This window comes from Schistocerca piceifrons, chromosome 8, assembly GCF_021461385.2.
Source record: "Schistocerca piceifrons isolate TAMUIC-IGC-003096 chromosome 8, iqSchPice1.1, whole genome shotgun sequence".
Lineage (NCBI taxonomy): Eukaryota > Metazoa > Arthropoda > Insecta > Orthoptera > Acrididae > Schistocerca > Schistocerca piceifrons.
In genome coordinates, this window is record NC_060145.1 from 375,586,451 (window position 1) to 375,658,539 (window position 72,089).

The window sequence follows — 72,089 nt, forward strand, 5'->3', positions numbered from 1 at the left end:
GGGAAGAAGAGGGAGACTGTATCTTGGGCGATGAGTTTGACCTCGCAGTCAGGCAGTTGAAACTTGGGAAAGCTACTGGACTTGATAATATACCAGCAGAAATCATCAAGGCTGCTGGAGAACATATACATAAGGAACTGTTCCATATCAAATGATTTATATACAAAATCGTGGAGCTCCCAAAAGTCTTTAAAACGTGTATCACAATGGCAATACTAAAGAAAGCATCTGCAAAGAAATGTGAACAAAATAGGATCCTCAGTTTAGTAACACACCCCTCGAATAGCTTGACCGCGTTCATTCTAAAGCGGATAGTAGTCAGGATAGATGCAGTGATCACGGAAGACAAGTTCGGCTTTAGGCTTTGCCTTCATCGAACTAGAAAAAGCATTTGACAGGGGAGACTGGCGACAACTTTCGAGATGTTGAGAGAGTTTAGCATAAAGCTCAAGACAGAAGAGCAGTGCAGAGACTGTATAGAGAAGAGGTGGCTTTAGTAAGGTGTGGAGAACGTCAAAAAGAAGCTGCTATTACGTTGAGTGTACGACAGGGCTGCTCACTCTTCGGTCTTATTCGATCGATACTTTCAGAGGGCAATAGATGAAGCTAGGAAGAAAACAGGATCTATAGGAGACATTAAAATTAATTTACGTGTTCCATTGATCATTCTCACGGTAACCGTTACCGCGTGAAATGTGTCAGGTGAACAAGAAATACGCACATGAATCAAGGCTTTCTTTTATTTTTTTAAGTTTAAAATTTTTATTACCTACCCCATTCGCTTAAATGGCACAAAAAGTACGTGTTATGCTTAGAGATTTATTTATTCCTATTCGATGATTCGTCTATGGTATAGAAGGAACTGTCAACGAGATACAATATCAATTTATTTTTGAAATTATTACTGCTGTCTGTCAGAAATTTTATTTATCTGGTAATTTATCGAAAATTTTTACAGCAGCACATGTTACCCCTTTCTGTGCCAAAGATAGATTAAGTAGAGAACAGAGTAAATCTCTCTTTTTTCCGGTATTATAATCATGAATATAACTGTTGCTTTTAAACTGACCCGTGTTGTTGAGAACAAATTTCATTACTGGGTAAATGTACTGTGAGGATGTTGTAAGAATGCTTAACCTTTTAAACAGATGTCGACAAGATGCCGACTATGATCCCCACACATTATCCTAAGCACTTTCTTTTGAGAAGTGAATACTTTTTGCCTAAGTGTTGAGTTACCCCAAAAGATTATCTTCACAAATGGCAATTATTCTGATTACAAAATTTGCTGAACCTAGTCGCTTTAGGAGATCCAAAATAAGAATTTTCCAATTAAGTATCTCATGTATATGTAAAAACAAAAACTTAGCATAATCTACCCTGGCTACTGACTTCTGTTGAATGGTAAGAAAACAGACATACTGAGATGTGTTAAGTGAAGAAGCAGAACAATTAGAAGCGATGCTGGACCACGTGGATACCAGCCTCAGCTCTTCTTATAACATTAAAATTAATAAATTAGAGCAAAAGTCTTAGTCGTAGCAGATAAAATAGCGTTTCCCTTTACTCACTTAACCATGAGCGATATGAGTTCGAGGAATCCTTTGCCTACCAAGGGAGAAAAATTACATCAGACGGAAGGTCAAGGATGACGCAAGCCGAACCCGGCCGGCAAATACTGCTTTTAACAAGAGAAGAGCTCAAGAAAGACCCAATAAAACATTTGTTTGGAACGTGCAGACGTACGGAAGGGAAACATGAACACTCGAGCGAGCAGGAAAACATAAAATAACAGGCTTCGAAATGTGGTGCTCAAAATGTTCTTGATAGACACCAAATCAAACTAAGAAGTGGTCCACAAAGTGAAGGAAGGGAAGCGTTATCTCCTGAAGGTAATCGAACACAGAAAGAACACATGAGTGGTCATCTGCTGAAACATGATGGTATCATTAGAAGTATGACTGAAGCGATAGTTGAAGGGAAAAATACAAGAGACGGACCAAGACTAGAAAACGTCAAACCGGTCGCAGAGGATACCTATACCGCTCTCAAGAGGAGGGCCGAAGGCAGAAATGAATGGCAGGCTGCTGGTAACCAACCTGATTGTTGAAGACCTGAAAAGTGCACATCTGAAGCACAGCGTTCTAAGGAAGCGAAGTGTGGACACTCTATATCCGGAGATATTTGTTATAGATGTACTCTTTTGCAACTTTCTTAATCGATGAAAGTCCATGAACCGTTTGTATTTTGATTTATCGTAGACCTAGTAGTACTTACTAATTGAAGCTCCATCTTCAGAATCCATTGTAAATATAATCTACATTGATTCATCTTTATCACATACATAGCGCCATAACAAACTTAAAAAATATAGTTAATAAATAACAGAATTGGGGAATACACAATGAAGAAGCAGTGAGGAGATTTTTTATAAATTCAGATACGTCTGTTTCACTAAGCCATAATAAAAAGACTCATTTAAAATTGTGAACCCCGACTTTGGTTCTTTCTCTGTGAAATACGTTTAAATCAATAAAAAAAGCAAAATATAGGCAGTTAGTGGTCTATTCTTCTTAAGATATATATCTACCGCTATCTCTATCAAGAGGAACCACAAACATACTGAAAAAAAGTTTGTATAAACTATGTCCTCACAGTACTGATTTTGTCATGCATATGCGCAAGAAATATATTGTCTTGTGTTGCTTTAAAAGTTGTATTTTCATTTTTAATGCTGACAGTAAATCAATTAAAATTAGTGTGGCTGTTAGCCTGACTGTAACTTTTCAATTTGATACAATTTCTATAGCTTTCTCATTAGTTTTGCTGCTCATTTTGCTAACTTACTTTACTTCTCATTGGGCCTGAAGACGCTGAAAACTTCGATGTAGCCACTTGAAATCGTACCTGGAATCTCTGCGTCAAGAAACAGCAATGCTGACAAGTAATCACTATATCTTCAGGACGCAACAATGAATCACCACGAGAAACTTTGAAGATATAAATGAATAAATTCTCGGACTCTGCCACTGACTGGCTTAAAAAAACAAGGCTTAATGAGAAAAATTGTGTATTATGTAATGTTGAATTTGTCTTGTTTTACGGTGTACTCTCTTTTCTAATATTAGTCTTGTAAATGCCCAATGAATAATTAATAATACGCCATAAACACCTACTGTATTCTACGCAGAAGGTAATTATACGATTACTAGATAGGTACAAATAATACAAGTATTTTTTTTAGACATGTGCTTTTATTAAATAGCTTGTGGATGATGAGTCGGATCAGGGTGATTAGATTTTGTAGGTTTTAGAGGAAAGGTTTATAGAAAAAGGGGCATTTGAACATGGTGGTGTTGTAGAAAAGGAGTGATCGGTTGCATAAGAATGAGGAGAAAATGAGGGTCGAGTCGCTGTTCTTCACCAGTGGCTGTAGCCATGGCCGTACCCGTGTCCAGGGTAGCCGTAGTGGTTACCGTAGCCGTGGTAACCATGGTAGCCGTATCCGGGGTAGCCGTAGTGGTTACCGTAGCCATGGTAGCCGTATCCAGAGTAGCCGTGGTGTCCCCATCCAGGGTACCCCTTGTAGCCCCAGCCAGGGTAACCGTAGTGGGACGAGTAGCCTGCAACATACATCACGTGCTTCAAATAACTTCATTTCAATTTATCAGACACTCTTATCTTCAAAAATACCAACAATAAGCTGAAAACTAATGCAAACAGAGACTATCTGCATGATCCAGTAGTGTGCATGGAACGAAGTGGAGATGAGATCTGTTGTTTATGATCTCCGTTAATAAAAGGCATTCCCTCTGCAACTTTACGAGTTTCAAGCCACACACACACACACACACACACACACACACGTACACACACACAAGTAGAAATAATAGAAGTCGACTTGTGATATGTAGATGTATAAAGGCAGACGAAGAGTGTGCTGAATGTATCCGTCGGCGCTCGGTATTAAATTACATCACAACCTAATATACAACATGAAGTGTTTGAAGCCTAATTAATATTGTGTTTAGTTCCGGGATTGTAAACGAAAGAGGTCTCGACAGGCAATCAGTCAGCCAGCACCAGATGAGTTCCACGTTATGGCATCCTCAGAAGTCGATATCTGACGAATGAAGCAAATTTGATTGTGATGCGTATGAGAAAATTACAGATATAGAAACAGGTGAACACGGACTTGAAAAATAATTCGAATCACTTGATTGAAGAACGACGGTAGGACCATATGTTACTATAGTAGTATCAGTTTTACCATAGATTGTGACAACAGGGCAAGATACATGGCTGGAACAACATTCCGATGTACGTGCGGGTAGTATAACGACTCACAAAAGTATTGGCCTATGTTGCTGATATCGATTCGCTATAGAATTGCGGAAAATATAGCCTATTTGAGTATGATTACTTTTCTGAAGAGTGAGAAACAGCTGTGTAGAAATTAACATTGTTTCTGCAATCTCCCATCGTGTGAAATCTGCCCTGTTCGTTCATGAGATCCACAACGCAGCAGATAACTGAGCTTGGCTTGATGCCATGTTTCGCGACTGCCAAACAGCTTTCGATACAGTTCTGCTCTGTCACTTAGTAAACAAAACATCGGAAACTCATGTCATTCTTCGTGTGGAGCCATCAACCAAAGCGAGGTTAACGTCCTAAGTTCCTCAAGGTAATGTCATATGGCCGCTGCTGTTTACGACGTACTGTATGTAAATAACTTGGTGGATTTCATCTATATCCATATGAGGCTGTTGGCAGAAGACGAAGTTGTGTGAAGTTGGTGACATCATCATAATTCTGCTACGAATTCCAGAGAGACCCTCGTATGATCTGCTGTCAGTGACTGATACATGACTCTAAATACAAATAAATGTAAAATAATGCGCGCATATGGGTGAATAAAGCCGACATGATTTGAGTAGGGGATCGAAGAGCCTAGGCTAGTTCTGTTAGAGAAGGCTGGAAAAAAAGAATTCCGGCAAATGCTTAAGCAGAAGCCGCGCGTGAAAAACAGACATTACGACAAGGCTCTAGCAACGAAATTTTCCAGTGGCTGATCAGCCAGACGAAAATTAAAGGTCGACTATTTTTACAGCCGGTAAGTTTAACACCATTGGCACTTATTTACACACTACAGTATTACGATCAGCCATTTACGTTTTCGTTTGACTTCATCATTTGCGTTCTACAACGAGCTTATCTCCAAGTGTCTAAGGTTTAGTATTGTAGTATACTGTTCCAGTCAGATATACATTCCCGGCAGATCAGGTTTTTTCAACAAGTACCAGTTTTTAAAACCTGAAAATTTATTTTATATTTCCTTACCAACCGGCTGTCGGCTTTCTAGGCTACTCTCACACAACATACGACTGAAAAGACAGGTCACACAATATCAGCGAGAGTTCATAGAGTATGTTACCATTTTACGACTATATAGATTATATGAATAACACAACCATAATAAAACACACAAAGAGGCTATAAACAAACGGACCATACACGACATAATACATATTGAAAGTATAAAACAGTAAAGGTCAGAACAGTATATAAGTGAGTATTGACACAGTTAGCGATGTTATATGAACTAAGCAACTACTGAATGTTGTGAAAATCAACACTGTGTATTTCAAATTATAATACGTTTATATTCCTTCAAGTACCGAGGGAATATGTTGTAAACGTTTTCTTCAGTTTTTATCGTTTTACTTGTTCCTGTACGCAAAGTCTGCTTTATCGTACGGTGACCAAAGGAATATAGGTATAAAAAACTATACTAATTGGGCACTCATGACTGGATTAGCTCAGGTTTTGTGTAAGAACTCGTAAGTTTGCTAGCGTTCTTAATGATTCTAAACAACGTCTAGTTCATTAATGTAATCGTTAAGTTGCATGTGCGCAGTGATAAAAACATGAAATTGCATGTGAACAGAAATACAGTGCGAGTGTGTCGGTTATTAATTACTTTAAATCGAGAAAGCGTTGAAATATAGTAATTACACTACACGTTCGTCAATGAAGGCACGAACAATGACTCTCCATTAGAACTGATCCACCGAGACTTTACCTACGGTCCTGTCAAATACGTTACAAAATGCAGCTCTACGCTTTCAAAATCGACTCTTTCACACAGCTGTCAAGGAGCTTGGTCAACGAGGAGAGTAGTAAACCGACAGCTATGCTAGCCTGTTAATCGGATATTTCATTGACGTGTTGATTCCTCTTGAAATATAGTCAGTAGTCCAAACCACAATACGTATTAGCAACGTTAATCTCGTATTTAGGTGTTACTACTAACACACTGGCAGAAAAAATAAAGTTCTGTGCGGAATAACTTTTAACACTGCTCGGAGTCTTGCGACTTTCGATGAAAGCTTATACGGTTCTAAAGTTGTAGCATGTGAGAATATATGGTAACGTAACACCAGCGGAGAACGACTGGTGTGGTAGATGATAAAAATACACAAGGAAAGACTGGACACAGGGAACGAAAATATGCTCTGAAAGAAATTGCATGGCATCCGAAAAAAAAAAAAATACTATCATGTGAAACTCAGCTTCCTCTGTGCGTCCGCGAGACCCAGAAAACAGGAAATACCGGCACCCAGGTAGATGCAGTGTTCCTTGACTTCCGTAAGGTATTTGATACAGTTCCATACTGCCGCCTAATGAACAAATTAAGAACGTAAGGAATATCAGACCAACTATGAGTCTGAATTGGAGAGTTTCGAGCAAACAAAACGCAGCATGTCATTGTTTCAGAGACGGGTTTTCAGATGAAGAAGTGGCTTTTAGTAAATATAAATCTCTTAGTAAGCAACGTTGGAAGTTCCATAGATTTTTCGAGGATGATACTGTTGTGTACAGAGATGTAGCAAAGCTGGAAAATTGTAGCGAATGGCAGTAGGACCAGAGGGGATCGACCCTTGGTGCAGTGAGTGACAACTTACACTCATCGTAAACAAATGTAACGTACTGCGTATACATAGACCGAAAGACCCATTACTGTATGGTTACGCGGTTGTAGAACATTCACCGGAAGCAGTTCATTCCATGAAATGTCCAGGAGTATGCATACGTAGCAGTTCGAGATGGAACGACCACACAAAACTAATCGCTGGAAAGGCAAATGCGAGACCAAGAATCGTTACATGAATTCTCAGGGTATGTAGTTCATCAGCAAAGGAGGTTATGTACAAAACCCTCGTTCAAAGAAGACTTGAATATTGCTCATCAGTGTGGATTGCTTGAGATCCAAAGAAGAGCAGCGAGTTTCGTGACAGATTAATTTAATAAGTACGAAAGCGTTACGCAGCCGATCACCCAACTCCAGTGGCAGACGTTGAAACAGAGACGTTCTCCATCGCGGCGTGGTTTACTTTTTAGGTTCGGAGAGCATGCGTTTCTAGAGAAGTCAAGGAACATATGGCTTCCTCCTATGTCTTTATCGCGAAAGGACTGTGAAGATAAAAGTAGAGAGATTCGAGCACACACGGAGGCTGTCCGGCATTCAGTCTTTCCCGAACCATCCGTGACTGGAACAGTAAATGGGGGAAATGGTAGTGATGCACAAAGCACCATGCGGCACACACCGCAAAGTGACTTGCGGAGTATAGATGTAGATGGATAATTGTCGATAACAGCACCGATTAGAAATATAGAGCTGCTCCTCTGGAGGTATATATTCAGAATGAAATGTGATAATATGAGTAAAATTATTTGGAATTCATAAATTGAAACAGAAAAAAAAATGTGTTCCAAGGGTATGAGAAAATCCCTATCAAAACGCCTTAAAAAAAGTTACACACACTAATTCAGACAGACGGTAAAGTGCCGGCCGCGGTGGCGGAGCGGTTCTACGCGCTTCAGTCCAGAACCGCGCGACTGCTACGGTTGCAGGTTCGAATCCTGCCTATGGCATGGATGTGTGTGATGTCCTTAGGTTAGTTAGGTTTAAGTAGTTCTAAGTTCTAGGGGACTGATCACCTCAGATGTTAAGTCCCATAGTGCTCAGAGCCATTTGAACTATTTCAACACACGATAAAGTGTTATTACGGCTTGAAAGGAAGGAGGAAATATTGTGGGTTAACCTTCATTCGACAGCAAAACCATCAGAGACGGTTGATAATACTTGGAATTGTCAAAAATGGGAGGAATCCGCTGTTTTTTTTTTTTCGAAAGGAAGCATTCCCGCATTCGGCTTAAGTGATTTAGAGAAGTCAAGGAAAAAATTTATCTGGCTGGTAGGACAGTGATTTAAATCCCCCTTCTCCTTAATGCCAATACAGCGCCTTAAAAGTATACTAAATCTTTCTATTCAAAGCTTCAACGTGCGCTAAGCGGGAAAACCTTTCACGGAGGATCGAAAATGGGTACCGGCGAGTGGAAGAGAAAATTTCTGTCAGAAACTGAAATCAGTCATGAAGCCATGGATAAACATAGTTTCCACTACTTCCTTACTTTCGAGGATGCTCATTTCACAGAGTAGTGGGTGCGCATTATTGCTGTTCGGAACGAAACGAGAGGCGATCGCGACATGTTGATACTTTTAGTCTGTCAGTGAGACGTGCCCGGATGGCGCGCTGCCCGGGAAAGGCAGGGATGCGGGCCACAGTCCAACGCTCCAGTCTCGGTACGATATACCATTTTATCTATTCTCATACAGTTGTACTGAGCTGAGTCATGAATGCTACAGATGATAACACAATAGGACGTGAAAAGATGTCACTCACCGTGGTACCCGTAGCCAGGGTACTTGTAGCTGTACGGGTAGTACCCGTGTCCGTGTGAGACTGCCACAGGGTAGGAGGCCTCACAGCCACACAGCAGGGCCAGGCAGGCCACAGCCAAAAGGCACACCTGGAACACAATAAGATACACGCACATGTGGGTCTCGAGATATGTGACTGAGGAGCGTCTATGTGCATTCTAATGTAACGTCTTTGTCGACATCTGGTTTAGTAGTCCGAACAACGTAACAGCTTATTCTATTCCTCTGACCTCCTGTGACGGGATGAAAGATTGAAATAATGTGAACTGTCTCTGAAGCCAGTGCACAGGTCCTCTCCTGCACGAGAAGTGTCATGAGGAAAACTGCAGCAGTGGAGGCAAACCCTCGAGTTTGTAGAAGAAGGAGAAAATTACGTGCGTAATCACCCATTAAATTTCGATTTCGTTGACAGTATGTAATACAAAAGTTCACTTAATATTCAGGTTGTCCTAAATCTTTACAGATCTTTGGACGAAAATTATACAGACTGCAGATGATCTAAACCGAATACTTGGAGACAAGGAACCAACTGTCGGAAACGATCATTGAACGACCCGGAAAGAAGAAGGGGGGTGGGGGCATGTGTTAAGATGTCCTGCGCGACAATTCGTGGGCGACATGAGTTTCTAAACGTCACACGCTACTGTAATAACGCCGGCAGTTCTGCCTCCAAACTCTTGTAGAAACTGAAAAGAAGCCATGTGGCGGTGTCCCATTTGGCATTCTCACTGTACAACAGACAGCAAGGATATTTGAGACAGCGAGGAAAAAGTTTATGGGCCGTTGTAATGGGTACACTGAGACTTGCGAGAATCTCTGTGGTTAGCTGCTATAACATGCAAATCATTTAAATCGATAAAAATCCAGATATTTACTTCTGATCATTAGTTTCTAATTCTGAAGTATTCGGTTTAGGGTACTCTGGCCTTATATGTTTTGGACAGCCTGTACAGAAGATGTACGCGCATGTGTATCTGTATGGAGAATATCAGTTTCTCCGTCCCCAGAAGGTTGGGAAAATATTTGTAACATTGTTAGAAGGCTCCACTGAACTGCGCTTGACGAAACTTGGATTTAAATATCACTGAGACAGTAACAAATTGCCTGTAATTTCCAAAAATCGTGGATCCAATATTAATATCGATTGTGTACAACTTCCACCTGGAAGGTAACTGTGATACTGAAATACATGATGTGTAGTAAAGCAGATGATTCCTGCCTATTTTTTTTTGCTCGGTGTTTGGAATTTTAATGTGCAATCGAGTAGCTTGGTGAAATGGATTCAAATAAAAACGTTCTACATCATTTTCCAGTTCTTTTAAAGGAATGTGCAGGTTAATAAGGTAAAAATATACAGGTATTGCGAACTTCACTAGTTAGGCAACATAAATCTTAAAATTCAGTGTAAGTAAAACTACCAATAGAAAACTAAAAGTATACGTGACTGATTGTAATCAAAACATAATGAGGTGGGTGAGAAAGTGTCGAAGCCTTTTAAAAGACGAAGATTAATCCTGTCAAACATAAACAGAGCCGAAAACAGAATACTGTGCAAAAAGAAAGAAAATTTACAAAAAAATTAACGTTGTTAATTAGTTACTTAATATTTGTTGTTAATTAATTATTTAATATTTACTCCTAAAATTAACAACAGTAATTGCATGAAAGTCTTTGTCAGAGCAAAGTTAAAGCAATTACAGCCTCGGTCGACCGAGGGCTGTAACCACTTTAATTTGTAAACGGTCGCTGACCACACAGCCATGTTTAAAACTTTGTGTTCGCTGGCTGGATGCTGACAAATGAAGTGTATGGATGAAAAGAAAAATGTTCGATTTATGAGTTAAAAAACCGAGAAGGTGCTACGTAACATTTAAGTTAGTTAAATTGTGTTTTTATTTTTGCTATAATCTGAAGTACTCCCAACTGAGCTATTGGTGCAATTCAAATTTCGTAGTTGCAGCGAAACAAGTCACCCAACGAGGATTAACTGCTTTCAGCTAATTAATACTCTTGTCATCGTCTGTGGATGAAAAGTCATTCAGACTGCCACAGTTTTATACCATTCCTCGAAAGAAATAAGAATAGAAGCTATGCAAGTGAAAATTGCTGTGAGTATTAATGTGAGAACCGTTTCACTTTTCATTTCAAAAGCACTGTGACTGGCGATTTGTAATTTAATCCTGCATTTGTACTGACACTTTCTTGGTTCTTCTAAAACCTCGTCGCTATTAAATAATTTGTCCAGAGTAAACCATTAGGGGAGCTGAGACTCAGAGGCATTTGAACAACACTGTAGTACGAAATTCGCCAACAATTAGCTTACAGAGAGACGAGTGACAGTGAGAAGTGCAGTACTCACCAGTGAGAGAACGCGAGACATTGTGCTTGTCGACTGAAGGCTGAGTGCTGACAGTGAGGAGGTGCGTGGCGGCGGCTGTTTTATATCCATCAACGCTGCCGACGTCGGCATTTGTAGCGACTCGGGGTTTCAACACTGAAAACACCGGCGGTCGCGCTACTGGCGCAGCCTTGTGAACCGGAGAAAAAAGTGCAAGCGGCATGGCTTGCGACGGCCCAGGCCCTAGTCGCCGCCTCTCATTACACGCTCACTAGAAACTGCGTGAAGTTTGGAAAAATAGGGGAGAGGTACTGATGGAATGAGGTCCTCGTAGATTAGCGTCGAAGAATATTCCCACTCGAAGACGAGATTTTTCTGTTTCGAATCTAGATCCCGAACGTCGTTATAACCTAGCAACACGTTTCATAACGGGATGCATCCACTGAAGAAGTAAGATTTATTTATCCTAGTGATGTGGCCGAGCGGTTCTAGGCGCTCCAGTCTGGAACCGCGCGACCGCAACGGTCGGAGGTTCGAATCCTGCCTCGGGCGTGGATGTGTGTGATGTCCTTAGGTTAGTTAGGTTTAAGTAGTTCTAAGTTCTAGGGGACTGATGACCTCAGATGTTAAGTCCCATAGTGCTCAGAGCCATTTGAACCATTTTGAGCCATCCTAGTGAGTTTCCTTCTTCCAGGAATTTTAGAAGTAAATTTTAAATGGTTCAAATGGCTCTGAGCACTAAACTTCTGAGGTCATCAGTCCCCTAGAACTTAGAACTACTTAAACCTAGCTAACCTAAGGACATCACACACATCCATGCCCGAGGCAGGATTCGAATCTGAGACCGTAGCGGTAGCGCGGTTCCAGACTGTAGCGCCTTGAACCGCACGGTCACACCGGCAGGCGTAAATTTTAAATATTGTAAGGGGTGTCTAAAGAGTGACGCCACTTTGCTATAGGAAACCCTGATTAAAAGAAAAGAAAAACACCTCAGCATAAATGTTCCTTTTATCCTTTATGCACTCTCCCAAGCTGCCAGTATCGGACTCCTCCCTAAATGTTAAATGCCTTTGCATAATGAATGTTTGCGTATACAGTGTGTTAGTAAAAATCCATTTATATTCCAGAACTTGTGATAGGAAGCAGAGCTTGCTCATGAAAGTCCCCATCATGCTGGAATGGAAATCAAACAATGATCAAGATACTCGAGCGTATCAGCCACTGGTTGCATCTTCTTAGAATGTTAAATCCCTTTATAATAACTTTTAAGACCTTCCTCATTGTTGTAGTTCCTTGGTTTACTCGATTGCAGTTTGATTTTTATCATTAGTTTAATAATTCAGCTTGTTTTCATATTGTTGTGTGAGTATCAGTTACAGAGCAGCATTTCATTCTGTAGCTATATTCATGCATGGTTCCCGCGTTTCACATCTTTTCTCGTCGTGCAGCTGTCGTTTGTCATTTCCTTAAAAATGGTATTAAGTACAGTTCTCTGAAATCAGTTACAAAGCCCAACATTTCCTGTTTTTCCTTTCAAGTGTGTTCTTTTAACTCGTATTTTTAGAGGAGATCCACAGAGATCAATCTTCTATGGCATGTCTGTACCACACTTCACATTTGAGAAATGTTCAAAATAAGCCATTAACTTGCATCATGAACACCGAATGAAAAATAGTATTTCGTTTATCATGGAATTATAGTTTCCATAAATTACAGATTTTAGTTCAAGTTTACGTAACTGACTACATCATTAATTCAGTAATAGAATTTTTCTGTTCTCGTCTTTATCTTGTTCTATCGCTGTCATGTTAAATTCTTACTATTATGTATCGTGTGATGAGACTAATTCAATCAGTCTTTACGCTACTGAGCCACTTGTCGCCCTAATTCTCAACGACCGAAAAAATCTTCAAATGTGTGTGAAATCTTATGGGACTTAACTGCTAAGGTCATCAGTCCCCAAGCTTACACACTACTTAACCTAAATTATCCTAAGGACAAACACACACACACCCATGCCCGAGGGAGGACTCGAACCTCCGCCGGGACCAGCCTCACAGTCCACGTCTGTGGCGCCCTAGACTGCTCGGCTAATCCCGCGCGGCTCAACGACCGACAAAGCTGTTTTTACCCTGAAGTGGTCTCCCCACAAGCGGTATTAATTCTTCTATCACTGCTTTATATATTATTTAGTGTGAGATTAATTCCTTGTTAATTTTCCGACCTTCAGTGTTGCCACTGCTTAGTTGTTGGTTCTAAAATGAAAAATAATTAGACTTTTACGGGGATTAATTTGTCATTTTTATTACCAGACCTGCTACGCCCAAAAATTCTACGGGCAATACAGGCGCGCACACACACACACACACACACACACACACACACGCACACACACACACACACACACACACACACACACACACACAAGAGCGCGCGCGCTCACGTGCGCAAATGATCCAACAACAGGTTTGTAAGCATATCCATCTTATAAGTATACGTTCAATCATTCACTGAAGCCCCATTCTTCACGGAGTGCTGCACTGAGGAAAGGTATCGATTTCGGTCGATAAGGCCTGGCACGAAGTCAGCCTTCCAAAACATCCCCAAGGTGTTCTATAGGATTCAGGTCAGGACTCTGTGCAGGTCAGTGCGTTACAGGGATGTTATTGTCGTGTAACTACTCCGCCACACGCCGTGCATTATGAGCAGGCGCTCGATCGTGTTGAAAGATGCAATCGCCATCCCCGAATTGCTGTTCAACAGTGGTAAGCAAGAAAGTGCTTAAAACATCAATGTAGGCCTGTGCTGCGATAGTGCCACGTAAAACAACAAGGGGCGCAAGCCCCCTCCATGAAAAACACGACCACACCATAACACCACCGCTTGCGAATTTTACTGTTTACGCTACACACGCTGGCAGATGATGTTCAGAGGGCATTCGCCATACCCACACCCTGCCATCGGATCGCCACGTTGTGTACCGTGATTCGTCACTCCACACAGCGTTTTTACACTGTTCAGTCGTTCAATGTTTACGCTCATTACACAAAGCGAGGCGTCGTTTGGCGTTTACCGGCGTGACATGTGGCTTATGAGCAGCCGCCCGACCATGAAATCCGAGTTTTCTCACCTCCCGCTTAACTGTCATAGTACTTGTAGTGGATCTTGATGTAGTTTAGAATTCCTGCGTGATGGTCTCGGTAGATGTCTGTCTATAACACATTACGACCCTCTTCAACCATCGGCGGTCTCTGTCAGTCAACACACGAGGTCGGCCTGTACGCTTTTGTGCCGTACGTATCCCTCCACGTTTCCACTTCACTATCACATCGGAAGCAGTGGACATAGGGATGTTTAAGAGTGTGGAAATCTCGCGTACAGACATGTGACACAAGTGACAACCGGAGCGCCCCATTCTGCTCCCTCACGATGTCTAATGACTACTGAGGTCGCTGATATGGAGTACATGGCAGTTGTGGCTGCACAATGCTCCTAACATGAAAAACGTATGATTTTAGGGGTGTCCGGATACTTTTGATCACATTGTGTATATATGTTTTGTGGAAGAGATTACACGTGCAGAATATGGCAAAAATATTTGGAAAGAAGACATTGGAGACCTCATCAAGGGTGAGGAATTGTCTAATAACGTGATACAAGAAGAAATGTGTGTCGATATGGAAGACATAGGAGAACCAGTATTACAGTCACAGCGTAACAGAGTTCTGGAGGACTTGCGACCAAATGAAGCGGATGACATACATAACATTCCTTCAGAATTTCTAAAATCGTTGGAGAATTGGCAGTCAAACAACGTTTCAAGTTGATTTATAGACCTTTTGAGTGTCGATACGTACTGTCAGACTTCCGGAAAAGTTTCGTCCACATGTTACCGAAGAAAGCAACCGCACAATCGGCTAAACAGATCATGCATCCAATTTTCTAATAAGAATAATATGGGATTTCAGTGATAAAATTACTTGATGACGCTGCAATCTGCAGTGAAAGCGAGGAAGAATTACAGGATTTGTCAAACTGGATGTTACTGTATAATGTTCACGGAATGTGGATTCTTATAAACCGAAGAAAGACGAAAGTAATGAGCAGTAGCAGAAATGAGATTTGCAATGAACTTACCATTAATAATGTGGACGACGAAATAAAGAAAGTTAAGAAATTCCGTTACCTACGAATGAAAGTAACATACTATAAACGAAGCAAGGTTGACATAAAAGGCACACTGGCGTAGGCAAATAGGGCATTCCTGCTCTAGAGAAGTCTACTATTGTGTCAAACATCGGCCCTAATTTGAGGAAGAAACTTATGAGAATGTATGTTTGGAACATAGTACTGTATGGAAGTGAATCACGGACTACAGGAGAACAGGAAAAGATGAGAATTGAAGCGCCTAATATGTGGATACTGCTATTTCCCACAAATAATTGAGGACGGTTGGTGCAAATGGTTCAAATGGCTCTGAGCACTATGGGACTCAACTGCTGTGGTCATTAGTCCCCTAGAACTTAGAACTACTTAAACCTAACTAACCTAAGGACATCACACACATCCATGCCCGAGGCAGGATTCGAACCTGCGACCGTAGCAGTCGCACGGTTCCGGACTGCGCGCTTAGAACCGCGAGACCACCGCGGCCGGCACGGTTGGTGCAAGTGTCAGTCTGAGATGAAGAGGTTTGCACACCAGAGGAATTGGTGGTAGATCAGTCAATCAACAACGTGATTTTATTTGATTCATTTAATAAATATTGGTGAATATCTGCAGAAAACGAGAATTAATGCTAATATACTAAAATGTTCAAACATGAATTGGATTTTTTATGGTTCATTTTTATATTTACCCAGTTTTAATTCATACAGTCCGTTTTCATTCCTACTTTTGCTTGAAGCTGCACTGTTTGGACTAATATATCTTCGGATGTATTGTTTGGCCTGATCTACATTGTTGCTTCGTATAGGGCATTGAGGGAAGCATGTTCTTTGTATGGTACTTCTTACATTCGGCTCTGAAATAAATACTCACTTTTTGGTTTTCTTGCTACTGAGCGATTAAACCTGCGGCGGGCACCAAATCCCAGTTGCAGATTGTCTATCCAACGGCATCGAGGGGCCTAAATTTGAAATGTTGTCACTTGCTAAGAGTTGTAATCTTACGTTACAGGTTTCACATAGTAAGAGCGTGTTACAGTCGCAAAATATGTATGTGTCTCGAGGCAGCGTAACTCATTGCGAGCAAATACTGAGAATATACACAAGGTGTTTATAAACGAATATCGGGGTTTTAACACTTTATAATATTTATTACATTAAACTTACAGTTATAAATGATATGTCAAATGAAAGAACAGCTCAAACAGTTTTATCTAGAACCGTATAAATGTTCAATGTGAGCACCATTTGTTACACGGCACACATCAAGTCTATAGCCAAGCGCCGGACAGGCCGCAAGGGGCCCAATGACAGGGCTTGCTTTGCACGGCCTCCACGTTCACTCGACCTACCGCCATGCAATTTTTTCCTTTGGGGCATCATCAAGGATCGTGTGTACGTGCCACCGCTACCAACAGACCTCCCTGAATTAAGAAACCGGATTGAAGCAGTTGTTGCTACAATCACTGAAGACACACTTATCAACGTTTGGGAAGAACTCGGCTATAGACTAGACGTGCGCCGTGTGACAAATTGTGCTCACATTGAACATTTATAAGGTTCCTGGTAAAACTGTTTGAGCTGCTCTTCCATTTGACATGTAATTTATAACTGTAAGTTTAATATAATAAATATTAGAAAGCGTTAAAACCCCGATATTCATTTATTAGCACCCTATGTTTATCGTGTATTTGAGAACAAGAGCACTTAGTGGAGTCCAACAAACTTCACACGAAACATTTTCCCGCTTACACTCTCCTCTCCCCGCCCACGAAATGATGAAAGGAAAAAAGTTTATCGCTTTGCTTATTACAGTTTCGCTGTCCATGCCGTTAAACTTCATTTTCGCTGTTCATGTATATGACGCCATAAACGTTGATATGCGTGAAAAACGATGTTATATAGAGTGCAGATGATGTGGGCAATAGTCATACACTGATTGATATTGAGAGCACTTAGCCACTTCCAACAAACATGCTTAACGTCAACTATCTAACACATAAATTCATTCATAAAATTGTAAGGTGGTCGTGTCAGTTTGATTCCTATAAGTTATCGACGTGTATGTCAGAGAGAGAGAGAGAGAGAGAGAGAGCAACTTACGTTACTGTTAGACAATCTTTGGTCTTGTTGGGGCACATCTTTGCCTCTGCCAGTCTGATACATTACTGCTGTGTTGACTTATAATGGTATCTGTTAGATGCAGAAATATTTACTGTAAAGAAAAACAAGAATTAATAGGATCCCTGTATTGCAATGTGAAAGGAGTACAAATTTTGAAGTGCTTTTTTTTTCTTTTTTTTTTTGGGAGAAGAAGTTTGATTTAAGACTGCGCACCTAGTTTGTAGGGATGATTTGTGACAGTTAGTTAATTTTGTACACTCTCAGGAAGACCACCTACTTCACTGAGTCGTGCATTAAGATATCAACTGATTAAGGAGTTTGATTTTTATAGAATTTTTTTTAAACGTTGTACCCTTTTCAAATAATTGGTCACTTTGTCAAGCATAGCATTGTTCAGACCAACGTTGTGTGTGAAGATATCGCGGAGGTTTATTCTATCTCTTTGAATACATACTTCATTCTAAAATCGTTGTCCTGGAATGTTATTTCGTTGCACCATGAGTATGAAACAGTTTGAATATAGTTTGGAAATGTTATTTAGAAATAGAAATCTAGCTTAGCCGCTGTTTGCTTGCTGTTTGCTGTTGTGCTTTCGAGAAATCTGTAACAATGTTGTCAACATGCGACATAAGTGGAAATTTCAATTAGGAGGGCTGCTTAATGGTTTTGCTTCAGTTATGCATTTAATATAAAGATAAGTTGTATTTAGACCAGTTACTGTTCACTTCAAACTGGATTCTGTAAAGTGAAAGATTCACCCCCCCCCCCCCCCCCCCCCTGATTCATGGACTTACCGTTGGTGGGGAGGCTTGCGTGCCTCAGCGATACAGATGGCCGTACCGTAGGTGCAATCACGACGGAGGGGTATCTGTTGAGAGGCCAGACAAACGTGTGGTTCCTGAAGACGGGCAGCAGCCTTTTCAGTAGTTGCAGGGGCAACAGTCTGTATGATTGACTGATCTGGCCTTGTAACGCTAACCAAAACGGCCGTGCTGTGCTGGTACTGCGAACGGCTGAAAGCAAGGGGAAACTACAGCCGTAATTCTTCCGGAGGGCATGCAGCTTTACTGTATGATTAAATGATGATGGCGACCTCTTGGGTAAAATATTCCGGAGGTAAAATAGTCCATCATTCGGATTTCCGCGCGGGGACTACTCAGGAGGACGTCGTTATCAGGAGAAAGAAAACTGGCGTTCTACGGATCAGAGCGTGGAATGTCAGATCCCTTAATCAGGCAGGTAGGTTAGAAAATTGAAAAAGGGTAATGGATAGGTTAAAGTTAGATATAGTGGGAATTAGTGAAGTTCGGTGGCAGGAGGAACAAGACTTTTGGTCAGGTGAATACAGGGTTATAAATACAAAATTAAATAGGGGTAACACAGGAGTAGGTTTAATTATGAATAAAAAATAGGAGAACGGGTAAGCTACTAGAAAACAGCATAGTGAACGCGTTATTGTGGCCAAGATACACACGAAGCCCACGCCTACTACAGCAGTACAAGTTTATATGCCAACTAGCTCTGCAGATGACGAAGAAATTGATGAAATATATGATGAGATAAAAGAAATTATTCAGCTAGTGAAGGGAGATGAAAATTTAATAGTTATAGGTGACTGGAATTCGAGAGTAGGAAAAGGGACAGAAGAAAACGTAGTAAGTGAATGTGGACTGGGGCTAAGAAATGAAAGAGGAAGCCACCTGACAGAATTTTGCGCAGAGCATAACTTAATCATAGCTAACACTTGGTTCAAGAATCATGAAAGAAAGTTGTATACATGGAAGATACTAGAAGATTTCAGATAGATTATATAATGGTAAGACAGAGATTTAGGAACCAGGTTTTAAATTGTAAGACATTTCCATGGGTAGACATGGACTCTGATCACAATCTATTGGTTATGAACTGTAGATTAAAACTGAAGAAACTGCAAAAAGGTGTGAATTTAAGGAAATGGAACCTGGATAAACTGACTAAACCAGAGGTTGTACAGAGTTTCAGGGAGAGCATAAGGGACCTATTGACAGGAATGGGGGAAAGAAATACAGTAGAAGAAGAATGGGTAGCTCTGAGGGATGAAGTAGTGAAGGCAGCTGAGGATCAAGTAGGTAAAAAGACGAGGGCTAGTAGAAATCCTTGGGTAATAGAAGAAATATTGAATTTAATTGATGAATGCAGAAAATATAAAAGTTTGTAAATGAAGCATGCAAAAAGGAATACAAACGTCTCAAAAATGATATCGACAGGAAGTGCAAAATGGCTAAGCAGGGATGGCTAGAGACAAATGTAAGGATGTAGAGGCTTATCTCACTAGGGGTAAGATACATACCGCGTACAGGAAATTAAAGAGACCTTCGGAGAAAACAGAATCACTTGTATGAATATGAAGTGCTCAGATGGAAACCCAGTCCTAACCAAAGAAGGGAAAACAGAAAGGTGGAAGGAGTATATAGAGGGTCTATACAAGAGCGGTGTACTTGAAGACAATATTATGGAAATGGAAGAGGATGTAGATGAAGATGTAATTGGAGATACGATACTGCGTGAAGAGTTTGACAGAGCAGTGAAAGACCTGAGTCGAAACAAGGCCCCAGGAGTAGACAACATTCCATTAGAACTACTGACAGCCTTGGGAGAGCCAGTCCTGACAAAACTCTACCATCTGGTGAGGAAGATGTATGAGACAGGCGAAATACCCCTAGATTTCAAGGGGAATATAATAATTCCAATCCCAAAGAAAGCAGGCGTTGACAGATGTGAAAATTACCGAACTATCAGTTTAGTAAGTCACAGCTGCAAAATACTAACGCGAATTCTTTACAGACGAATGGAAAACCTGGTAGAAGCTGACCTCGGGGAAGATCAGTTTGGATTCCGTAGAAATGTTGGAACACGTGAGGCAATACTGACCTTACGACTTATCTTAGAAGAAAGATTAAGGGAAGGCAAACCTACGATTCTAGCATTTGTAGACTTAGAGAAAAATTTTGACAATGTTGACTGTAATACTCTCTTTCAAATTCTAAAAGTGGCGGGGGTAAAATGCAAGGAGCGAAAGGCTATCTACAATTTGTACAGAAACCAGATGTCAGTAATAAGAGTCGAGGGACATGAAAGGGAAGCAGTAGTTGGGAAGGGAATGAGACAGGGTTGTAGCCTCTCCCCGATGTTATTCAATCTGTATATTGAGCAAGCAGTGAAGGAAACAAAAGAAAAATTCAGAATAGGTATTAAAATCCATGGAGAAGAAATAAAAACTTCGAGGTTCGCCGATGACATTGTAATTATGTCAGAGACAGCAAAGGACTTGGAAGAGCAGTTGAACGGCATGGACAGTGTCTTGAAAGGAGGATATCAGATGATTATCAACAAAAGCAAAACGAGGGTAATGGAATGTAGTCGAATTAAGTCTGGTGATGCTGAGGGAATTAGATGAGGAAATGAGACACTTAAAGTAGTAAAGGAGTTTTGCTATTTGGGGAGTAAAATAATTGATGATGTTCGAAGTAGAGAGGATATAAAATGTAGACTGGCAATGGCAAGGAAAGCGTTTCCGAAGAAGAGAAATTTGTTAACATCGAGTATAGATTTAAGATTCAGGAAGTCGTTTCTGAAAGTATTTGTATGGAGTGTAGCCATGTATGGAAGAGAAATGGTTGAAATGGCTCTGAGCACTATGGGACTCAACATCTGAGGTCATCAGTCCCGTAGAACTTAGAACTACTTAAACCTAACTAACCTAAGGATATCGCACACATCCATGCCCGAGGCAGGATTCGAACCTGCGACCGTAGCAGTCGCGCGATTCCGGACTGAGCGCCTAGAACCGCTCGACCACCGCGGCCGGCATGGAAGAGAAACATAGACGATAAATAGTTTGGACAAGAAGAGAATAGAAGCTTTCGAAATGTGGTGCTAAAGAAGAATGCTGAAGATGCTGTTAATTTCCAATCAAATGAGGAGGTATTTAATAGAATTGGGGAGAAGAGGAGTTTGTGTCACAACTCGACAAGAAGAAGGGACCTGTTGGTAGGACATGTTCTCAGGCGTCAAGGGATCACAAATTTAGCATTGGAGGGCAGCGTGGAGGGTAAAAATTGTAGAAGGAGACCAAGAGATGAATACACTAAGCAGATTAAGAAGGATGTAGGTTGCTGTAAGTACTGGGAGATGAAGAAGCTTGCTCAGGATAGAGTAGCATGGAGAGGTGCATCAAAACAGTCTCAGGACTGAAGATAACAACGACAACAACAACAACGTGAAAGGTTAGGATACGAGTAAAACCTGGATAACAGCTTGCGACACACAGTTTTGGCTATACGTATATTTTTACAGGGTGGGAGGTAGAGTTGGGCTACATTTTAGACAGAAACAAATATAGTGGGGAGATTACAAAGTAATTAGATGCCTGAATTAGTTTTATATAAGCTAGTTCGACTCCATCGGAATCAGGGATCTACTTGTGAGTAAGATTTGAAACAAGTGTACGTGTTGCACATATAAGTTTAGGCACACTCTGTGTCTCATATTGTTCAAGAAGTACGCTCTGGGTTTTACTGTTCAATACTTCAATCGGTAACAACAGAACCCTTATAGAATCGCGTTGTTGGTCGTCTGTGTGACTGCCAGGACCCTTTTTTTCTCAAGAACGAGTAGAGGTATCTCGTTGACATTTTTGTCAGAGAGAACGGTCTACTGCCACTTGTCGGTGAAAAGATACAGGCTTCTAAGTCAATGCAGTCAAAATATACATCATTTATGTCAGATATATTGATACATAGTTACTCATCAGTAGCTACGTAGTGATTTCCGTTAACTTAGAACCATGAAATTTGGCAATAAGGAAGGTTTCACAGTGCAAACAAAGGAAAAAAAATCCGAGAACTGTTAAATTCTAATTATACCACATAAAATATCTTTTGCCATTACAAACTTACATTTCATTCATAATCTGTCAGGAATGTCGGGAACTTCCGTAGAGATTTTGATATGGTGTTCAGTAGAAAATAGCGTGATGAACGATTGTGTACACAACTTACAAATATTTGTTGTTAATTGCTTCAGCTACGATGAAGTGAAATCCTCTGCCGCAGTGTACATGGTGCTTTTGCCCTCTAACGATGGTGGGTGTAAGGCCATCCGACGGCCACGCCACGCCGGTGCCAAGTATCACAGGTCGTTTACAAATTACTCATTGTCCTTGTAAAGATGCCGTGACAGCCTACTGTATGTATAATGTTTCAGAGCAAAGTAATCCTGGTAATTGATACGGTATTGTGTTACCGTTATTTGGGATGATGTTCAGATATCCCATAAAATATCCACTGAAACACTCCATAAAACTGTTCGTCATTTGTCTAAAGGAATAGCTCTATGGCCGGTTGTACTGCTTTCTTCTCTGGAGACTTCCGTTAAAACTTACCAGTAATCGCAACAGGGACGGAAGCACACGAAGTCAGCGCCTCTGCAATTGCCAGTTATCATAGTGTGTTAATATAACTCCGAAATTCATAAAATAAAAAGATGCAAAATTACACAAGAAACTTAAAACCAATTCCCAGGACCGACATCGAGCCAGTATCGGTATCGATAACAGGCAAGAATCGTCGAGATTCTTGATTCATGGGATGGATGAAATATCCGTTTAAATAATTTTGCGCAGAACCCTCGAAGTGCGATATCTACTCACACTTGTCCGACCTTTCTTTTAATCTACACATGTGGAAATTTGATGCTGGTATGTTGCACATCGCACAGATGAGGTGATGACACAAGAATAATTCCACTAAAGTAGAGAATTAACATTCAGAACATAGCTAAAGGACGTACCGATAGCAAATTTAGAAAATGAATTTCGTGCCCACTTGAACGAAGAAGGAAACCAGCCCACCTCCACAACACAATCCACATCTGCTTCTCCATATATTCTGTCAAACACCAGATCAGATCGTAATTTTTCTCTTTCATTAATTTTTCATGTTACTTTGTAGCAGCAATTACAAGTACCATCTATAGCGTCGTTATTACGCCTACATTTGTAAGCCTTCTACGTAAACCTCTGTAAACATGGCGGAGGGTAGATCGCGCCATTCTTATCGATTTGCTGTCCTATTGTTACGAGCGGCTATGTTCTCATGAGAGTAAATAAACATCTTAGAGTTTGAAAATTCTTTATCCTTTTTCCAGCACGTCTTCATTGCTATAGATACCGATTTATTTCTTACGGTTCCTTACATTGCCACTTGTTTTTTTGTTTCGAGTGCCGATGAATACCTTTGAATGGATACCTAACATCAATATTATTACTTTTTTTTGCAATCTCATAACATTTTACCACATATATTAGAGCTGACAAGAAAAATCCTCACACTTTGTTTTATCGATACAACGATACAATTTCAATTACAAAGATCCATTTTAATTACAAGCAAAACAACTTCTATGAGTATGTAAGTAACCTGGTAGGCACTTAATGGCCATCAGGTTGAATCATCATTCGAATAGTTGCGATAAGAAAAAAAATCCTGTCGTATTTTTAATGTACAATTTATAAAGAGGAAAGTAATACGAAAAGAAGGAGATTAATCTCTCTATCACATATTATTTATACACAGGGGAAGAAACTTAATTTCAACTCGCTTCACTTCTACTTCTTCCCTGGGGTGGCTCTGAAAAGGTAAAATGTTTATGTTCACAGCCAGTTTGTTTAATATTGATACAACCGAACTAAGAGACTGAATTACTCAGAACCAAGAGACATTACCATATTTATGTTTTTATAGACTATTCTGAACTGGATTTTGTGTGAGATCTGTTGGAATTGTTTTTAAATGTAGACACTGCCAATGAAGAAATTTTTGATTTGAACAACATTAGACGCATAAACCTACGGTATTTCGTTTCTGTGATGAAAAAAGTCTCGACAAACAATTAGAATCTTAATCATGTCTCCAGCGGAAATAAAGACATATTACTACTTCGATGAGATTTTGTGTTCGCATTTTTGCATATCGCTCACATGAAGGAATGACGCAGAAGAATAATTTCTCGAAAGTAGAGAAATAACATTCAAAACATATTCCGAAATTAGCAAAAACTGTAACGAGTAAATAAGACTGAGGTACGAACGGAAAAATTCTTTAGACAGACGTTTCAGTACATGAAGTAGATTTATTTGCTCTATTTTGCAAGCTCTATCACAGTATGTATGACTTACTAGCGGAGTTAAGTTCTTCGACTTTCGAAAGTTAATCTTTGCTGAGTTCATCGCTTAACTTCCATTAAACAATCAGGGGTTACAGAATACAATAACTACAAGATAAAAAAATAATTTCAACTCTATGAATAATTAACGACCTTCTTTCTGCTTGTTTTATTTTATTTTTGTTATTTCGTTACAGTTTGTATCCAAGACTTTCATAACTCTGAATACTGAGAACTTTTTTATTCAGATGCAGAGAAAATAAAACAACCTGTGTGGTGAGTGGAGACAATCTGAATTACTCACTGTACTAGAATTCGACGATTTGTGATAGAAGTGAATTTCAGTAAAATATAACATGTCCTTCGATTTAACGAGACAGTTACACTAAATTGTTCGGTAAGTGACTAAAAGTTACACAAAAATGGAATAGCAACTTGTTTATACATTTTCCTTGATTTAGGACGGGTGAAAGTCGATTCTACTTTCTATTTGATTCTTTTTTTATCATCAGAATCTTAGGCCTAATACGTAAGACAATCATTGCTAGCCAAGAAATATGATCATGTGTTTTTCTTTCTGTCCGTGTCTAACTTTATGTGAGAGGGAAGGTTGTGGCTTTTGAGATCTTTAAAAGTATTCCTAGAAACAGAGCTAGAGTTAAATGCCTCTCAAATTTGCCATAGAATGTTTGTCGGATAAGATCACACACTTGTGTCGCTCACACTGATCGCTTCCTACACACGCTGTGGTCCAAGGAAAGTTGGTTCGCCACACTGTTCCATTCGCGTATTGATGGAAGGAAAACAATCTGTATTTGCTCTAATATGAATTTCTTATCGTGGTTCCTACGCGAGATTAAATATGAACTAGGGACGTCGCCAGTTTTGCAGCTATCTCAGCTCAGCGATGGCAGAGCGGTTCAGCGATACACAAAGCAGCATCTGGTGGCAGAAGACGATCTGCTGTGAGATACACTCATGGTCTACAGTCGTGACGTCACAAACTTCAAGCCGACGTACGCGATTTTAGTAGCTACAAACGTTAATTTCTGGTGGAAATGTTTTGATAAAAAATGGTAGTTTGCATCAGTTACTGGTGTTCTAGTCGTTCTGATTGTAATTTAAAGTGTAAAGGAATCGCATTTCATTCACAAGTGGACTGGGTTAAGCAATATTTTCGTTTGTATACATGAATTTTAGGTACTCTGGTTACTTTTGCTGTAGTAGTTTTATTTCTGTAATTTGACTTCAGATTTCCTCTCAGTTGAACTCGAAGAGCATACTTACTGAACGGTGTGAGAATATTGCAAACCGTCCAGATTTAGCAAAATAAGTCCCCAGTACTTACAGGAAGAGGAGATCAGTCTTGTCATTCCGTATTAAAGTAGACTCTGGATTACGAAAGTAGTCTTTTCACAACACACAATTTTCTTCTTAATTATTCGAAAGGTCTAACAAAAATAAAGTTACATTTAAAGAGACCAAATGCTTCATACTATTGCAAGAATATGTCTTTAAGGACAGAAAAACGTCTGAAAATGTCTTTCTTCCACTGTTATTCACGGAAGCATTTTAATATCTGCTATTTAAAACAACTGTTACGTGGTCAAGACAGAAAATAAGAACAAGAAACAATTTTAAACAGTAGTCTGCTAATGTTAAGGGGATACTAGTATGGTGGCGCTGGCTTCAAAGCAATGTACAGCGTAAGTCTGTAGCACCGCCTCCCCTTACTATACCTCCACTGTTATATAAAAGAATGGCGAGAGTTCATCTTTGGTTACTGATAAAAAATAATAACGTTTGTTTACTACTTTATGCCACTTATAATTCCTACAAAGACCGTTTCAACCAGGAAACTGAAACTTTTTAAAACAATTGGATAAGTTGAATAAAGATAACCAATTCAGGGAAGTTACATCGTGAGAAATAAAGCACTTTAACAGTAAGAAATAAGTTTGCGTATTGCAGTGGAGACCTTACATAGGTAGGCTTGCTGTTTGCTATGTGCCACTGTAGTATACAAGTGTCTGTCAAATTCGTGTTGTTATTATTCGATGAATTCTACCTGAGACTCATACAATGTGTACTTTTCAGACAGTAGCCATTAGCTTTTCGTTGACTTGCTATCCCTATAAGAATACCAGATATCCGTTTATAAACACTTACAGACTAAATAATAAATATAGAGCAGTCTTCTTCGTATTTCACATAAATTTGAGTTCAAAATAAAGGTCAGAAATGTATGCAGCCATTGAATAAAAAGAGTTCACAACAGTTTACATTTATTATATTTGACTTTAGGCTTTGTGTGCATTGCTTAGTTGTGTGAGGGTGCGTGTTCACACTTTTGTAACGTAGTGCAGTATCAGAGAAGGTTGACTGTCGGTGTCCATTGTTACCGATTAGACGGACATGGGAAATGTGGCGTCGATGTTTTATTTGCCTTCAAATATGTTATGAGAAAAGAAGACCCCAATTAAATTTGTCATACACGTGGTGGCGCTTGGTAACAATAAACCGTGAAGTAGGGACAGTAAAGAGTAATTTGAAACAGATACAGTCAAGTAGGCAGCAGCTTGGTACAATGAAAGATCAGCGGAATGGGTATCATATTAGTACATGGAACAAACAGAGCTCTTTATTTATTTAAAAAACTGTAGTCGTTTAGCTATCTTTGATGTATACTGGAAATATTAAAGATTCTATGACGCTTGCCTGGTGCACACATGATACTTTCATTCAGTGGAACATTCGCCGTCAAGTATAGCTTACTGTGTTATATTAATCAAGTATTAATCAAGCCAATAACGTTTTGCCAAGATACGCAGTATGCTCATTTCGTGCTTAGTAATCGACGATGTGTGCGCGTTCTGGCCGGCTTGTGTGGCCGAGCGGTTGTAGGCGCTACAGTCTGGAACCGCGCGACCGCTACGGTCGCAGTTTCGAATCCTGCCTCGGGCATGGATATGTGTGATGTCCTTAGGTTAGTTAGGTTTAAGTAGTTCTAAGTTCTAGGGGGCTGATGACCGTAGATGTTAAGTCCCATAGTGCTCAGAGCCATTTGAACCATTTGTCCGCGTTCTCGCCTAATCATTCACGTCGTCAAGAGTCAGAGTGTCCCATACACTGAGGACCTGCAATCAAAAGCACTGACACTGGTCATCTTGTCCACAACTGTAACAGAGACAGCCAAAATAGGGTCTGAAGACGTGTAAGTCACGTGGGTCACCGAAACATTTTTAATGAAGTGTAGCGGTCTCTGCAACAGAGCAGTTTTGCTGTTTTGGTAGCTCACGAGTGCAGTGCTACTTAGTTACCAGAATCAAATGGAATGAAAAGCATCTTTAGCGCAGGATATGGATTAAGCACAGACGAAGGTAAAGACGAATAGCTGAGAGTCAAAAACTTGAAATTCGGGAACGACACAGTAATGGAAAAATTGACAGAATTCTACCGAGATGGTAAGATCATCCACAACTTCCTAAACGAGGAAGATAAGCTTATCCACAACTTCCGGAAAGAGGGTGATGTTAGGAGACTGATACAGTATTTTCTTTGTTATTGTGTATCTCATCTGTATCTCTAACAGTTGTGCTTTTATCACTGGCATATAAGGTGCATGGTGTATATGAAGCCGTCTCGTATTTTCAGCGGTAGGTCATTTATGTGTAATGTAAAAAAGAAATACCATTTCCTGTGTATGGATCCTTGATGAAAGCTAAAAGTTATAGCCAAATGCAAGATCCTCTTAAGTCTGTCATTAAGTGACTTTCTGTTCCCGACAACAAGAATAGCAATGAAACTAACAGTGTGATTTTCACGTAACTTCAGGAAGCTGTAATTTATTTAACTGTAGATCGTGTAAGTGAAAGCTACAAAAGATATACAACGGCTGCAACCGTTTATCATTATCCTTCAACAGATGACGCATTCCTGAAACTAATTTGTCTGATTATAAATCATTATTATGCAGTAAGTAACAACACTTTTGAACAAGGAGATCAGGAACAAAAACCATCCACTTAGGAAATGCCGAAACTTGGCGCGGTGGCCAGCATGGATTTGGGTTCTTTGAAAATTGTAAACATTGAGTGAAGTGGATTGTTTCAACATCTGAAGCAGACTTGACAATACTATAAGCACATAGTACGAGTCAAACATTAAACACTTAAAAACCTTCTCCTGTCCAGTCCGCTTGTGCAGATAAACAGTATGGCTTCTATTGGTTCGCCTTTATGCAAACACTTCGTACATTATCCTCAGACTACTTTCGCCGATAATTCATCATCCTCAGAATATTTCTTTTCAGTCGAAACATACATGATATATACACTGCCTGCCAAAAGAAATAAACCATCCAAAAAGCGAGGTGAAAATGGAATGAAACTTCACGAGTTGAGGAGGAGGGGTAGGATATTAGAGTCTAACGTCCCTTCGGCCACGATGTCATCAGAGGCGGAGCACAAGCTCGTATTAGGGAAGTATGGGGAAGGAAAGCGGCCGTGGCCTTTCGAAGGAACCATCCCGGCATCTGCCGTAGGAGATTTACGGAAGTCACGGTAAACCTCAATCAGAATGGCCAACGCGGGTTTCAACAGTCGTCTGCCCGAATGCGAGTCCAGTGTGCCAACCATTGTTAGATTTCACAGGTTGAGAGTGTATGTGGTGCTATTTTAGTGATTACAATATCGGGCCAAATTTAGAACAAAGTCAACAGTATGAGCCAATTATTATGATGTTCAATCCTTTATGGCATGGATGAATGCACTAATACGGTTGGGAGAGGTGTCATAAGGCTTATTTATTCTCTCCCGAGTCAAGCTATATCTGATCCTTGATATCCTGGATACAGCAATGCGATGGAGTTGACGGCTGAAATGGTGCCACAGATGTTCTATTGGGGACATATCTGGGAACGTTGCTGGCAATGTGAGTACCTCAACATGATGCACACATATCATAGACACGCGAACCATGTGTAGAAGAGCATTGTCCTGTTGAAAAACGGCTCCACGGTACTGTCGCATGAGAGATACCACATGATGATCTAGATGTCTGTGATGTACCGTTGTCCCGTCAAGAGTTCCTTGAGTCGCTACTAGCCGTGTCCTGAAGTCATATGCGATGGCTCCGCAAACAATGACGGCAGGGTTAATACCGCTGTGTCTCTCCGAAACAATGAAAAATGGGGCTTCCCCCAGGTCACCGACGAACGCACCAGCGATGATCACCTGTGGCAGCGCAGAACCGTGATTCATCGCTGAACACATTGCAGCGCCATTCGTCAGCAGTCCATGTTTCTGGTCACATGTTGTGGTGTTAATGGCAGCCTACGCAAGGGACGGTAATCCACTAGTCTGCTGATGTTTGTGGCTGACCAACGGTGCAGGGTGACACAGAATGTTTCAGGGATCCCTTACTTGTTCTTGAATGCCGCATTCAGATGTGAAAGAGTTAGGATGTGCTGATGCACAATACGGTGGACGTCCTTTGTGGTGGTCAGGCTTCACAATGGCACAACAGCCCACAGGAGTCCACACACCCCACCACCGCCCCCACACCGAACCACCCCTCTCCCACCCGGGAACGTCTCATACCAGACGAGTGTACCCCAAATGTTTGCGTGGTAGAGTAATTATGGTGTACGCTCTTCAATCGCCGGCACAGAGTAACTGTGGAGGAAGAAGGGGAACCAGCCCGCATTCGCCGACGCAGATGGAGAACCTCCTAAAAACGATCCACAGTCTGGCCGGCACACCGGACCTCTACACTAATCGGCCGGGCGGATTCGTGGCGGGGACCGCCACGCCTTCCGGCTTTGGAAGCAGCGCGTTAGACCGCGCAGCTAGTCGAGTGGGCTTCATAACTATTACTGTTTGCTCATACAACATACGGTCTTTTATGATAAACGTCTCTTTCGATGAAGTTAAATAAGTTTTATACCACGAAACTGTGAAAATACGAGCCGGCCATGGTGGCTGAGCGGTTCTAGGCGTTTCAGTCCGGAACCACGCGGCTCCTATGGTCGCAGGTTTGAATCCTGCCTCGGGAATGTATGTGTGTGATGTCCTTAGGTTAGTTAGGTTTAAGTAGTTCTAAGTTGTACGGGACTGATGACCTCAGATGTTAAGTCCCATAGTGCTGAGAGCCATTTGAACCATTTTTTTGTGAGAATACGACAGTGGCGTGGTGAGTAGGAGAGACTGAAGAGGAGAGGTATGTGTTAAGTTTTAGCCTCCATTTAACCACTATCTTGAAAAAAAAATCAAATTTCTGTGTAAAACGCAGCTAATCAGTCTACTGTAACTGTGTGATAATAGAACTGTTGATTCGCCACTCACCTATTTATGCGTCATACATGTTTGTCATGGGTTGGTGATAGTATTCCTAAACACAATCTTAAGAGACTGTTGTGTTTAAACACGTCTGTTGGTCGAGTTTTAGTTGTTGTAAATGTCGTTTTCTACATCATTTCACTGACTGAGACATTAGTTGTCGACAGATAACAGACAAGCAAATGATACACTATGACGTTTGTGATTTAATGAAGAAAATAGAAAACAAATACTCATTGAAGTATATGTGGGAATTACACTTCATCTGTTAAATGCACTGTTGTTAGAAAAGAAATTTTTTTTGTGTTCTTACCTCTTTCTTTCATAAATTTTCCATTCACATGTCTTTCGTTCTGGAGCCTAACCATGTTCTGTGGTGCTTCCGACATCCGCTTGAGGAAGCGCATTCTGATTTTTTAAATTATACATCATATTTGGACATCAACGTACGTCTGGTTCAGATATGCTGCAGGCCAAACAAGTGAAGCGACGACAGCCACAGGGAACTCAGTTAACGTTGCGGACTAGTATCCTTTAAACAATAACTGAGCTGAAACACTGGAGAAACTTAAAAACCGATTCTTCTTCATCATGAGAAAAGCACTACACTTCAGTAGCTCTATTGCTCCCCATTAGGGCTTGTCACATGTTCTTCCCAGATGTTCTTTCAGACATCATTTCACTTCGTGATATACTGTTTACTAAGTTTCAATAGCCTTTTATAGCCCTACATTCCATATACAGTCAGCAGCGGTTCTACTTTGTGGTCTCCATTAAGACGCCACAAAGCACAGTTCAGGTGAAAGCTAATCTTTGATGTTGCTGATGTTTTGTGCAGCAAGATAGGGTTTAGCCACTGCGTGGAAGGAGCAATGACGGAACTAAAAGAAAAAAATAAAGATAGAAGTAGACGCGGAAAAGATATCAATGAGAACTTTTTGCGACGACATAGTTCTTATGACCGTGGACGGTTTTTGTTGATGAATCGCATTTAGTCTTGAAAACATAAAGTGCTTTTTATAGCATTCCTAATCTGCTTGTTCAAAAGTGTTGATACTTATTGCATAATAATAATAATTTTGTAAATAGACAACTTATTTTCATCAGTTGAGGAAGCTATTCGCTGTTTCTCTCATGAATAATTGTAGGTTTTGATAAACGACTGCAGAACTGAGGAAATGAATCAACAAAAACACTGAGTATTGTTTGAAAGTGATTATAACTAGCTGAAATTTATTAAGATCTGCGTAACACGCACTATTGATACAATTTACGTCAAAAATGGGAAAGATACAGAAGTAGAAAGTAGACAGGCACTTTTCCTGTCTAGGAAATTAGATTATGCTTCATAACTGATGCGTGGAGAGAGCAGAGTAGAAATAGGAAGAGAAAGAACGAAGCATAAGAGCTGTTTTGCAACCATATTCCAACATGAAACTGACGAATATATTCAATAAGTGCATATCTCTTGCATAGCATTCCAAGAAAACAAAATTTGGACTCTCTAAATGTGGAGAAGAAGAAGAACAAAAAGAATGCTACCGTATTTGAAACGTGATACTATAAGAGTATTTAAAAATTTTGCTGTACACATAAAATACAAAATGGAAAGATGCGATAAGAAATAGCCGAGAAAGGAGGTCTGTGCTATACTCCTAGTAGCAAAAGAAAAAAAGTACGTTAGGCAACTGATGGAGTATCTGGGAGTAGCCAACCTGGGGTGGAAGGAGCAGGAGAGGAGAAAAATTGTAGAGGCACACAAAGATTACAATACAAAAATAATCGAAAGGGCCCGGCAACAGAACACACCATAGAGAAGCAGTGAGCAGATTGTTTACAAATTCAGATGCAACTGTTCCACTAAGCCGCAAGAAAAAGACTCAATTCAAACTGCGAACCCAGACGATGGCGCTTCCTCTCTAAAATACATTTAAATCAATAAAAAAAGCAAAATACAGGCAGATAACGAACTTTTCTTCGTAAGATTTATGTCTTCCGCTGCCTCTGTCAAGAGAAAGCAATATGAATTGGTTAGCAAAAAAATACTGAAGAAAAATTTTCGATAATTCGTCTTCTTCTAGTATTACTTACTTTTCACGTCTGTTACACGTGAAATATATTTTCTGGTGTTTCCGTAAATGTTGTATTTTTATTTTTGACGCTGATTGCAAAACAGATAAACAAATGTATTTTGTGTAAATATGCTTTTCGATTTGGCGTAGTTTTTACAGCTTGCATGTCAGTTTTACTACTTATTTTATATACTTACTTTAATTTTCATTTAGCTGAGGTGAATATGTTACAGACAATACCGTCAGTGAGAACTATGACGTAATCACCAGAAATCGAAAGCGGAACCTGTGCATCGGTGGACAGCAAAGCTAACAAGTAACTATTATATCTTCAGAATGCAACAATCAGTTACCAGAAGAGAGTTTCAGATTATATACGTCGCGAACGGCTAGTGCATTCTCCGCAGATGCTAGTTAGATGACCTCTAGAAAGGTAGAAATAAAACATGTCTTTTTTATACAAGTGCTTTAATTAAATAGCTTATGGATGATGAATCAGAACTGGGTGGTAAGATTTTATAATTTTTCGGTGGAAGGGGCATTTCAGTGTGGTGGTGTTTTGGTAGAAAAGAAGTCGTGGGTTGCACAATAACGAGCAGAAGATGAGGATCGAGTCGCTGTTCTTCACCAGTGGCCGTAACCATGGCCGTATCCATATCCAGGGTAGCCGTAGTGGACACCGTAGCCGTGGTAACCATGGTAACCGTATCCAGGGTAGCCGTGGTGGCCCCAACCAGGGTACCCCTTGTAGCCCCAGCCAGGGTAGCCGTAGTGGGACGAGTAGCCTGCAACATACATCACTTGATTGAGGATGATGCACTTCAGTGTATTGAACGCTCTTATCTTAAAGTAACAATAAGCGGCTAAGACTACTGTATATATAGATTACTGCATCATCTAGTGCTGTGCACGGAGAGATACGGAGATATGATCCGTTTGTTATGATCTCCGTCAGTAACAACACTTTCGGCTGTTTCAAGCCGCCCGCCCCCCCCCCCCCCCCTCCACACACGCACTGATACGTAAAAATTCGAGGGCTAAGACTGTGATGAATATATCTGTCAGCGTTACACATTAAATAATAGTCACTGAGTAATGTGTAACTTTACGTATTTGAAACCTAATGAATGTAATGAATGTTCTGTTAAGGTCCAGAATTACAAACGAATGTCGGCTCTATCTTACCGATTCAGTCCTGCCATTACCCTATGGGTACTATGGCATGGCGTCCTTAGAAGTCATTTATTTATCAATCGAAATATCGTGGTAAGTCGTCGATATCTGACGAATGATAGATGTTTTTTCAAGGTGCGATGCGAAAATAACAGATATTCATATATTTCGAAGCGGAAATGGAAACAATTCATATTGCCCGATACAAGAAAATTTACAGTAGCCCGTTCTGATAACGGAGCATCATACGTTGCCAGGAAAACATTCCAAACTACATGACGTCTAGTATGACCGACGCCCATAAAGAACTGTCTCACTGATGTGGATTTCCTGTACAATTACAGAACGTATGTCCTATTTTCGAGTGATTACTTTTCTAGAAACTGAATAATTCCTTTCCAGAAACTAACATAGTTTCTGATGTCACCGATGATGTGAAAACCAGCTTCGTCTGTTCGTTCATGAGAACCGTGAGGCAGCAGACAACTGAGTTTAGCTTCATGTTTCGCGACTTTCAAGCAACTTTCGATTCAGTTCCGCACTGTTACCTAGCAAACAAAATATCCGAACACATATTATATGATTATCTTGGAGACTTCCTACAAAATGAACTCAGTATGTCGTTCTTCAATGGGAGGCAATGACCAGAACGAAAGTAACTTCCGAAGGGTCTGAAGGTATTACGATATGGCCGCTGCTGTTTCCAGTATAACCTAGTGGATTTCATTTATAGCCCTATGCGGCGATTTGCAGAAGACGAGGTTGTGTGCAGCTTGGTGACGTCTTTATTAACTTACTACGAATTCCAGAGAGACACTCAATGATCAGCATTTGTAGAATGACTAAGTAGATGACTTTAAATGGAAATAAATGTACAGTAATGCTTGCATGTGGGCGAATACAGCCGACATTGTTTGACTGTCCGATCAAAGTGCATATACCATTCCAGTTAAAGAAAAATCGAGGAAAAAGTTCGAGTGTTGTCCTTTTAGGGAACCCTCCAGATATTTAGGCGGAAAACGAGTAAAGCCAAACTTATGATGTACGTAAAGCTCTAGCAACGAGATTTTCCTGTTGGCGATCAGCATGGCGAAAATTAAAGGTCGAGTGCTTCTTTAGCCGATAAATTGAACACCATCGGTATTTACTGACACACCATTGTATTGTTATCGGTCATTTAAGTATTATTTTGGCTTCGTCATTAGCTTTCAACAACGAGCGTATCTCCAAATATCTAAGGTTTACTATTATGGCACGCTGTTCTTTGTCATAGCTTTGATGCCGCACATGTTTTTAATATATTCATTCTAAGCAGCTGTTTCTTCATGAACATGTGTCAGTTTTGTCTCATATTAAAAACTGAAGTACACAGTGTTGAAGTTCCACAATAATATTTATTTTTATTTCGTCGTGAATCGGCTTTCTGCTTTCTAGACTGTTCTCAGGCAATACGAGACTAAACAGATAAGTCACACAACAGTGGGAGTTTATAGCTATACGAAAATTGTATTTTCAGAGATAGGGAACTATTTTATTAGTATATATGTATACAAGCATATTGAAACACACGAAGAAACTATGAACGTGTTAACCTTACATTAAACCAACTAAAAAATTAAAGGTATAGGAATTTAAAGGCCAAAATATTACACAAGTGATTACTGACACAGACCACTATGTTATATCGCTAAATATCAATAAAATGTATTTCAGATTTTGATATCTGTATGTCTCCAAGTAACTAAGGAATAAACCATAAGTGTATTCTTCATTTTCTCGTGTTTTACATATTACTCTGCTTAAAGTTAGCTTAATCGCCCAGTAAACAACAAATACATATACAAAAAAGACACTACCTAGCGAATTAATGTAGTAGTGTGTTGCATCTGCACATCGCTGAAAGCTTGAAATTGACTGTGAGCAGAAACACTGACCGAATTAAAGATGATCGTGAGTGTTCCGTATACAAAATTCCTGTATTTAGTTCGGCGATTAGTGACTACCATAAATCGAGAAATCTTTGATATAGAGCAATAACATTCCACGTTCATCAATGACGGTAAGAACCATGGCTTTCCGTTAGACTAGATTCACTGAGACTTTATTTACGGTCCTGTCAATTGTGTTGTCTAAGTGTTAGTACCATACATAGGCAAATTCTACACGCAATATTACAAGAGATATTGCAACCGACGATGGAAGCTTACACGATTCTTTAGCTGTAGCCTAAACGAATCTATGACAATGTAGCATCAGAATGAATGACAAAATCGATGAAAAATACACGAAAAGGGGGAAATTGAAACAGAAGAAAATACGTTTCAAGAATATGAGAAAACCTCCACGAAAAATAATGCACTAAAAGTTACTGGGACTAAATTATATAGATGGTAAAAAGGTTCAAAGAAAAGAAGGAAGAATATAGTTTCAAGAACAAGATAGCTAGAGACGATTCACGATGCGTGGAATGGACAAGAATGGGCAGGAATGGGCTGGCTTTTTCCGAAAGGAACCAGCCCTGCATTCGGTTTAAGTGATTTATGGAAACCACAGAAAAATTTTACCTGGCTGATAGGACAGTGACGTAAGTTGCCCTTCCTTCTAATCACAAAACATTGGATTAACAGTATACTGCATCTCCGCATTCAAAACAAACGTGGAGAAGATGAAGAGAAACTTTCACGGATGATCCAAAACAGGTACTGATTAGCGCATTCGAAAGTTTTTGTCACAAAGTGAAATCAGTCATCAGAGGCTGTGGGTAAGATGAATCTCCGCTACGTTCTTACTTTCGGAGGCGCTAATCTCAGGGCTCGGTTGGAGTACCAAAGAAGTGTGCTGAAGGAAACGAGAGCAGATGGTGTCAAGGTAATTTTTATAGTTTGTCAGTGAGGCGTGCTCGGATGTCGTAAATGGAGGCGCACTGCTCACGAAAGGCAGGTATCCTAGCTGCAATCCAGGGTTCGAATCTCGTTACAATGCACAATTTGATCTCGTCTCATACAGTGGCACTGAGCTGTCACTTGAATGCTGTGGATGATAACGTATTGGTATGTGAAAAGATGTCACTCACCGTGGTACCCGTAGCCAGGGTACTTGTAGCTGTACGGGTAGTACCCGTGTCCGTGTGAGACGGCCAGAGGGTAGGAGGCCTCACAGCCACACAGCAGGGCCAGGCAGGCCACCGCCAAAAGGCACACCTGTAACACAATAACATACAGCACGTGTATTTGAGACGTATGTTTCTGAGGAGCGTATTTGTAGTGTTACGTAGTATGTTTGTCATGTCAGGCAAGATCTGGTTTTGTATAGCGAACAAGATAACAACTCACACTCTGGCACCATACGAGCAATTGACCGATTGAAATAGTACGAACAGATTCCTGCACAGTTTGTGCTTAGGAGTCTTTTCGTGTCACCGAGCGCCTATGATAACCTGTCGACACGAGAAGTGACTTGAGCAAAACCCCAACAGTGGAGACGAAAGATCAAATCTGTAGAAGAAGAAAAAAATTAACATGCCTATTACGCAATCAACTTTGCTTTCACTTAATATTCAGGTTCTCCTTAATGTTCACAAATTTTTGGGTCAAAATTATACAGACTGTAATGGATCTAAACTGGATACTTGAGACAAGGAACCAATGGTCGGAATGATTAATTAATGTAGTTGTGAGAAAGGGGGCGGGAGGGGAGGTGGGATTATTTAGTGAGAGGGGGCGGGGGACGTTGGTCATGATGACTCGAACGAGCATTTCGTTCGCGGAATGTGTTTGTACGCTTCTTACGTTTCTGCACCGACGTTGGTGGTGCTACCTCCAAAAATAATGCACAGTCGTGTGTAAAGCGTGCACGACAGAATTATTTCTGTTGAAATCTATTAGATGAAGTCATTGCCGTTTGAAACTATAGCAGAAATTGAAGAGGAGCTGTGTAGTAGCACCCCAGCCGCCAGTCTCACTGTAGAAGTGTGGGTATTTGAGAAGGCTAGGCAAATTTTTTTGAGTCGGTATCTAAGCACTGAGACGCGGTCATCACTTTGGTCAGCTGCTATAAACTTAAGCTGTTACTGTAAGGCTCAAGTCATTTATGTCAATAAAGATCCAATCATTTGTTTCTGATTTTGAAGCACTCAGTTTAGGAACCTCTGGCATCTGCATAACTTCATCTTATCTGTTTGGGGTGCCCAGAACAACAAATGCACGAGTGTACAGTTATGTGTATGCGTGTAGAGATGAGTAATTCCTCAGATCATCGAGGCATAGGAAAATGTAGCGAAAATGTTTAGATGGACCTGTAGGACTTCGATCGACCAAACTTGGAGTTGAATATCGTTGACACAGTCGCAATTGAGCCTGGCATTTCGAAAAACTGTATATACAACATTAATGTCAGTTGTTTGTTCTTCGCCAGCCGCGTTGACCGAGCGATTCTAGGCGCTGCAGTCCGGAGCCGCGTGACTGCTACGGTCGCAGGTTCGAATCCTTCCTCGGGCATGGATACCTGTGATGTCGTTAGGTTGGTTAGGTTTAAGTAGTTCTAAGTCCTAGGGGACTGATGACCTCAGATGTTAAGTCCCATAGTGCTCAGAGCCATTCAAACCATTTTGTTTGTTACTCAGACTTGCAATGTATCTGGGGTTATTGAAATATACTATAGCCTGGACTAGTAACGTAGACGATTCGTCCTTAGCTCTTGACCAAGAGTTTTTTTCTTTTTGCGAATTGATTATTTTAGTGTGTAGCGAATACTGTAATAATTAACAGGTACTTGGCAGTTCATTATTTAGGCATTTTAATTCTTGAAATTCAGCATAAAATAAAATCTGCCGTACGAAAATTAAAATTGTAGATGACTGATGTTAACTACAGGCAATCAACATTTATGGGTAAATGTCGAACCTCTTTAAAGGTCGTAAGTTTGTCACATAAAACATAAAGAGTGACGAAAATAGAAAACCAGTCACAAAAAAAGAAAATTTCAAAAAAGACTGTAACGCTGTTTATTTTAGGAATAAATAATAAATAATTTCTAAAGTAAAATTTTTCTAAAAATTGTTTCTTTATAATTAAGTCAATTGTACCTGATCTTATAACAAAGATGCGAAATGCACTGAGTGTCAAAAATGTATAGAATATCTCACGGCAGCGGCCGCAAGTACAATGTATTTGCAGTTTTGATGTTGTATGAAGGCACTTGTCAGAATTATGGCTGTCTGGAAATCGATAAATGAAGCAAATACACGAAAAGAAAACATGTTTCACCTACCAGTTGAAAAACCTGAGGAACTGCGACGTAACAGCTGTAGTTTTATTTTTGCTATAATGATATGTACTCTCAACAAAGCATGTAGTCCTTCCAAGTATATACAGCGAAACAAAAATCGCCTATTCGGCACGTTAATGCATGAATTGGTATTGCTCGGTAACTAGGTGGTGTACTTTACACGCATGTCATCATCATTGTCTCTAGACGTGAAAAGTATTTCTTATTGTCCTATACCATTCATGATAAGAAAGAAGAGATGGACCTACGCAAGTGCAAATTGTGATGAGTATTAATGTCAGAAGCGTTTTTCATTCCTTTCACAGAAGCCGATTTTTAGGTAAGTCTTACATTTGTACTACCAATTTCTTGATTATTCTTAAAATTCATACCTCTGTATCCAGAGTAAAGCATTACAAAGATGCGACACTTGCCGAACATTGTAGTGCGAAATTCACCAGCTATTACCTTACACAGAGACAGTGACAGAGCAGTACTCACCAGTGAGAGAACGCGAGACATTGTGCTTGTCGACTGAGGGCTGAGAGCTGACAGTGAGGAGGTGTGTGGCGGCGGTTGCTTTATACACAGCAGCGCTGCCGACGTCGGCATTAATAGCGGCTCGTGGTTTCAACACTGAACACACCGGCGACCGCGTTCCTAGCGCAACGTTGTGCAGAAGGGAATAATTGGAAGCAAAGTAAGTTAGCCACGGATGAAGCACTTGTCGTCACCGCTCACTACACACTTAAGAGATGCTATGTGAAGTATGGAAAAGCAGGAGGGGATGAGATCCTCTTAGATTAGTGTCGAGGAGCATTTCCACTCGAAGCCAAGGGATTTGTGATTCGAATCTACATCCAGAACGTTGTTATAACGTTTCAGTACGTTTCATTGCGAGGTCCAATCACCGAAGAACGAAGATTTATTCATTGTTTTAGGGTTTGTTCTGCCATGAATTAAATATTGTGAGATGTATAAATAATAATTGCATTTTGTGGAGGAAACCCCGCTTGAAAAGACCACCTCAGCTTTAATGTTCTCCTTTTCGACATTTATTTCGCGCTCCACGCTATGTTTAAACATCTTTGCCACAATGAATGTATGAATCTAAAACTCACTGATTAAATCTCTCAGTATACCTGAACTTGTGGTAGGAAACTGATCTTGTGGATGAAAACCCGTTTTGTATCGTCGACTGCAAATCAAGCATTAATCAACTGAAACTTCACCTGAAAAGAGGCTTTTTGCGAACAAACAAACCACTGTATACGTCTTCTGAAAATCATATTTAATAATATTTAAAAACTCAGTGTTCCAATTCGTGGTGTAATTTCCGTTTGTTTATTCAACTACAATTTGATGTTTATCATTACTACAAGTGCTCGGCTTACTTATACATTGTTATATGAATTTCAATTACAGCACAGTATTTGGTTTCTGTAGTTACATTTATTAGTCCATCCTGGATTTCTCACTGTTTTTGTAGGGTACAACTCTCTTGTCACTTTTTTCAAGAGGATGTTAACGACAGTTCCCTAAAATCAACCAAGGAACACAACAACTCTATCTTTTCCTTCCAAAGTCATTTCTTTAGCCCATATATTTCGATATCCAAGCACATTTGTTATTCCTGTGCCACCGTAGTTTTCTCTAAGTCTCAGAGTTTCGTTCCAGTTTGCATATTATGCCGTATCATTAATTTTTGAATGGAATTTTTTATCCTCATCTTTATCTGGTTTTATTTATGACCCTCATCTTTATCTGGTTTTATTTTTGACATGTAAAATTGGTACTGAGGAGAATATTTGAGTCTCAGCTCTACGTTACTAAACCACTCAGTGCGCACGTTCTCTATTTAAAAAAACTAAATCCTATTATTTATTTCTGACGAGATTGCTATTACATTATAGTGCCCCCCTCCCCCCACCACCCACATCCCCCTCCCTCGACGAGAGTTTCAATGCCTCTTTGTATTTTTATCCGTGTTACTTCTACATTTACTTCTTTTTCAGTGTTAGCCCCTCATAAAAGTTATTTCTAAAACATATACAATAACAGAAACACAGAAACTTCATCCAGAAGAACTTCGGAACATGTTACAGCAACAAAGCAGATTGTGTAACTTGAAATAATTTTGATATACGAAACAAAAGTAGTCACGTGGAATAACACAGTAACAGTGAAATTTGTATTTAGACGTGTTTTACATAGCTTTTAATCGCAGAATATTCGCATTAATGGCAAAGTGTGAAATCAAGGCATTGTACAGAACGTCTAGGCAATATAGAGGATGGCTAGAGCTTTTTGGGAACATATTTAACTTAACTTTAACATTTATAAGTGTATAAAAATGACCTGGTATTTTATAAAATACAAAATGTATACAGACGAAGTATAAAATCGCAATGAAATAACGTGTTCAAAATAGAAAGTTATCAATTTCGCGAAAGTTAAATTAAAATATGAAAATTATCAGAATTATGTGTGACTGAAAAAATGGTTTATTCCGAATTAGAAGCTTTTAATAGCTTTTAACAGTCCTTAAATGTAATAAACAACTGAAAATAACACTTTTTTTAACAATTGTCACAAATGTAAACTTTCCATTTTTGTACACTTCGAAGCTGTGCGTCTCTTATGCTATGGTTATTGTAGCAAGCAGTATTGAAATGATATTTTGAATTTTCAAATAACTACTCTTTTTGCACATAAAATTTATACTTGCACAGTAATTTTCTGCACGTGCACTTCATTAGTTTTTATGCAGTCCGGGGTGATTGTCGAGTTGCAACTGGCTTGAGATCTGCGTCTTTGTCCATCGGCGCATCTTTCTGGAGTGAACTGTGACGTTATGAACAACTAAAATTCCTTCTTTGACAACCAGTTTATGAAAACAATAATTTGTAACATCAGGCACGACGCCCAGAATGTTGCATGCTGCCTCCAGTTTAGCGAAAGTGACACTATGATTTAACAGAACTCCAACCTATCTGGACTGATACTGTTACAACAGTGATGCCTGCAGACGTCTTTTGTGAAAATATTTAAATTACATTTCTTTTATACTTTACCCTAAACGCAATCGGTATTCTGTTAAATGCCTAGGAAAAATGTTAACTAAAAGGCATTTCATATTCTGCCTAATGACTTTTGGTATTCTATACTAAGAACTATGAAAAACATTAAAAATAACAAATTCTTCAGTTGATATAGAACTCTAAGTGTAACACTTCCTGTATCGATCTACATCCATAACACACTTCACATGTAAAAGTTTCGCGACACGCTTATTAACGAGCTTATTTTCACATTATTTATGTAGCAGTATTATCTGCCAATGGTACCGATTTGAGACCTTTGGATTCGTAAATGATCATATCACTGATATCACTGTTATATTAGCACTGTCTATGATAACAATAAATGACATTTATGGATTGTTCCTGCAGTACTGAGAGTAGCTGTCATTAATCGTCACGACAAATATTCGACCAATGTATTCGAATAAATGGCTCTAAAGAAATGCTGTATGACAGAAAGTATTTGGACGATTCTGGCTACTGCAAAGGCCGAAGTGACTGATTCCCACTCTGTGACCGACCTTTGCAGCGATAGTTTACGGAACGGAAGATGTGGTTATGTTATTTATAGAAGGGAAGATGTGATTATGCTATTACGCTATTATTCGAAACTTCTAACTTGTCAGCAGCTGTGTGTACACATAGACGTTGAAAGATGATAAAACACATGTATCTTTCTTTTGCCAAGAAAATAAGACAAAATCACAATAAATGTGAAAATAAATGACGTATTGTGTGAATCGCCTCACTGTATGGCTGTAGATAGCGTCAGAAGCGATGCTGGTACAAACAACATTCTTGTTTATTTTGGACACTGCAGTTTTTGTGTAGGACAATACATTTTAATGAATGCTGTGTTAAACGAAGTGTACTCTCCACTCTTCGCTGCCAACCTAACCTACGCACTGTTATCCTGGAAGTATTAAATCATTTGCATACCTTTAACTACCACAAACTGCTTTTCAAGCAGTTCCAATTTAACACGATGGTTTGCAGTACGTATATATGTATTTACGTAGTATGTTGCCGCTCTAGACTCTTTCAAATATACGACGATGGATGTAGTATGTGTTTCAGCAAGCTGCCAGTTACAATCGTGACTTTATTTAAATGCACGGTGTATTTCGAGCCCTGGGGTCTTATCTGCGGGTGCTTTGACAGTCTACATAAATCATTTTTTCAAATTTCATAATAGTCCTGGTATGATTATAACGAGTATTACAAAGGGGGCACATTGTGAATAAAATTTTAAAAAATTAATACAAATCGAAAACTAAATTACTGTTTCCAGTGGTGGATGCATGTGTATTAGTCTTGTAAATTTACATTCGCAATGTGCTCGCTTTGTAATGCACCGTTGTAATTCGACCAGGCGCAGAATTAACTTAAGTCTGGAAAAATACTCGATGCAGACTGTCAAAGCACCATGCATTGAAATAAAGTCACGATTGTGACTGAAGGCACTTGTTCTTTGTTTTACGAATTTACTGCCACTTGATAATGAGATGATATATCTACTTATTGTCTCAGAACATTTGTTTCTTGGGTCAGCTGAATATATCACTAAATAGCTTTGAACAAAATGGAGTGGATGAACTGCGCATGATTCTGAAAGAACTGTTCTTCTGTTTAAATATTGCGAAACTGTATGTAAGTTTCCATCAGGAACTACAGGAAAACGGAAAACCATCAAACCGTGTATCCCATTTACCCGTATTCCACGTATGGGGAGGAATTAATGCAAATAGTTGCTGGCATTGAGAAAGGTCATCAAGATACTTTTTGTAAGTTCAAAATCAGTCTTAAATATTTTGTTTGTGTCGCCATTGGTTCAAATGGTTCAAATGGCTCTGAGCACTATGGGACTTAATATCCATGGTCATCATTCCCCTAGAACTTAGAACTACTTAAACCTAACTAACCTAAGGACATCACACAACACCCAGCCATCACGAGGGGTGTCGCCATTCTCCACAGCAAGTAAGCCTACATAAGTATTCGTTTTACAAATTCACACTGCTGCCATAAAAAGGCGTTTGAATTTATAAAACGAATATCAATATCAATTTTATACCTTTTGTAATCAGTGCTGCACAACTTTAGTATATTTAAATAAAGGCATCCCGTAACCACGAAAAGCTGCTGTAATGCGTGCATATCTGTCGACAAACAGTTTTGGTCAAGCGACTATCTCATGTCACCTATGCATTAAGAAAATGAGAAATAATTATGGTGAACAAGCGCACATAGCAGGTATCCGTGGATACCATTACTCCAGTTTAAAGGATGGTTCCTGGGCACCAATTCTATAAGCATTGCAGTTGCAGCAACTGAATGAATTAGTTAAAAATATAATCAGCCTAAAGGATTAATAAAAACATTGTGTGCATGTGTACACAAGTTATGTACTGAGGAGCCAAAGACATAGGGACACCTGCCTAATATCGTGTAGGGCCCCCGTGAGCACCCAGAAGTGCCGCACCACGACGTGGCATGGACTCGACCGATGTGTGTGAAGTAGTGCTGGAGGGAACTGACACCCTGAATCCTGCAGGGCTGTCTATAAATCCGTAAGAGTTCGGCGGTATGGAGGTCTCAACAGCACGTTGCAAGGCACCAGAGATATGCTCAATAATGTTCATGTCTCGGGTGTTTGGTGGCCAGCAGAAGTGTTTAAACTCAGAAGAGTGTTCCTGGAGCCACTCTGTAGCAACTCTAGACGTGTGGGGTGTCGCTTTGTCCTGCTAGAATTGCCCTAGTCCGTTAGAATGGGCATGGACATGAATGGGTGTAGGTGATCAGACAGGATGCTTACGTGCATGTCATCGATCAGAGTCGTATCTAGACGTATTAGGGGTCCCACGCTCTCCACCCAATTAGAGAGCCTCCATCAGCTTTAAAAGTCCCCTGCTGACATTCGGGGTCCGTGGATTCATGAGATTGTCTCCATACCCGTACACGTCCATGCTCTCTACACAACTTGAAACGAGACTCGCCCGACCATGCAACATGCTTCCAGTCATCAACAGTCCAATGTCGGCGCTGACGGGCCCAGGTGAGGCGTCGTGCAATCATCAAGAGTACACGAGTGGGCTTTCGCCTCCAAAAGCCCATATCAATGATGTTTCATTGAATGGTTCACGCGCTGGCATTTGCTGATGGCCCGGCATTGAAATCTGCAGCAGTTTGCTGAAGGGTTGTACTTCTCTCACGTTGAACGATTCTCTTCAGTCGCCGTTGGTCCCGTTCTTGCAGGATCTTCCTCCGGCTGCAGCGTTGTCGGAGATTTAATGTTTTACCGGATACTCACGGTACACTTGAGAAATAGTCGTACGGGAAAATCCCCACTTCATCGCTACCTCGGAAGTGCTGTGCCCCATCGCTCGTGCGCCGACTATAATACCACGTTCAAACTCACTTAAACTTGATAACATGCCATTGTAGCAGCAGTAATCGATCTAACAACTGCGTCAGACACTTGTCTTGTATATGCGTTGCACCGCAGCGCCTTATTCTGCTCATTTACATATCTCTGTATTTGAATACGCATACGTTTGCCAGTTTCTTTGGCGCTTCAGCGTAGTTGTACAGAAATGTGAGTAGTTGGTACTTGGCACTTATACATGCTGCCATTTTGTTATTAATTCTTCTTATTGTAACGATGTACACAAATTGACGGCCATTACACAGTTCAACATAGTGTCTCACCAAAGAATTTGTAAATTGAGGACTGAATCAACTGACGTTTGTTTTCATACGAGTGCAGCATTATCTCCAATGCTCTACTAAGTGCGTTGTTTGTATATTTTTGTGGCCAGAAAACATACTGGTGTGTGCCGAATCTGTCACACACTAGAGTCTCTTGCACCTTAGCCGCTGTGTTTGAAGCCGGAAGGGTCAGAATATGTTGGTGGCAGTGGGGTACCAGCCCTCTGATTGTTTTAATGATCACCGTATTTGCTAAATTTTACATGGTGGGTATGCTTCCTAGTTCTAATGCGTCATTGAGTAAGTCCGTTAGGAAAGGGATAATTTCTGGTGCGGCATTTATTAAGGTTTAGAGTGTATTCCACCTGGATCCTGAGCTTTGTATTTCCTAGCTCACGACTGTCAGCGCAACCTCCAGCTTGCCGAATGGGATGGTGACTCCGTCGTTCTCATAAATATTATCCATTTGACTTTGAAGGGCAGTGCGATATTATTGGTCGTGTGTATGGTCATCATCCGGAAGGAGCTTCTTTGACAGATACTCAGCCGAGCATCTTCAGCCCTGTATCGTAGTAGCATATGGTCGGTTTTGTGCTGACAAAACCATTGATGTCTTAATTCTCTCCGTTTTTAATTTAAAAGGCGCACACCATATGTTATTTTGTAGATTAGTTCTGACAGAATTGTCCCAATGGTCCTTTCTTGTTTTCTGTAGCTCGTTTTCGTTGCGTTGCTCGGCGTCACGGTAAAGTTGCAGTCTGACTTTTTTTGCTTGGGCTGTGTTTGATCTTTGATGGTATTGTCTTTTGCTACGTGAGTCCTTTCTTAGTCTCGTCAACGCTGTACTCCACGATAGTTCCAGTATTCGTCTACTGTACTGTTACTTTGTGGGACTGCAATAGTTTGGGTTCTTTGCAGTTAGTTATTACGTGCGCTCTTAAGTCAACACTACCATGGCAGTACGTTATGCGAAGTCGTCTGTCTTGTCCCTTAACGTTTGCCACTTAGCCCTGCCTAGCAGGGATCGTTGTTTTGGAGTGTGTGTATTTGTGGTTGTGTGTGACTATTTGTATGACTATTCTGTTGTGATCACCGTGTCTTGCTGGGATAGCCACCTCGAATGTAAAACAAGCTGCGACCCCCTTCGACGCGCAATAATGTGCACAGGAGCGAAAAAGGAATACAAGCTTAGTGTCAGTCAAAGAGACGTTCTCGCCACAGCCGTTTCTCATCATGCGCTATCAGAATAATGTCACGTACGTATACGAACGTTGTTTAGTACTCGTACTCGTACCGTTGGACAAGTGAAACATAACTTTTGTCTTTTCGAATTATGTCTGTAGCGTATTCTAGGAAGTATCTCGCTATGCATTGACGACTTGATTAATTTCTATCATATTTTTAGCTTCAAATTTCGCTTTATTTGGCTTCACAAGTTTTGGAAGATTTCGCACTCTTTTCAATTCAATAAACTTTATCAACAGCCGTATACTTTAAGATATTGTATTTCATTTTATTTCAAAACCAGCCAGTTTCGGCAATTCATTTTGCTATCATCAGGACCCATACGCTTTTTTCGAATCAACGAGCTTATCGTAAAGCGCCATAAAACTGGATATCGTGAATCCCACAGTTGTGCAGCTGATTCATACGAAAGCGTGACAGTTCCTTTTCCTCCTTCCCCACGAAAAGTTTTGGCGTTGGAAAATATTCGGCTCTTTTAAAGCAAAACATTCTGAATCGTTTTTCCTAGTCTCTGTTTCCAATGAAGGCTTCATAGTCAGCATCTCCTTCTCAGTGCCACTGTCTGTATATTCTCTCTACCGCTGCTTCTTTTTTCTCCCATTGATTTACAGTATGTTCCACTGCTACTGCCTTCTCTCTCACTTGGACTGTCACATTTCGTCTTTCTGTTCCACTGCCACTATGTCCACCCTGGCAGTTCAAAAATTCTGGGATGTCCCACTTATTTTTTCTCCTATACCTTGACGTTTAAAATTTAGCTCCAAAATGGGTCCCAAGCCTACGTATGGTCTTCAATCGTCTGTATTTTTCACATCTACTGTCACGTCTCTCTTCTGCTCCCACTGCTTCTATCTGCATTCATCTCTCTTTCTGTTTTACTGCCACTGTTTCTCGCTGCCCCTCGATATCTCTCCTCTCTCTCTTTTGCCCCCACTGATAATGTCTTTATCTATCTGCCTTTCTCTTTCACTGTCACTTTCTCTCTCCCACCACCACTGTCTCCTGTCTCTTCTCTTCCACTGTCAAAGTGGGCGTGAGGTGTCCATTGTAAAGAGACATGTCATAAAGCTTTTTGGTGAAAAAATGCTGCTAAAAACGTATTTTGGATTCATGTTTCCCTGGGAATATAATCTTAAGAATATACGGTAAAAATGTAGGCCTAGGCGATGAATAGAAGTTATAGAAGCGGCGTTTCCCACAGGTGGTACTTTTGGTACCTAAAAATCATAGTTTTCCGGATGTATCTTGAGAAGGGTTCCAGATTTTTAAAAACGGGCAAATGGTGTTTCTAGATGAATGTCTAAAGAACTTACGGGTAAAATTTAAGCCTTTACTGTGCTAATTTATTTAGATAATAGCCGTCTACGATGCAAAAACAGCTACAAACCGGTTTTTGCGGTGTTCTGCGTAGGTAAGGTAACACTGAACTTGTGGATTTAGGTAACGGATGATGCCATCGAAAAAAGTTTCGAAGCCGGGCATTGTCAAAATTACTGCTCAAATTTTGACGCAAGATCGGTGGCAAGGTTGTTATTTCACCAGTGTTCTGTTTTCCTCTTTAAAATACGACTTCAAGTCGATGACGTTCCATTGTGGAATTAAAAACTCTTAAGTATATACCAGTGCTCAGGTTGATCAAATTCTGAGCGCTTAATAAATGTCTACTGTATTCGAAATCATCCAGATAAAGACTGACGTGTTTTATGATGATATCAAACACAAATAGATGATACCTACATAGTTCCATACCGAGAACCAACATAGATTTTTATTGTTTACACTTCAGGGTATGTTTGAACAAACAAGGACCTTACCTTATGCTTCAGTGGGCTCCTCTTGCCAGTCAGCAACTTTGGAAACACTATATAAAATCGATGTTACCCACTTAATAATCTTCTATTTTGTAAAAGAAGTTGACTATTGGCCTCCAAGCACCGATTGTTAGATGTCTGTACCATTTGCACTTGTGTCGACTGCCCTTTTGAATCGCTGATGCCAACGTCAACGCTCCCGCGCTTTTACATTTCTAATTGTTGTGATGTGTGGCGTTGGTTGCATGCGAGGGGTTTGTTGCATGAACTAAATGTCACTAAGAAGCTATTGCTGGCCATCGAGTTTAGCTCCGACACACCGATTACCCTGTTCTTCATCGTGACCCCAGAAACATTATTAATCAGTTGGCAGAATGTCGCAAACATAACCAAACGGTGAGATAATTCACATTTTTCACTAGTCTACGTGCAACAAATAAAAGCAAATGACTGTAAAAAAAAGTCCTCCAATCTGATAATAGCCCCCCCCCCCCCAATGCGTGGAACCTGTTGCATTTGCGAACTCCTGCTACGTGGCTAATCCGGCACTGGGTGGGGGAACAGCTAGCCATAGAGTCGTGCGGCTCTGTCATTGCATTGAGTGAACTCATACTCGAGGTGCATATAGGCCAATTATTCACCAGTAAACCTGTCGATAGTGCTGCTGTGTATTACTGTTAACGTACAACTAACAGTGAAGGAAAACAAAACCCTTCACAGAACAGAGCAGTACTGAATGCAAGTTTGAGGGCAACGAAGTAAGAAGGGCCTCACAACAGCGGCTACCAGAAATGAATGGAAACAAGGCGCATACCGTCGATATTTCAACTATTGTGCTCTGTTATCAATGAAATACGGATACATAGATATTTTGGGCAGGAAACCAAACGCAATGCAATGTCTCTGTAACGAGCCACTGAAGACAGTGGGGCGCTTATATCAAAATACGCAGAAGGAATCTCTGTAAAAGTTCAGGAGGTTTGCCAGATGGATTCTGATTCACCCTGTGTACTTAATGCCTTTTTTTTAGAAAGATATAGGAGCAGGTCTTTGGTCTTTACAGATAATGTCCTTCTTTAGTTATAACTTTATTTTTTATCCATAATAGCAGATAAAAATTCGCTTGACTACTTCTTAAGACAGAGCCTCCATTCCTCCGAACTAACTATGTAAACGTAGACCAGATGTGGCTTAAATTCAAAGAAATAGTCTCGACCACAATTGAGAGATTTATACCAAATAAGTTAATAAGAAACGGAACTGATCCCACATGGCACACAAAACACGTCAGAACACCATTGAAGAAGCAGCGAAAAAGCATGCCAAATTTCAAAACGACTAAAAATCAACAGGATGTCGAAGTTTTACAGAAGTTTGAAATTTAGCGTGGATTTCAATGCGAGAATGCTTTTAACAGTTCCCACAACGTAACTCTATCTCAAAATCTGATAGAACTAGAAAATCCGAAGAGATTCTGGTCGTATCTAAAGTACAACAGCAGAAAGACACAGTCAATATCTTTGCTGCGAGATAGCGATGACAGTGCCGCTAAAGCGCAGTTACTAAATACGGTGTCCCGAAACTCCTTCACCATAGAAGACGAAGTAAGTATTCCAGAATTTAAATCAGGAACTGCTGTCAGTATGAGTGACTTGCAATAGGTATCCTCGGTGTAGTGAAGCAACTCAAATTACTTAATAAAGGTAAGTCTTCTGACCCAGATTGTATCCAAATTAAATTTCTACGCTGTGCTCGATACTTAGCAATCATATACAACCGATAGATTGATGAAATAAAGTAAAGACTGGGATGTTGCACAGGCTACACCAGAACTCAAGAAGAGAAACAAGAGTAATCCTCTTAATTAAAGGCCCTACCAGTAACGTCGATATGCAGTAGTATTTTTGAACCCACAGTATGGTGTGTTCGAACGTTACGAATTACCTCGAAGAGAACGATCTATCGACGCAGAGTCAGCACTGATTCAGAAGAAACTGTTCTTTTGCAACACAACTAGGTGTTTATCGTCATGAAGTAGCGAGTGCTATCGACAGGGCATCCCACATTTGTTCCATATTTTTAGACTTCCAGCAGAATTTTGAAACTGATCCTCAGAAGCGGCGTCTAATCAAATTGCTTGCCTATGAAACATCGTCACAGTTGCGCGACTGGATTCGTGATATCCCGTCAGAAGCTCCCAGTTCGTAGTAACTGACAGAAAGTCATCTAGTAAAGCAGAAGTGATAACTAATGTTCCACATGGAAATGTTACATGGCTGCTCCTGTCGCTCATGTAATTAAGGGTATTAGGACACTAGTCGAGCAACCATCTTAAATTGCTTCCAGATGGTGCTGTCATTTACTGCCTGGAAAAATCATCGGAAGATAAAAAACAACTATAAATTATTTAGATACAGTATCAGTATGATGTGAAAAGTGTCCATTAACACTAAATAATGAAAATTGTGAAGTCATTTTTTTCAGTATTAATGGAATCCGTTAAATTTCGGTTACACCTTAATTCACATAAACCTAAAGGCTGTGGATTCAAGTAAATACCCGGGAGTAACAATGGTGGGTTGGTTGATTTGGGGGACGGGACCAAACAGCGAGGTCATTGGTTCCACCGGATTAGGGAAGGGTAGGGAAGGAAGTCAGCAGTGCCCTTTTAAAGCAAACATCCCGGCATTTACCTGAAGTGAAATCACGGAAAATTTAAATCAGGATGGCCGGACGAGTATCTGAACCGTCGTCCTCCTGAATGCGAGTCCAGGTGTGCTAATCACTGCGCCATCTCGCTTGCTGGATAACAGTGAAGAACAACCGGAGGGATTATACAGATAATGTTGAGTGGAAGGCAAGCCAAAGACTGCGTTTGACTGGTACAACACCTAAAAAATGCAGCAAACTCATAGAAGACACTGCTTATACTACGCTTATCCGTCCTCTATTACAGTACTGCTGTACGGTTTGGGTTCCTTACCACGTAGGATTAACAGTGGACATCGAAAAGTTCAGAGAAGGCCAGTTTGTTTGTAGTATCACAAAATAGGGAGAGAGTGTAGCGGATGTGATATGCGAGTTGGAGTGACAATCACTAAAACAAACACGCTGTTCGTAACGGTGAGACCTTTTCACAAAGTTTCAATTTCCCACTTTCTCCTCCGAATGCGAAAATATTTTGTAGACGATCACCTACGTAGGGTGAAATGAAGCGCGCAATGGAAGATTTAAGTGTTCGTTTTTCCCGCGGTGTTGAGTAGGACGACAGAGAAATGGTGTGAAATTGGTTTGATGAACGCTCTGCCACGCACTTGAGTGTAATTTTCAAAATAGTCATATCTATGTTGATATCTTATGAACGATCGTCGCTGGATGACGTTATCAGTATTTTTCTAATATCTGGCGGTTATTTTTTTCGTTTGATAGCTAGGTGCGATAAATGTCCCTCAGTTTGGATGTGGTACCACATACAATCATTTGTTGGTATACTGTGAAGCCAATAATATGTATGACATTTTCAGTTTCATGTTATTTAACATTTTTAGTTCTGCAACATGATTTGACTGTGCAGCATTTCAGTTTTACAAATGTACATACATAAGAGTATTCAAGATTTTTTTTTAAAAAAGGATAGATTAACAAAAGGAATTGTGCCCTTTAACAGGTGAAATTACAATCTTTATTGTGCTCATACTTTCATGTTACACCTTTCCAATTCCACAGTAATTAGTTTTACACGTGTGGTACCGGGGTGGTTTAAGTTGTGCCGCAATGCGTCTTCATTCGGCTAACGCAGTTATTAGACCTACCCTACGGCGCCACCGTCGTCATCTGACACAGCTCTTCTGGTCAATGCCATTTTCTCGTCTTCTTGGCTTAACGGTGGTACGACGCAACAAATAGGCGTCAGTACGTACTCGTGCGTAGCCTTCTTACGTTAAAATTCCATTGAAACCTAACACCCATGTTTCTTTCACGTTAGCGTGTGTGACGTTTCCAGACTTGCCCAGACTGTAAGAAACGCATGAAGCGGAATTCAGAAGGATGAGGGTGTACGAAACCACCTCTTAAACCTGCTACAGCCTATGTCTCAATAGCCTGCGATGCTGACCACTATTGATATTAAGAGTTGCCTTTGCACTATGCAGCGTTTTACAGAGCACAGTTTATTTTTTCGTACACATCCCTCGAATAATCATACGTCAAAAAAAGTTTTGCATCACCCAGGTTCCCAGAATTCCTGAAGATAAACGTTGATATAGTATCACAGACACAGCAGTCCATCAGACTGTTCAGAGATGTCACTAAACCCTGCCAAAGATGTAACCAATCATGCATGAGCAGCGCCTACTAGACGTAGGGGATCCTACAGCCGATCAGGAAGGAGGTACACGGCTCGTGTTGTCTGTAGTTCAACCATGCCCAGCCGGTCAGTATCGCGGTTCGATCGCGTCCGCATTGTTACTTTGTGCCAGGAAGGGCTCTCAACAAGGGTAGTGTCCAGGTGTCTCGGAGTGAACCAAAGCGATGTTGTTCGGACGTGGAGGAGACACAGAAAGACAGGAACTATCGATGACATACCTCGCTCAGACCGCCCAAGGGCTACTACTGCAGTGGATAACTGCTGCCCACGGGTTATGGCTCGGAGGAAACCTGACAGCAACGCCACCATGTTGAATAATGCTTTTCGTGCAGCCACATGACGTGGATGAGCAGGACAATGCAATCAAGAGTGTTAACAATAATACTGGAGTTGTTAACGCGAAAGTAGATGAAATCAAGAATGAAATAATTGTAACGAACACCGAAATCGGCAGTCTTAAGCAGGACATGACAGAGGTACGATAAAACTTCTGTTGCCGCGCAGCGCAACGCGGAACGCAAGGAGGTGTGGCTGGGTCAGTTCGGTCGGATACACGACGAAGAATTACAGAGAACTGTATGGGAGGTGTTTGTTGCAATGGGGAGAGTGGACGATATATGACGCTTCTCAAATCGCTTGAAATTAGCGTTTATGAAGAAACGGAAAGCTCTGTACCGAAGAGGTAGGCTTGTCCAAATGTTGTAGTAACTGAAGTAGCCAACCATTACGACGCTGGTCCTAAAGAAAACCGAGGCGATATTTCTGAGGTGGGGCAAGACGAGTTTGCCGATGATGTCCGGGTACGAATAATTGACGGCAACGTAGATTAAATCTACGAGGTTAAGGCTGACGTCATACGGTCAGACGAGAGTGGCATGCTTTGCGTGAATTCGGGCAAAGAATTAGAAGCAGAAATACAATACATTTCTCCAAGCAATTTTGAAGATAATAGCCATCTTTCCGAAGAAAATTTAACAGACTTGAGAGTTAGCGAATTGTTGGTAATACAAGGTTCGTTCATTGAAAAATGGTTCAAATGGCTGTAAGACCTATGGGACTTGACATCTGAGGTCATCACCTAACTAACCTAAGGACATCACACACATCCATGCCCGAGGCAGGATTCGAACCTGCGACCGTAACAGCAGCGCTGTTCCGGACTGAAGCGCCTAGAACCTCTCGGTCACAGTAGACTGATCGTTATTCGAAGACCGTCAGTGAGAGAGCACTTCGATTTCCTGCTGCTAATAAGGCGAGTACACCGTTCGCTTGTTACACATTTTTGCGAGCTTCAAACAGGTACAACTTATTTTCAGTTATCTGGGTAGTTACTATTTTATTTTTGTAATTTCTTGCGTGTTTGAGTGCCTACTAGACACAACCTTTTATTTTAATAACATTGTAGTGTACAGTATCGCCGTTGCTATCGACCCTCGTATCGTACAGGCTTTTGTTTGTTTGGTTAGAACAGCTCAGTGTCGGTCAGACCGTCAGTGAGAGAGCACTTCGATTTCCTGCTGCTAATAAGGCGAGTACACCGTTCGCTTGTTACACATTTTTGCGAGCTTCAAACAGGTACAACTTATTTTCAGTTATCTGGGTAGTTACTATTTTATTTTTGTAATTTCTTGCGTGTTTGAGTGCCTACTAGACACAACCTTTTACTTTAATAACAGTGTAGTGTACAGTATCGCCGTTGCTATCGACCCTCGTATCGTACAGGCTTTTGTTTGTTTGGTTAGAACAGCTCAGTGTCGGTTAGACCGTCAGTGAGAGAGCACTTCGATTTCCTGCTGCTAATAAGGCGAGTACACCGTTCGCTTGTAGGGTAAACATAGTCATGTGTAGGGACTGTGGTTGTTGTGAGCGGACGCAAGGAGAATTGGCCACTCTTCGGGGGCAGGTGGAGGCTTTGTCTGTTAGGCTCATCGAGCTCGAGGCGCAGGCGTCGGCTCGTAGTGGCGTTGGGGCAACTGTGGTGAGACCTATGCCTACTTCGGTGGCCTTGGAATCGCATGGAACCCCTGATGTCGCTGCGTCTTCCGGCAGTGAGCATCTTACCGGTCAGCCATCACTCCAGGGTGAATGGCGAACAGTGGTGGGCTCGCGCGTGCCTAGCCGAAAGGCGAAGGTGGGATCTGGGCGCGTGGCAGCTGCCTTACCCCTTTCCAACAGGTACGGGGTGCTTCCTAGTGGTGATGACATCGTTTCCGAGCCACCACAGGATGCCTCGCCTGTTGGGCCAGTGGCCGATTCTCCGGCAAGGTCCCGACAGTCACAGAGGGCGGGCCTATTAGTTATAGGGAGCTCCAACGTTAGGCGGGTTATGGAGCCCCTTAGGAAAATAGCGGGTAGGTCGGGGAAGAATGCCAGTGTGCACTCGGTGTGCTTGCCGGGGGGTCTCGTCCGTAATGTGGAGGAGGCCCTTCCGGCAGCTATTGAACGCACTGGGTGTGACCGGCTGCAGATAGTAGCACATGTCGGAACGAATGACGCCTGCCGCTTGGGTTCTGAGGCCATCCTTGGTTCCTTCCGGCGGCTGGCTGATTTGGTGAAGACAACCAGCATCGCACGCGGAGTGCAAGCTGAGCTTAATATCTGCAGCATAGTGCCCAGAGTCGATCGCGGTCCTCTGGTTTGGAGCCGTGTGGAGGGTCTAAACCAGAGGCTCAGACGACTCTGCGACTATAATGGTTGCAAATTCATCGACCTCCGTTATTGGGTGGAGAACTGTAGGGCCCCCCTAGACAGGTCAGGCGTGCACTACACACCGGAAGCAGCTACTAGGGTAACAGAGTACGTGTGGCGTGCACACGGGGGTTTTTTAGGTTAGAGGGACCCCCCCTTGGGCGAAACGATAAAATACCTGACGGCTTACCAGAGAGGACATTATCATCGTTGATAAAGAACGTCCGTCCTCAGAGACCAAAAACAGGAAAAGTTAACGTAATATTGGTAAACTGCAGGAGTATCCAGGGCAAGGTTCCTGAATTAGTATCTCTTATTGAAGGAAATAGTGCGCATATAGTATTAGGAACGGAAAGTTGGTTAAAACCGGAAGTGAACAGTAACGAAATCCTAGACACAGAATGGAATATATACCGCAAGCATAGGATAAACGCCAATGGTGGAGGAGTATTTATAGCAGTAAAGAATTCAATAATATCCAGTGAAGTTATTAGCGAATGCGAATGTGAATCTGGGTTAAGTTAAGTATCAAAGGTGGGTCAGATATGATAGTCGGATGCTTCTATAGACCACCTGCATCAGCAACCGTAGTAGTTGAGCGCCTCAGAGAGAACCTGCAGAACGTCGTGAAGAAGTTTCGTGATCATACTATTGTAATAGGGGGAGACTTCAATCTACCAGGTATAGAATGGGATAGTCACACAATCAGAACTGGAGCCAGGGACAGAGACTCTTGTGACATTATCCTGACTGCCTTGTCCGAGAATTACTTCGAGCAGATAGTTAGAGAACCAACTCGTGAAGCTAACGTTTTAGACCTCATAGCAACAAATAGACCGGAACTTTTCGACTCCGTGAATGTAGAAGAGGGTATCAGTGATCATAAGTCAGTGGTTGCATCAATGACTACAAGTGTAATAAGAAATGCCAAGAAAGGAAGGAAAATATATTTGCTTAACAAGAGTGATAGGGCACAAATCGCAGAATATCTGAGTGACCACCATCAAACGTTCATTTCTGAGGAAGAGGATGTGGAACAAAAATGGAAAAAATTCAGAAACATCGTCCAGTACGCCTTAGATAAGTTCGTACCGACTAAGGTCCAAAGCGAGGGGAAAGATCCACCGTGGTATAACAATCATGTACGAAAGGTACTACGGAAACAAAGAAAGCTTCATCATAGGTTTAAGAGTAGTCGAATCATAGCTGATAAGGAAAAGCTGAACGAAGCGAAAAAGAGCGTAAAGAGAGCAATGAGAGAAGCATTCAACGAATTCGAACATAAAACATTGGCAAACAATCTAAACAAGAACCCTAAAAAGTTTTGGTCATATGTAAAATCGGTAAGCGGATCTAAATCCGCTATTCAGTCACTCGTTGACCACAATGGCACCGAAACAGAGGACGACCGAAGAAAGGCAGAAATACTGAATTCAGTGTTCCGAAACTGTTTCACTGCGGAAAATCGTAACACGGTCCCTGACTTCAGCCGTCGCACGGACGCCAAAATGGAAAATATTGAAATAAACGATATCGGAATTGAAAAACAACTGCTATCACTTAGTAGCGGAAAAGCATCCGGACCAGACGAGATACCCTTAAGATTCTACAGTGATTATGCTAAAGAACTTGCCCCCTTTCTATCAGCAATTTATCGTAGATCGCTGGAAGAACGTAAAGTACCTAGCGACTGGAAGAAAGCGCAGGTCGTTCCCATTTTCAAGAAGGGTCATAAATCAGATGCGAATAATTATAGGCCTATTTCGCTTACGTCAATCTGTTGTAGAATAATGGAACATGTTTTGTGTTCTCGTATTATGACGTTCTTAGATAATACAAATCTCCTTCATCATAGCCAACATGGATTCCGCAAACAGAGATCATGTGAAACTCAGCTCGCTCTATTTGCCCAAGAAATTCACAGTGCCGTAGACACTGGCGAGCAGATTGATGCCGTATTCCTGGACTTCAGGAAGGCATTTGATACGGTTCCGCACTTACGTTTAGTGAAAAAAATACGAGCTTATGGAATATCGGACCAGGTTTGTGATTGGATTCAGGATTTCCTAGAAGAAAGAACACAACATGTCATTCTTAACGGTTCAAAATCTGCAGATGTAGAGGTAATTTCGGGAGTACCGCAGGGAAGCGTGATAGGACCTTTATTGTTTACAATATACATAAATGACTTAGTTGACAACATCGGTAGCTCCGTGAGGCTATTTGCAGATGACACGGTTGTCTACAAGAAAGTAGCAACATCAGAAGACTCGTACGTACTCCAGGAGGACCTGCAGAGGATTAATGCATGGTGCGACAGCTGGCAGCTTTCCCTAAACGTAGATAAATGTAATATAATGCGCATACATAGGGGCAGAAATCCATTCCAGTACGATTATGCCATAGGTGGTAAATCATTGGAAGCGGTAACGACCGTAAAATACTTAGGAGTTACTATCCGGAGCGATCTGAAGTGGAATGATCACATAAAACAAATAGTGGGAAAAGCAGGCGCCAGGTTGAGATTCATAGGAAGAATTCTAAGAAAATGTGACTCATCGACGAAAGAAGTAGCTTACAAAACGCTTGTTCGTTCGATTCTTGAGTATTGCTCATCAGTATGGGACCCTTACCAGGTTGGATTAATAGAAGAGATAGACATGATCCAGCGAAAAGCAGCGCGATTCGTCATGGGGACATTTAGTCAGCGCGAGAGCGTTACGGAGATGCTGAACAAGCTCCAGTGGCGGACACTTCAAGAAAGGCGTTACGCAATACGGAGAGGTTTATTATCGAAATTACGAGAGAGCACATTCCGGGAAGAGATGGGCAACATATTACTACCGCCCACATATATCTCGCGTAATGATCACAACGAAAAGATCCGAGAAATTAGAGCAAATACGGAGACTTACAAGCAGTCGTTCTTCCCACGCACAATTCGTGAATGGAACAGGGAAGGGGGGATCAGATAGTGGTACAATAAGTACCCTCCGCCACACACCGTAAGGTGGCTCGCGGAGTATAGATGTAGATGTAGACGTAGACATTGATAAAATCGTTACAGCGTTGGAGTGAAAACGGGTTCAGCCACCGCAGAACACGCAAATAGCAATTATGAATGTCCAAGAGCAGAAAATTAATAAACCATCATATAAGTACCTATTGGTATCAGAGCCGGGCGGATTTTTCTGGAATCACCTTGATGTGAATGAGGAATTGTTAAGGGATAACGAAACCGAAGGTGTAATGAAATTGTACTACTTTGAAGTCGTAGAAGGAAGAAAGAAGATAGAGAGTATTTGTGAAAATATGCGTCGTCATCAAAGCAGGGACAAATGTTTGAAAGTAGTGAAGACCAAGTATGACGAAAAAAATCAAGACGTAGATGTACTGCAATATCCTGTGTATACGCAAACAAGAGGATAGCGACTTTGGCGGGTGTGTTGGCCCACCACGTACATCACCACAATAATAGACTATGAATAATAGAATCATGGAAAATGGCTGAAGCAGCGAATTTTAACAACATGTTAAAGAGAATAACAAATAGGATAAAGACTTGCGATAAGTGTCAGAGGATGAAAGTGACCAGCTGCATAAATCCTGGTCCAATGCAGAGCATAAGACCGGACGATGTAGTACAGTTAGTGTGTACTTACCTATATCGTCCCCTGCCAAAGAACTCAGGTGATTTCGCCTACATATTAGGAGTTCTGGAAGCTTTTTCGAAGTTCATTGAGTTATATCCGATAAGAAACGCAACAGCATGAATTAAGAGTGCTCAGTTTCATTTATTCTGTATTTAGCTTAACAAGCGACTTCTGCTGGCTTGATATATACTTTATTGTTGTCATGTTAAAAGTAAAATCAGTTGCTCATTTGCTTAAAGTAGATTCAGTTCAATCTTTCAGTAATCAAAAGTAAATTGCTTGCATTTTTCGAAATTTTGTGTTACGTTACACTGATGTTATTGATAGTCATGTTTTACCTAACGAAGTTTTAGTTAGGGCCAGTCATTTAGTTAGGCCGTAACTTCATTTTACTTTATTTTCAAAATTTAGTATTTCAGAATAAGTAATTGGAAACTCAGTGCTTTCTGATTCATTTACTCTCTTGTGAACTGTTGACACGCCAGTGATTATTTGCATAAATTTCTTTGCCATTAACTTTCCTATTTCCGTAGTGGGCGGGCGACTTTTTAATTAACCCCTTCTTTAGCTAATCAATATTTTTTGCGTTAGCAATACTTGTTGTATTAAAAATATCACATGATACCCGCCTCCCTCTGCCCCCCGGTGTAGTTCGTGAGCGATTGCGTTAAATTTCCACCCATTTCAAAATTATCAACAGTATTTAGATTAGGTTTATAATACATTCTTCCTTCAGGTGGGTCTGTTGTACACTTTGCTCCTACTAAGCGGCATCATTTTCGTTCGTTGTAAAATTTCATTAGGCATACGCGATCACGGTCGTTTGTATCTCAATGCATTAGGCCGATTACGAGGATGGAAGTTACAAGGCATACAGTAATATCACATTTCAAAACACATTCATGATCGATGTGGAAACCGAAGCAGCTACTTCGGATTAGGGATGGCAGGGTTTCAGCAACTAGTGAGGACAGATATACAGTAAATGCACATTTAAGACCCACATTTCAGCAACTAATGAGGGCAGGTGTACAGTAAGATCAGATTTAAAACCCACATTCATGTGGAAACCGAAGCGGCTATTTCGGATTAGGGATGGCGGTTATAACTGAAATAAACGATTTACGTTTATACCTGTTTTATCATCTCCTATTTAACCTTATAGCTAAAAATTTAAAGTCAGTATCGCAATTAGACAGTCTAATGGTGGTATTGACTTTACAGAAATATATTATGACTGTGGCCCCGCATTATGAAAAAAATTATTGTAGTTAAAACTTATCAAAATAACCACTATCTGCGCTAACCGATTTTCGGTTTTGTATTGCTATAATTTCCAGCCACAGAAGTAGTTTTGCGTTATACGTCTCAAAATACATAGACTCAAAATATCGCAAAAGATAGGCAAAGAAAATAAAATTTAGTCAGTCCACCGTTGGCTGCTTTTACGGAAAGTAATGAGGGATCACATACTACAAAAAATTCGCCAGTAATCTCCTACTCATTCTATGATTTTAAATCTCTGCTGGAAAAGTGTATTGTAACCGAGGATCATACCACTGTTTGTAGTCAGTGCTGAAGGATGGTAACTGAAGTTGGAGAAATCTATTTTTTGTGTTACCTTGTTCATTTCCAAGGGCTACAACTAGATAAAACCATATTATGTAAACACAGGGAGCAAATCAGAGACATTCTGTTTTCATTGTATACTATGAATGAATTGTTGAGTTTTTAATTTATTACTGTTGACATAACTTCCTCTCTATTTTATTACTTCATAGAAATGACAGACAAATAATAAGCTTTTGTATAAAATTGTAGCGTACTTTTTAAAAATATTTCTAATGATATATCTGTTTCTGTTTTAACAGGAATTTGAATCGAATTTTCTTTCATAAAACTTAAAATGCTGTTTCAAAAAATTCAAATGAACACCTTACATACCAGACAAGAAATAATATTTACCAATGACAATTACAGGAAAATAGTTAATATTTCAATAATGAATTAATGCATTGGCCAATGTTTATTGTTTACTCTGCTCATAACTACTTGGTATACAATGTATCGATCTGTAAGTTGACTCTGTCCGATAGAAATAATATCGTTCAAAGACAACTCCAATCTTTCAGAAACCACAGAAGTTCCTACCTATATCTTTTTTCCTTAAAAAAATTATTTTTAGCACCACTGCTAGGGCAAAATAATATATCGCTTTTATATCTGGTTATCATTAAAAGGTAAAAATACCTATTATAAATGAGACCAAACAATTATCGAAAGACACCGGTTTTCAGAACTAAAATACCAGCGGTTTTTCCCAACATTTACTTCGCATTTGACAAAGCAGCGTAGGTGCTCGAAGACTAAAGAGGCACCCAGTTCCATTCATTGGGCCTCTGAGGCAGTCGGTCTCTAAGCTTACGCAATAGCACTGTCAGCTGTGTTGAAGGGCGGGCCCGTTGCTACGCAACGGCGCGCCGGGCCTCGGCACGTTTTGCAGATGCATCGGGGACGTGAGGACTGGCGCGGACTTGTTCTCAAACTACCAGCTGGGAGAAGACACACAGAGGTAGGAGCACGCACACACACACACACACACACACACACACACACGCTGGGAGAAAGCGATATGTAAGTAAAATACTGCCCAAGTGCGAGTAGTACACGCTCTCTGAAGGTTCCGTACAAACATAATTATGCATGTAGACAGTTCATCCATTCCAGCAGTCGAAACTCTCGACGATTTCTGCCTGTTGCCGATATCGATACTGGCGAGGTATTAGTACTGAGAATTCGAAGACTTTCGAGAATGTTTCAATTTTAACTTTTCAGTTTAAATTTTTTGCGCAGTTTTGCTATTGTAATTCCTGCTAAAAAGAGGTCTTTACGGATGGACTGTCCGATAGTAAATGACTAAAAATTTTTCCATATGATAGAATTACAGATTACCAGATTTCCGATTCTAAAGCATACGTGTACTGTGAAAGCTTGCTTCTTACCTAATTTCATGGTTCAAGCTCAACTGGAAATACCTTACACTTTTCCAGGAGTGAGTTTGAGAGTATCAAATATGTGACATAAATAGTCTTTTCTTTCTCTGCAATGATTTAAATACTCAAATGTTTTACGCTACCAAGGGACCGTAAACCTTAGTACGTGACATAAATTTCAACTTGATACATCTACCCCTTTCTGAGAAGACGGACAGACAGACACATCGATAACAAAAGACTGAAAATTTTTTTCGTGCAATATAAGAAAAAATTAACAGTTTTCGGATTATTTCCTTCATGTGCACTGTGAAACCTTGCTTTTCACCACATTTCATGATTGTACGTCAGCGGGAACTACCGTATAAGTTTTGATGAGTGAATTTGCGCGTATAAATGTCTGTGGCATAAATAGCCGTAACGTTTGATTGCATTGACTCAGAAGCTTAATGTTTTTCACCGCAAAGTGGTCGTAGACGTTAGTACGTGATATACTGTAAATTTAAACTTGATAACGTCTACCCGTTCCTGAGATAAAAAGTTTCGTAACAGTCGGACAGATAGACAAACAAACAAAAAAAAAAGGCCAACAAAGCGATCCTATAAGACATTCGAGGTATGAATTAAACAACGCCTTCAGTCACAACTTTTTCCTGTTTTATTAACTACACGATCCATTTCGGACCCTGTGAGTCCATCGTCAGGTGTAATTTGTCTTAATACATGTTTTATTTCTTCTTCTGAATGAGGTGAAATGTATATTCCTGTGGAAAATGAACAATGTAAACTTACCACATAATCCAAGGATAGCATTTATAACGTTAACGTTACACTGTTCATTTTGCACATATTATTCGGGTTCGACTTATGAAATTCATAACCTAACATTAAAACTTTTCTTAAGAGGACTTCACATTTCACCTCATTCAGGAGAAGAAATAAAACATGTATTAAGGCAAATTACACCTGACGATGGACCCGCAGGGTCCGATGTGCATCGTGTAGTTAATAAAACTGGAAAAAGTTGTGACTGAAGGCGTTGTTTAAATCATACCTCCAATGTTTTGAATACAGTCACGTTTTAAGTTGCAAAGTACGGAAAAAAATTGAGATCCTATAAGAGTTCTGTTCTTACCGACTGAGCTACGGAATCCTAAAATCAGTTTAATGGAAACTACAAGAAATGCTTATAAGATACTAACGGTCGGTTGTAAGTACAGAAATATGCCTCACAAAAACTTTAAAGGAATGTCAATTAACTTTATTCGGAAGTCGGCAATTTTTCTGTAGAACAGATCATACTTTCACTGCAATTTCTTCGTGCTGTTTACATGGTGCTTCGTAAATCTTTGTCCCAAATAAGAGGCGTGGCAAAGATTTCTTTGTACCCAACATGTGTAAGAACATTGAACCATGATCAATAATGCTTCAGTCTCCATTACACTCCATCCCAAAAGTGCGTAATTCATACCTGAAAGACAACTGCATCTAGACACATGTTCTGCAGACCAACATGAATTGCATAGTAGAGAATTATGTCTCATAATGAGGTTTCTTTCTGCAACCTGTGGGTATCAAATCTGGGGTGAGTGTCTTCTTAAGGACCTCTGTACTCCCTGAAATGAATGTCCATTTCCGCGCGGAAAGTAGGAGGCTAACATAATGTGCTCGATCGCTCACTTAATACTTTTTAATGAAACCTTTTAAGTAGCTTTGTGGGATAGTTGACGTTTGACTTCAAGCGTCTGCCTATTCACGTTCTTCGACATTTTCGTGTCGTTCGCCCTCTAGTGAAAAAACCTGCCACCATTCGTGATGCCGTTCTTCGTATACGTTTAATACCTCTGTTTGTCCTATTTGGTACGGGTCTCATAAACTTGGTAAATAATCTAGTATCTATTCCACTAGTATTATGTAAGCAATCTCACTTATAGGCTCACTGCATTTTCCGACTAAGCTAAATACGACCTGAAGTCAGCTACTTGCTTAACATTTTTTTTAAATTACAGAATTTGGCCAATTGTAGTCTGCTTAGAACGTAACGTTATGGGACAATATTGTTATTCTCATCTTCCGAGAACTTCTTCATGCGTTGACTGCTGGCCTGCCTCTATTCATTTGACGTCATTCTCCCAGATTGTGGTTTTATTAAACAATGAAAACACATTGTTGTTACAAAGTTATCGAATAATATCAAACGATGACCAATTATAACGAAATTTAAGCGATTCCCTGTAAAAAATATACGTCTTCTGGCTCCTGTTACGGAACAAATCGGAACATCAAATCATCCACAGTGCTTTATCTTCACCCTAACTGAGCAACTAGTAGAAGCCAACCTCGGAGAAGATCTGTTTGGATTCCGTAGAAACACTGGAACACGTGAGGCAATACTGTCCTTACGACTTATCTTAGAAGGAAGATTAAGGAAAGGCAAACCTACGTTTCTAGCATTTGTAGACTTAGAGAAAGCTTTTGACAATGTTGACTGGAATACTCTCTTTCAAATTCTAAAGGTGGCAGGGGTAAAATACAGGGAGCGAAAGGCTATTTACAATTTGTACAGAAACCAGATGGCAGTTATAAGAGTCGAGGGACATGAAAGGGAAGCAGTGGTTGGGAAGGGAGTAAGACAGGGTTGTAGCCTCTCCCCGATGTTGTTCAATCTGTATATTGAGCAAGTAGTAAAGGCAAAAAAAGAAAAATTCGGAGTAGGTATTAAAATTCATGGAGAAGAAATAAAAACATTGACATTGTAATTCAGTTAGAGACAGCAAAGGACTTGGAAGAGCAGTTGAATGGAATGGACAGTGTCTTGAAAGGAGGATATAAGATGAACATCAACAAAAGCAAAACAAGGATAATGGAATGTAGTCGAATTAAGTCGGGTGATGCTGAGGGAATTAGATTAGGAATTGTGACACTTAAAGTAGTAAAGGAGTTTTGCTATTTGGGGAGCAAAATTACTGATGATGGTCGAAGTAGAGAGGATATAAAATGTAGACTGGCAATGGCAAGGAAAGCGTTTCTGAAGAAGAGAAATTTGTTAACATCGAGTATAGGTTTAAGTGTCAGGAAGTCATTTCTGAAAGTATTTGGATGGAGTGTAGCCATGTATGGAAGTGAAACATGGTCGATAAATAGTTTGGACAAGAAGAGAATAGAAGCTTTCGAAATGTGATGCTACAGAAGAATGCTGAAGATTAGATGGGTAGATCACATAACTAATGAGGAAGTATTGAATAGGATTGGGGAGAAGAGAAGTTTGTGGCACAACTTGACCAGAAGAAGGGATCGGTTGGTAGGACATGTTCTGAGGCATCAAGGGATCACCAATTTAGTATTGGAGGGCAGCGTGGAGGGTAAAAATCGTAGAGGGAGACCAAGAGATGAATACACTAAGCAGATTCAGAAGGATGTAGGTTGCAGTAGGGACTGGGAGATGAAGCAGCTTGCACAGGATAGAGTAGCATGGAGAGCTCCATCAAACCAGTCTCAGGACTGAAGACCACAACAACAACAACTGAGCAACAATGCTTGATTTGTTGTATTACTGGAGTCTTCAATTTTCTGAAAACCATCTTATTCACTAGTGAGATATATACTTTGGCGAAGAATTTCGTATTTTATCTTTGATAGCACAGACATTGGAACGATTACTTGTGTGATAAAAACGTCTTATTTGGTTTATTTAACAAGAAATTAACACTTATTTATACAGGGGCGGATGGAGGATTAGATTCGAGGAGGGGATTACAGAGTATTTGTGACTTAGAGTGAATTTCAAAGTATGTTTTACCATCGAGGTCTTTGACGAAAAAAGAGCTGGAAAGAAAGTAATGACTACCACCTCATTAGACGTAATACGTAGGCTACTTTCATTTTAGACAGTGGTATGTCCAACCACGTGTATTACCCTTGAGGCAAGCAACTGAAAAGTAAGCTATGTTAAATATGCGGTTGCTTGCAGTATGAATCTTTCACTCAGACGTGGCCGGCATAGTTTTAACAATCCCAGATAGTTTAAAATTGTTTTATGGACTTAGAATGTAATTTCATTGGATTATTGCCGTTTTAGAGATCCTTAATTCTCAAAATACTCCATCCTCTGTACGTTGTCTGAAAATTTTGGAAATATATATACTGTACAGAAAAATAAAATTGCTTTTAATAGCTCGTTGCTGGGAGAGGGCTGAGGGAACAGTTATGTCCCTCATGACACATTCCTTCCTATTTGAATGGTGTTCGCGCCTACAGTTATAACCAGAAAGACAAAATGAAGAGCGCTGAAACGTTAATTATTGAATTTCAATTAGACTTAAAGCACATATTCAAAAAAGTTGTATCGAAAGAAAAAAATGTTGTGTTAGCGCCTCTTCATTTATTGGCAAACTTAATACTTTAAGAGACGTAGACTACCAATAAATAATAAAAATAGAAACGAAAAAAACAAAAGTATATTTATAAGGTTGTAGTTAAGGCGATATAGCTCTTCTGGCGGGAAAAACGAAGACTTTAAAAAACCTTTGATCGGAACGGACAGTATACCTACAATTGAGTTAATATTGAATAAAGTTTAAGCTAAAGTACGAAATGTAGTAGGAAGGAGGAAAAGTTTTTTACTGAACTTAATAGCAGCGGAAGGCGAGTTACTATGTTGTGAAGCTCAGATACCTGAGATGCTATGTTACACAAGATAAGTGACATGAAGATGGTATCGATAGCACACCTTTGTAGGCGAAGAAAGCTACCTCCAAAAAACAATGGTTTAACGTTATTAAATAGTGATATGGAATTGAGGGAGAAGATATTGAGGATATACGTCTGAGACGGAGAGTTGCATCGAACATGTCTTGTAGAAATTTGGCCAAATGAGATCACTCGAAATTCAGGTCTATAGAAGACGTTAATAACCAAGTGGAAAGCTTCAGGGCCCGATGGATTCCGTATCAGATTCTTTACTGAATTTGCGGCTGAGCTAGTCCATCTTTTAACTATGATGTATCGAGAATTGCTCGGACAAAGAAACAATGCTTTTTAGTTGATATAAAGCACAGGTTACATCCGTTTACTTGAAGGGTAGTAGAAGTGATCCACAAACTTACCGTCCTTGATATCGATTTGTTGTAGAATCTTTGAAGATATGTTGAGCTCGAACGTAATGAGATATCTCGATCAATATGACTTCCTCCATACCAACCATCGTGGATTCCGAAAACATCGATTCTGTGAAACCCAACTCGCAATTTTCTAACATGACATACTGAAAGCTTTGGATCAAGGCAGTCACGTAGATGCAGTATTCCATATTTACGAAAAGCATTTGACTCACTACCACATCTATGCTTATTATCAAAAGCTCGATCGTATCGGGTATAAAGAGAAGTTCGTTACTGGAGTGAGAACTTTTTGTAGGAAGAGTGCAGCATGTTATCTTGGGTGGACAGTCAAAGACAGATGTAAAAGTAACTTCGGGCATACCCCAGGGAAGCATGTTCGAGGCCTTGCAGTTCGTGCTGTATTTTTATGACGTTTCAGACAATACAAATAGTCATACATCTTTGCAGATGGTGCTGTTACACAAGGAAGAACTGTCTGAAAGAAATTGCATCAATATTCAGTAAGATCTAGATAAGATTTCAAAGAGGTGCAAACATTGACAACTTGCTTTCAATGTCCAGAAATGTAAATCTGTGCACTTCACAAATCGAAAAGGCATTTAAATGATCATTTCTTCCACGCTCCATTCGTGAATGAGGGGGGGGGGGGGGGGGAGGGGGGGGAGAGGTGATCCTAATAACTGATACAGAGGGACGTACGCTCTGCCATTCACTTCGCAGTGATTTGCAGAGTATGGATGTGGATATAGACGTAGATACAGACGTGTGCAGATATAGGGTGAAATAAAGTAGCACCAGAGAAGAATGAATGGGCATGAAATCCATGGGAACTGATAAATGAGAGTGAAAGAAGCAACCGGGAAAGTAAAATTTTAGCCGTACAAGGATTACAGTATAGAACACTGACCATGGACGATGTTGAACGTTGCATGCACGTAAAGAAAAAAACAAACTTTAGCAACGTAACGCTGCATGGAAGTTCCTTATTAAAGGGACTTTTAATAAATTGGGCATAAGAGCTTTACTTTAGTTAAATTAAGGAGATTTCTTTTATATATTTGTCCTCTTCTTGTCATTCACGTTTGGATAGTGAAATTTAGTGAAGGAGTTATGAATACTTTATACATTTCATAGATGCCATTTTTAGAAACGTGTAGAGACAAGTCTTGCTAAACAATTTCCATGTTTAATATTAACCGATCTGTTTAGCTGAAACTTAATAAAAAATCGATTACTCAGCTCCCGATAGTGCTGTTGTTAGAATTTTTGTAACAGCCAATGGTTGTCTTTGTCGTTATATAGGATGATTCAGTACAAGCTGAATAAGTTTTGATGTTAGGTCACACGCAATCATAGATGTGTACTGTATATACAGTAACATATATAAAGTTTTCAGTTCTTAATATTTAAGTTATTTCAATTTGTATTTAGGATGTTACATGATCTGGCCCCCGCACAATTAATTTTTCCGAGGGAAAGTATGTAAAAGTACTGTCGTACTGTGATGATCATAAAAATGAATAAATAAATAGAAAATAAAATTAAAAAAGGAAAAAATATGGTTGAGATCAACAAAAGACAAGGGCCCCTTGACGGCTGATTACACAATTTTTGAGTTATACATATTTCTAAGTGTCACACGATCTTTCCGTTTGAACATTAAATGTTTTCAGTGTATGGTACAGCTTCGATTTAAATTGCACCGCGTTACACCTTCACTCATTACGTGCTGTTATTACTGTATAGTACCATATTGCTCAAAGGCAGTCCAATGGCTTCGGTAGCTCAGATGGTAGAGCACTTGCCCGCGAAAGGCAAAGGTCCCGAGTTCGAGTCTCGGTTGTGCACACAGTTTTAATCTGCCAGGAAGTTTCATATCAGCGCACACTCCGCTGCAGAGTGAAAATCTCATTCTGGCTCAAAACCATTTTCCCGTCATATTAGTTAACAAGGAAGTAAGAAAGAACAGCGAGGCATCAGTATATACACTCCTGGAAATTGAAATAAGAACACCGTGAATTCATTGTCCCAGGAAGGGGAAACTTTATTGACACATTCCTGGGGTCAGATACATCACATGATCACACTGACAGAACCACAGGCACATAGACACAGGCAACAGAGCATGCACAATGTCGGCACTAGTACAGTGTATATCCACCTTTCGCAGCAATGCAGGCTGCTATTCTCCCATGGAGACGATCGTAGAGATGCTGGATGTAGTCCTGTGGAACGGCTTGCCATGCCATTTCCACCTGGCGCCTCAGTTGGACCAGCGTTCGTGCTGGACGTGCAGACCGCGTGAGACGACGCTTCATCCAGTCCCAAACATGCTCAATGGGGGACAGATCCGGAGATCTTGCTGGCCAGGGTAGTTGACTTACACCTTCTAGAGCACGTTGAGTGGCACGGGATCCATGCGGACGTGCATTGTCCTGTTGAAACAGCAAGTTCCCTTGCCGGTCTAGGAATGGTAGAACGATGGGTTCGATGACGGTTTGGATATACCGTGCACTATTCAGTGTCCCCTCGACGATCACCAGTGGTGTACGGCCAGTGTAGGAGATCGCTCCCCACACCATGATGCCGGGTGTTGGCCCTGTGTGCCTCGGTTGTATGCAGTCCTGATTGTGGCGCTCACCTGCACGGCGCCAAACACGCATACGACCATCATTGGCACTAAGGCAGAAGCGACTCTCATCGCTGAAGACGACACGTCTCCAATCGTCCCTCCATTCACGCCTGTCGCGACACCACTGGAGGCGGGCTGCACGATGTTGGGGCGTGAGCGGAAGACGGCCTAACGGTGTGCGGGACCGTAGCCCAGCTTCATGGAGACGGTTGCGAATGGTCCTCGCCGATACCCCAGGAGCAACAGTGTCCCTAATTTGCTGGGAAGTGGCGGTGCGGTCCCCTACGGCACTGCGTAGGATCCTACGGTCTTGGCGTGCATCCGTGCATCGCTGCGGTCCGGTCCCAGGTCGACGGGCACGTGCACCTTCCGCCGACCACTGGCGACAACATCGATGTACTGTGGAGACCTCACGCCCCACGTGTTGAGCAATTCGGCGGTACGTCCACCCGGCCTCCCGCATGCCCACTATACGCCCTCGCTCAAAGTCCGTCAGCTGCACATACGGTTCACGTCCACGCTGTCGCGGCATGCTACCAGTGTTAAAGACTGCGATGGAGCTCCGTATGCCACGGCAAACTGGCTGACACTGACGGCGGCGGTGCACAAATGCTGCGCAGCTAGCGCCATTCGACGGCCAACACCGCGGTTCCTGGTGTGTCCGCAGTGCCGTGCGTGTGATCATTGCTTGTACAGCCCTCTCGCAGTGTCCGGAGCAAGTATGGTGGGTGTGACACGCCGGTGTCAATGTGTTCTTTTTTCCATTTCCAGGAGTGTATTTGGACATAGCCATCTCACATTTTAATTACATTGAAGCTCAATACCCTTATTTACTTAGTGTTAGTATGTGTGGCTGAAAAACTGCTTACACGGCAGAAAACCAAAGAGATAAATATGGGCGCTAAACTAAATATTTTACAGATTTGTAATACCTGCTCTGGGTGTGCAAAGCAAACACTTAAAACCAGAATTCTAAGCCAGAACTTCTGTGCCAACAGCTATGCTCGCCCCTAATGACTGTATCTTTAATAGCTGCCTTTTCACTACGTGGCCATTACGAGAGCTCAGTATATTTTGCGTATATTTCTCACGAGCGTATGTGTTTAGTTCCGTCAATAATCACAGAACATTTGCTCCTTAGACTATCGGTTTCGGTCAGCAACGTCCATCTTCAGGTCTCGGCGCTGACTTGCTGCTTTAGTTTACAGAGCCTTTTGACTGTGTCGTTAGACAGGCATGGTACCAGTTTCACGAGAGGCAACATGAAAGTGGATTAAAACTGTGATCCAGGAAGTGACGATTTAATTTCTCTTGTTTCCACCATAC

The 72,089-nt window shown here is 40.7% G+C and overlaps 1 protein-coding gene across 1 annotated transcript; it reads right to left on the reverse strand.

Moving 5' to 3' along the window:
• Nucleotides 1-3,420: 3,420 nt before the first annotated feature.
• Nucleotides 3,421-40,076, reverse strand: LOC124712354 (prisilkin-39-like). Its single transcript, XM_047242649.1, has 5 exons — nucleotides 39,966-40,076; nucleotides 37,273-37,399; nucleotides 33,705-33,811; nucleotides 8,748-8,874; nucleotides 3,421-3,623 (listed from the first exon to the last, which is right to left on the reverse strand). The coding sequence occupies exons 1-5, from the start codon at nucleotides 40,074-40,076 to the stop codon at nucleotides 3,421-3,423; spliced, it is 675 nt and encodes a 224-aa protein (XP_047098605.1).
• Nucleotides 40,077-72,089: the final 32,013 nt, after the last annotated feature.

Excerpts from the sequence above, each read along its gene's own strand:
- LOC124712354 (XM_047242649.1), bottom strand. The coding sequence starts at position 40,076 with ATGCCGACGTCGGCAGCGCTGCTGTGTATAAAGCAACCGCCGCCACAC. Across the intron at positions 37,400-39,965 it reads TGTCTCGCGTTCTCTCACTG|GTGTGCCTTTTGGCGGTGGC; the intron begins GTGAGTACTGCT and ends ATTGTGTTACAG. Across the intron at positions 3,624-8,747 it reads CCCTGGCTACGGGTACCACG|GCTACTCGTCCCACTACGGT; the intron begins GTGAGTGACATC and ends TGTATGTTGCAG.